Source organism: Rhipicephalus sanguineus, chromosome 9, assembly GCF_013339695.2.
Source record: "Rhipicephalus sanguineus isolate Rsan-2018 chromosome 9, BIME_Rsan_1.4, whole genome shotgun sequence".
In the NCBI taxonomy this organism is placed as follows: Eukaryota; Metazoa; Arthropoda; class Arachnida; order Ixodida; family Ixodidae; genus Rhipicephalus; species Rhipicephalus sanguineus.
This window is the reverse complement of record NC_051184.2, coordinates 3051832-3123920: the sequence shown is the minus strand read 5'-3', so window position 1 is coordinate 3123920 and position 72089 is coordinate 3051832. Positions and strand designations below refer to the sequence as shown.

The 72089-nt window shown below is 48.9% G+C and overlaps 2 protein-coding genes across 2 annotated transcripts in view; both read right to left on the bottom strand.

Moving 5' to 3' along the window:
• The window catches only part of LOC119404060 (acetylcholinesterase), a 1742-nt gene extending 364 nt beyond the window's left edge, over positions 1–1378 (bottom strand). The window contains exon 1 of the mRNA XM_037670675.2: positions 1142–1378. Within this exon, the coding sequence (XP_037526603.1) occupies positions 1142–1371 (230 nt within the window). The 5' untranslated portion in view covers positions 1372–1378. The remainder of the gene's footprint in view (positions 1–1141) is intronic.
• Positions 1379–18874: 17496 nt separating this feature from the next.
• On the bottom strand, positions 18875–46827 carry LOC119404299 (uncharacterized). The gene is made up of 6 exons (XM_049419337.1): positions 46539–46827; positions 44561–44803; positions 42998–43317; positions 26751–26975; positions 21717–21958; positions 18875–19408 (listed from the first exon to the last, which is right to left on the bottom strand). Exons 1-6 carry the CDS (start codon positions 46825–46827, stop codon positions 19114–19116), a joined length of 1614 nt encoding a protein of 537 aa, XP_049275294.1. The 3' UTR covers positions 18875–19113.
• Between the last annotated feature and the right edge of the window lie 25262 nt (positions 46828–72089).

Sequence of the window (72089 nt, the reverse complement as noted above, 5' to 3'; positions counted from 1 at the left end):
TTCGACGTAGCCTTATACCGTAAAATCCCGAGCAAGCGCCCCCCCCCCCCTTACAGTGAAAGATAATCCGAAAGATTTAGAGAGGGGGGGGGGGTACCTTGCTCGGTCTTGGATCAAAATTCAAGGTGGCGGCGGAAGTGCCGCGCGTGCTTCCAATGAAATGCGTCATTGAATAGTCATGCATTCACTGTCGTTATTGGCCCTCGTCAAGCGAATAAAAACAGTGAATGAAGCAGTGAAAATGGCGGGAGGGCAGGAGGGGCGCTTGCTCGGTCATTGGCGGATATTTTAAATCTCCGGAAAAAGGGAGGGGTGTGCTTGCTCGGGATTTTACGGTAAGTTCACAAGGTGCGACTGTTTCATAATGTTACGGGTCGCATCGCCAGCAGACGGCGCTGTGTGCAGCGAATAAATAGCGAAAATACCATGACGTATACGTACTGGATATGGAGTGATGGCTGCGCAATCTGCGAACAAGTGAGGTTATTCCAACCGCGCTTTGGTGGCAGGGATGATCGTGACCTGCCGTGGTTGTCTAGTGGTTATGGTGCTTGGCTGCTGACCCGAAGGTCGCGGGATTGAATCCCCACCGCGATGGCCGCATTTCGGTGGAGGCAACATGCTGTAGAGGCCCGTGTGCTTAGATTTAGGTGCGCGTTAAGGGACCCCAGGTGGTCGAAATTTCCGGGGCCCTCCACTACGGCGTCCCTCATAATCATATCGTGGTTTTGGGATGCAAGACTCCCAACAATTATTATTACGGATGATCATGGAAGCACGCCCACAAATGCCCGTATCTTCTCGCAACTGTCCACAGTTGCCGCGTCCACAACCCCTTGTATCTCCATTTGTACGACGGCAATGCTACGTCGGACGTCGATTTGAATCGGTCAGCCTAAAAGGGTCAAGGTGGTGAAGTGGGGCTGCTGAAGTTTTTCTGAAGCTCGTCTCGCGACAAAGCGGTTTCAGGCCACACGGCCGGAGCTGAAAGAACGAGGCTTAGGTAAATCCGTGCACTACAGATCACTCCCCGGCTGGCTGAAGCGTCATGCGCTGTATGCTCCCATAGACACAAGCGCCAGATTTCCCTCCAGTGTACTGTTATGAAACTATATGGGGCTATAGTTACGAAGGAGCTCACCCCGTGTGCGCAAACGTGGACCACACGCGTATCATGGTCCTGGACCACTGCTTGTCGATCTCGCTAGAGGGAGCTTCGGGCTTTAGAGGCGTGCCGAACACCAATTCCATGTCCTCGAAGTGTACGGCCTCGGTCTCGTCCGTCCAGTCGGAGTACGTGGGCCGGTATCCCAGCACGTACGCGTACACGCGGTTCTTCCACACGTGCAGCTGCTCGGCGAGTTCGGACATGGGACACGACTCCTGCAATGTATCAAACGGCTCGAACAGAAGTCAAGGTGGGCCCTGGGCCCTTCCAGCAACATACATACATACATACATACATACATACATACATACATACATACATACATACATACATACATACATACATACATACATACATACATACATACATACATACATACATACATGCCATATGAGCGGTGGGGGGCCTTCCGAGGATATAGTTGACTACCCTTGAACCCTTGAAGAAAAGGAGACCTTAAAGCACTGGTTCTCAAATGGGGATCCGCGGACCTCATAGGCTCCGTGAAGCCATCTTTGGGGAGGCGCGAAACACATCCACGAAAAAAAAAAAAACGCAATTTTTGGAGTCGCACTATGTCCCGTGACAGCGGCCCCTTCTGATTTTTTTGTGTGCTTCACCGCATAGCACTTTTGCATTGCGGCGGAGCTTACCCATGTTTCCCCTTCTTCATGAGATAGCTGTAAATCTTTTGTTGCGATTTTCTACGGCATATGCCAGCAAGCATAATTTTTTCCAGGCTTGCATATTTGAAGAGGAAAGATAGCTAGAAACGGGTTGAAAGCGGCTGCAAATCGTACAACTTATTGACAAGCTGTTGAGATCGAATTGGTTTGGCACTTCAGTTTGACCATTCTTTGCCAGGGAGAAATAAAATGCACCTATTTCACCCTGCATGTTGTGTTAATATATGATAATGACATCGGAGTGGGAGGGGCAAGGCTATGGAGTACGTTGTTTGGCGCTTACCAGAACGTCACCTACGGCTTCCTGGTACGTCGCGTCTGCCGTGGCGGCGTCCAGCACGATGCGCGTGGCGTTCTGCCAACGCTCCAGGAGCTCGTAGCCGACGAGCCTCGTGGCGAGCTGCTGGGAGTCGCCAATGCCGAAGCGTTGCTGCTCCAAGAACCACGGGTAGGCGCCCTCCCGCTCCACTCGTCCCAGTAGGAACTCCTTGCCTTGCGGTCCCGTCATCTGCAGTGCGTGCAAAGCGCCGCCGCACGTGAATCTTAACGCGATTCTTCTACGCATATAGTGTTCTGCTTACCCCCCTGAAACACATCGAGACGTTATATATCTAGGGATCCGTGTTTTCGGAGTTTATTTTTCGTAAATTCCCGATTCTCCGAAATTCGGAGTTTAATTTTGCATTATTCGCTATACTCCAATATCTTAGGTGAAATGATATCTGAACACGCAAACATCAGAGCACACGGAGCGTATTTTAGTTGTCTGGAAGGTTTGAACAAACACATATATACGCACACGAGCACAAATACTTGAATAGAAAACACGTTTGTGCGTATTACAACCTTAGAGCTTGATGTAATAGACGCAAGCATACTTTACGAGGTCCGTATATTCGATGTCTGGCGCGCCTAAGTGCCGCCAGGGGAACGCATATCAAGATGTGGTCGCGCGCTTTCGGGGGTCCTATACATACGTTGAAGTCTTTCGCTCCGTGCGCGACAAGCCCTTTGTTAAATGTGCGATGGGCGTGGCCTACGAGATACTGCTGACGTGAAACGAAGTTTATATCGGCCAAACCGGCCGATGTTATCAATGACCGCTTAGAAAATGCCCTTTTGATAAAGAAAGGAACATAATCATATTGGCGGTTAAAATCGGAGCTTATCGGATAAATCTGAATTGTGAAAATTTTTACCGGCGAGTGTTTATCGGATTTTTTCAGATTTACCGAAGGCACAGAGCCCTTGTTATATCGCGCGTTATACTTCTCAAAGACCCGCTGTGGTAGCTGTACTCCGTTTCATGCATGAGATGCAACGCTGTGGAAGCTATGCAAGAAGTTCGGTCAGCAAAATGTGTAAGTCCGCGCGTCTCGCGCTTGGACCGTCACCCGCTACTGAGCCGAAGGTCGCGGGATCGAATCACGGCCGCATTTTCGATGGAGGGGAACTGCTCGAGGCCCGTGTGCTTAGATTTGGGTACACGTTAAAGAACGCCAGGTGGTAGAAATTCCCGGAGCCCTCCACTACGGCGTCCCTCAATCATATCACGGTTTTGGGGCGTTAAACCATAACCATTATCAGTATTACTTGGATTTAGTCGTCGTAAACGCGGCCTCCGCGATTGGCTGCGCGCTACCGGAACTAATCGCGGAGGCCACGATAAGAAAACAATGAGACGCTTAGTGATCCAGAACAGCCTATTGACAACCGTATGAATAACTTTTTTTTTTTTCATTTCTAAGGCACAACGCATCTTAATTTATTATTGAGTGTAGAAACGCAAAAAAAGACCACATTACGGATGGTAACATCATTGAACAATTTTTTGGTGCGAACGTACATATGTACTACAAGAATTCTCGCTAGCTGCCATGGCGTTGCACTGCAAAGCACCAAGCGGGGAAGATGCTGCACATACCTTCGACGAGGCCGACTTCTCCTGCGCTTGTCGTATCTGCGGCCTCGACAGCGGCGGCCTCTTGAACACTGGCGCAAACCTGGGCGCCATCTGGCTCCGGGCGATCGCGTCCGCGGACGCGTTCTGCAGGCACCGCATTGACGCCTCGGTCACCAAGTCAGCGGGACACTGCAGGCTGGTCGCCAGGCGAATGGCACCTTCGGCGCCGTCACTTTTGTACCTGACGAAGAAGAAAACGGTACGCGACGACCTTTGAGCTGCAAGCCTATGCATCGAGGATATCAAAGAGACTCGAACGGAAGTTGTAAAACTGAGCCAGTTTCACGCTGTGAAAACCGCCGTACAGCGAATCTGAATGCGCATGTGTGTAAGTGAGGGTAGACTAACACAGCCTAGTCTCACTTCGATGATCATAATCATTTAGCGTCATGATAATCATTCAGCATCATCTCCAGCATATAATCATCATAGCATCATAAATATCATCATGGTCATCATAAGTTAGCTTCATCTCGAGCACGATGCTTGAGATGATGAGGCCCTAATCGTCCAAAAAGAGGGGCGCCAATTCTCCCCCATACCTTTACTCAGTCGGACTTTTCACGTCATTTTTTAATGCGTTGGGTTATGGATGCGCATTGATTGATTGATTGATTGATTGATTGATTGATTGATTGAAATAACTAATTAGTAAAATAACTTTCAAGATTGAAATAACTTTAATGGCTGCGCTTGTCTTTTTTAGATGATATTGGCGACCGAGGACCCCTGATGTTGCATTCAAAGAACTGTTTACTTCCCACATTTACCCGGGAAAACCGGGGACCAATGGCAAGCCTTTGTGAGAAGTACGTCATAGCTTCATCTTCATTTTTGCATCCATTGCGGAGTTCGTTTCTCATCTAAAAAAACAAGGATAATTTACACATGGACCAGGGAAGATCACACGAGGTCAGCGCCCGTCCTCGCGTGGTCTCCAGGTAATGAACCCTGCTCACGCCTACGGCGGTTATAATGTATACTCGATGTTGGACTGCACCTGTGGAAGGGTCCTCCGCTCTGTAGAATGAACCGGGCCACGTTGCGTGTCCAGAAGCCGGAGTCCCCGTTGAACAGGTGGTATCCCAGGGACGTCGCCCCGGCGTCGTGACCGGCCAGCACCAGGCGGGACGCGTTGCCGCCGAAGAGCTCGATGTTGGTCAGCGTCCAGGACAGCGCGAGCCGCTGGTCGTGCAGACCAACGTTGCCCGGTAACGTGTTGGGTGACGGCCCGCTGAGGAAGCCCATGGCTCCAACGCGGTAGTTAGGCACGACCACAACCAGGTCTCCCAGGGCGGACAGGTACCGGCCGTCGTACAGCTGCGCGGCCGCACAAATCTATTAGTGGAAATGCCCCTCCCGACATGTTGGTTAATAGGATTGCTTCCTAGGCAGATTAGTGAGGTCTGCTAAACACAATTCAGTGCTTTAAACTTTCTGTGAACTCGGTTGGCACCCCCCGTCGTGTCAGACGGGGGATCACTACAGAGCCTTTTTTTTTTTTTCACCTTTTCCTTAGGCTTACCTGCAACGGCTTACCCGAGCGCCAGCAACAGCGAAGCGCGAAGCTTCATAGATGACATGGACGCTAGCGTCGAAGCACTGCGCAACTACGAGCTGATGCGCAAGGTGTTCCTACGTTATAATACCGCCCTTCCCTCCAGCGCATGCATTGAGGGAGTGTTCAGTGTGGCAGCTAAACTCTTAACGAGGAAACAGGGAAGAATCAGTGACGACAACTTTGGAAAACAACTGTTGAAAGTTAACAACATGTAACAGTATATTAGAGAAGCCACAGTAAGCCTCCCAGCCTTCACGCAAGCCTCCGGCCTTCTCTCTACCATGCAAGCCACAGTAGTTCATTGTGGTTTGAGTAAACTTGTGTTATTGTGTTACGGCAATAAACTTTCGAAGGACAGTAACGCAAAAATAATCGATTACATTTCTGTAATTGCTTCAGTTACTTTTCTGGGGATGTAACTGACCACTGTAATCAATTACATTCTAAAGGTAGTAATCGTAATTGTAATCGGTTGCTTATTTTCTGTAACGTGTGCAAGTCTACTGGCGAGACGACAGGTTCCGCGGCGCCACAGTAGAGCGCCGTCGTGCGGTCGCCAATGACGTCATCACTAAAGTGTTCGGCGAGGGCGTCCACCGATACCATATATGGAAATAAAGCGCTGCATGAACGGAAGCCTGTCTGCGGTGGCTGTTCTATGGTCTACAGGTATGCATCACTCGCCTCGAAGTTGTTGCCGCCGTTCTGGAAAGCCGCTCCGTACAAGAAAAACAGAACGGTCTTCGCAACGCAGGTGCCCGACTCCGGCGAGCAGTTCTGCGCGGGTGACCAGATGTTGAGGTGTAGACAGTCCTCGCTGCCGTTGCTGACGTCGACGCGTTGCCGGCCCAGGTAGAAGTCCTGTTGCGGGCAAGGCGGACCTCTGATCGCGCTGTCCAGCGTGCTGCCGCTCTGGTCTTCCTGTGTCCAAACGAAGGAAATGCACGGTTTCCGCTTTAATCGTCCGGGATTATGTTCTGGCCCACAGAGCGTTGTAATTCAACAATGGAAGTTAAACATAGTGCAAGGTGACGCACGGTACAAATAGAAGCAGACCCAACGCCACCACGGTTTCATAATCTCACTCTTAATACCCATTTTGCCATGAGTTAAACATGGTCCGCAAAGTTCGGGCTAGTAGATACATATTGTATACGGACCAAAGAAAGACACAAAAACGTTTAATAGAAATGCAAACAACGGGCGCTGACTATATAGCAACTGACATTTGTTTTCCAAAGCGCATATTGCGCATTATATGGCGGCGGCGGAAATGCACCTGAGGAACCAGTAAATGGCAACTGTGCGCGCGCAACCCCAGTGATCCGTGCCTCGCTACCTGGTTATGTAACAAGGAGTCTGATCAGGTTGCCTTGTGGTTTCAAAGACCGCCAACTCCATTTCCAGCGCTAGAGCACAAGCGCCTTTACTTGTTTTCTATGTGCGTTACACATGCCAGAAATGTGCGACCAGAAATGAAATGTGGGTGCGTGTCGAAAACAGGAAATTGCTAAAGCTCTAACATAATGCGTTCCACTACCTTTTTTTGTTCTATTGGGCCTCGTTTACTTCTCAAACTACCCTTGTAGCTTTTCGCTCGAGGTCCATTTCCTGTATTTCGCTAGAAGAATACCCACGGGGTCCCCTATGCATTCTCTTAGGACGACTCGAAGGGGAAAGCCGTCATTCCTTTCCTTCTTAGTCAATCTATTGATCCCCCCACGACCCCCTCCGAAAGCTTCTTGCGCCTAACGTGGCTTCGCACTTGCTCCAAGATCGGAGTCGTTACAGGCTTTCTGCGCATCACCTTTTTTGCGCTGCCTCCGTGATCGGCCCACGTTTGACCAAGCGACGATGTCACGTGATAACGTCATCACGTGACGTAACGTTGTGTGACGTCAGTATGACGTCATGATGACGCCAAAATTTTGTCGATATGTGCCGTCATGATTACGTCGCGTGGGGACGTCATCACGTGATGATTTTTTTTCATCACTCGTATTGACGCCGCTGACGCCTACGGTCAGTTTTCGTGTTTGATTAGGCATCTAAGGCTTTCGCCTTAGTCAACATTCCTTAATTTATCCATTGCTACCGCTTCGGTCAACCGTTGACGTCGCCAAAAGCCTCGTGGGTGTACCAAGTGGCAGCGTCTTACCCCGACCGGTGAATCCAGCGGTTGCGGCGGCTTGAAGCGCAGAGGTCCTCGGGGTGCCTTGGCGAACGGGACGCCCAGGAACACGTGCACGGTCCACTCGCGTCCCTGGTCGCTGACCACGAGCTTGTCCCCACTGACTGAGCCGAACAGGCCCTTGACCACTGGTCGTCCGCTGTTCCACCAGTGCTCCACGACAGTGTACGATAAGAACCCCAGAAGCATCACTGACCCGATGGCCACGCACGCGAAGACGAGTTTGCTGCGGAGGGACCTGTGAGAGTATGCAGTGGAATCTCGTTGATACGACCTCCACGTTAAACATATGTACAAAAAAATCTTATAATCCGGAAAATTGTATTATTTGAAACAACGTCCATAATGTGTGAAAATGTAGACGCTGCGCCGTGCTTCCTTCCTAATTGCAGAAGCTATCTCTCTTAACCTCAAACCATGTATCAAGGAAACCAGCCAGGCCTAAGTTCTTGTGGTTAGACACCATCGAGAGATACCGTATTTTTTCTGGTTAACCTGCAAAAGAAATACAGCAAATTCGGCGCTAATGTCGGGGCAGCGCCAATCGGAGTTATACACGAATTTTGATGTGCAAGGTGGTTTCACCGCAATGCTCCATCACAGTGCAACGAAACCAGCAGTACAGTGATGACTGAAATTGACAGTAGGGGAGCACGGCGGAGTGACACTAGCGACTGACACGGAATGGAAATAGAGTTTTTGCAGTTTTCGAGCACAGTGTCATAGACGTGAGCACAAGGGAGGGAGGGAGGGGAGGGGAGGGGAGGGCACCTAGTCATGTGAAAGGGGGCGCCAATTGTGCTCCATACCTTTACTCAGTCGGACCTTTCACGCAATTTTCTTAATGCGCGGGGTTATGGCTAAGCATGCTTATTGACGATAACGGCAACTATTGACCCCTGATGTTGCATTCAAAGAACTACTTACTTCCCTCTTTTACCCCCGGAAAGCCGGGAACCAATGGCAGGCCGTTGTGAGAAAGACGTCATCGGTTCATCTTCATTTTTGCATCCATGGCGGAGCTCGTTTTGTTTCAGGCTCGGCCAACGGGTAGTGGCAGTGGGACTGCGGTGAAACTTGTCCCCCCCCCCCCTAAAGGAGAACCCTGCACAGGCCTATGGTTTGTGCGGTACCCCAGCAGATGTGTTAAACGATGGCCACTGCGGACGTCTCAGCCCTGACCTGTCTGTTCCCTTTCTGTGACCTTGCGCCCTTCTATACTGTCTACGTCCTGCCGTCGGGGACCGCGCACGTAGTCACCGTGATCCTACGAGCTTTAAGTTAATGAAATCGTACGCTTGCCGTTTAGTTTTAGGCCTGTCCATCCAGTAGTTCACTCTGGGAGACCGCTTGTCCTTGATTCCGGTTGCCCTGGCAACGGATGGGGCCACAGCCACCCTGCTGTGCTGAATCTTGGGCTCCGCCTCGTCCTTTTTTTCCGACTCCTCGTGCGGCCTTTTCTCGTCAGAGGTCGCGCTGTGCACGCTGAACGGCGACGTGGCTCCGCTCTGCAGAGCTGTCTGGAATTCTGGTCCTGGAGGTGACCTCTGCCCTGGCTCGCTGCGTCGGTCCGGTTGTATTAACATAAGTTGTTTGACAACATTTAATAGATGGATTGAGAGTGAAGTAAGGTACTGCTACATTTAAAGAGACACTAAAGGGAAACAATAAGTTAGCTTAGACTGATAAGTTATAGGTAACCCCTATAGGTAGATGTTAGATGTTATAGGTATAGGTAGATGTTATAGGTATAGGTAGAGGTTATAGGTAGATGTTAGATATCTAACGCTATCTAACGCGTTACTGCTACATTTAAAGAGACACTAAAGGGAAACAATAAGTTAGCTTAGACTGATAAGTTATAGGTACTCTGAAAACTACAGTGTCGTTATGGTTATGGTGCTCGACTGCTGACCCGCAGGTCGCGGGATCGAATCCCGGCCGCGGCGGCCGCATTTTCGACGGAGGCGAAAATGCTTGAGGCCCGTGTACTTAGATTTAAGTGCACGTTAAAGAACCCCAGGTGTTTTCTGGAGCGCTCCACTACGGTGTCTCTCATCATATCGTGGTTTTGGGACGTTAAACCCCAGATATTATTATTATATTAAGAACAGAGTTTCGGAATTGTTCGCGTCTCGGTCTCGGGCACCGCGTCCGTGGCGTAGTCACTACGTAGTGGTCACTGACTAACTATCTAAACCTAATGAGGCGAAAGCCTTGTGTCTGGTGAGAAAAAAAATCTGGAGTATGGCGTCGACAGCACGAATGGTTCCAAAATCACGTCACATGACGTCATCACGTGACACCGTCGCTTGGTCAAAGATTGGCAGATCCTGGAAGTAGTGCGAAACCTCGCGAGGTGCAGAAAGCTTCCAAGCTTTCTACATGCATTGAATTCGTCTGGGAACGTCAAAGCAAGTTAAGGATCGAGTGTCCTACCCAAAGGACAAATTTTTCGGCGGGCTCGTTCCTTTAACTGTAAGACAACACAACCGAATGGATCGAACAGAATAGGGCATAGCGCTAACACACACGGACGCACTGTTGTCTCTTCCTCGTCCATGTGTGTTAGCGCTATGCCCCATTCTGAAGTCAAGGAAATCATAAGGGACGTTGTTTCTTTTTTTGCAAAACTGTAGTGTAATAATTACGACAAATTGAAAGCAATTAAAGTGGACGATAAAGCACTCTTTCCGTTGGTAGGATATCCGAACTCACAATCTTCGAATTTCGTCAAGTCTTGTCGATAGCCCGTGCTTCCCTTAGCATTACTGTCCAGAGCAGTGGTTCTCAAATAGGGTCCGCGAAACCCATCCTCGAAAGAAAAAAAAATCTACGCATATACACGAAGTGAATGATGATGAGTGGGCGAAGCAGTGGGGATCGTTCGGTAACCGTGAATCTCCCGTGACATTGCCCACTCGCGTATGTAAATGAGTGACAATGCGTGTGTACAGTTATATATACAATGTGTTTTATTGGTCATAACTCGTATGTCGTGTTGATTTGTGGATTCCGTTTTGCCTTCATTATGACTGCTTTGTGGTCCGTGAAGTGTAGAGCCAATGGTTCTTCGATCGGATCTAGCCTGAAGTTGGCAAAGACGAGGCCGCGCGGCGCCGTGCCCGAGAACGCTCTATTCTGGGACCATGTGCGCACTCTGTAGACGATTTTGCGCATGTCACCTGTTAATCGATGCGCTTGCTTTCGAGCGGCGCCGCGCCGAGCACGGTCTATTTTTAAACCATATGTGCGCTATGCTCGCTCTGCAGACGGTTTATGCACAGCTGTTTTGCACCTGCACTTCGACTGTAGACTACGGCGGATGGACGGACATTGTGAGGTCTTAAGGTGCTTCGCCCCTAAAACGCGTTTTAGATGCGAAGCATCTTATAGCGGAGTTCAAACCGGTTGTGGTGGTGTGCGGCGTGACCACCCTTACTGCGCATGCGCATACCCTCTCCACTTCCCTCTCTCCTTCCCCCTCTCTCCTCCCTCCAATTCTCCTGTCCCCTTCACCCTCTCCCTTTCCCTCTCCACTTTCCATCTCCCCCTCTCCCATCACCTTCTCCACTCTTCCTCTGAAACGCGGGCTAGACATGCCGAAATTCTCTCCTGCGCAACGCCGCGACGAGCGCCAGCTCATGCGCGTCCCCTCCCCCTCTATCTCCTCTCCTACGCTGCCCCCCTCTCGCGCGCCTGTCGACCGCGTTCCCCGCTCGCCCTGTGGGAATTAACGGCCAGGCTAGAGGGAAGACAAGACGCGCGTAGCGTTCCTCTTCGCGTTCCACGACGCGAGGTTGGTAGCATGGCCAACGTACGCCAACGGAACGCGATCGTGCAAGTGCTCAGGCTTCGCATCGCCCCATGGTCCCCTTTAGCGGGAAATGTCCCGTGAAAGTAGCCTCTTCTGATTTTTAGGTGTGCTTCACCGCATAACACTTTTGCATTGCGACGGAGCTGACTTATGTTTCCCCCTTCTCCATGAGATGGCTGTAAAGCTTTTGTTGCAGTTTTCTGCGACATATACACGCGAGCATGATTTTTCAAAACTTTCATATCTGAAGTGCAAACATAGCTAGAAACAGGGTGAATGCGGCTGCAAACCTCACAACTTATTGTCAAGCTGTTGAGATCGAATTGGCATGGCACTTTAGTTTGACAATTCTTTGCCAGGGAGAAACAAAAGGCACCTATTTCACGCTGCATGTTGTGGTAATTTATGACCCCTCCTCCCCCGTTTTTTTCTCTTACTGCAAGGGGTCCCTCATCACTTCCACCAGCCCACAAGGGGTCCCGAAACATCCATGGCCGAGAACCACGAGCCTAGAGGGACAGAATTTTTTCAACTACACATACGTCGAAATGAATAAGGTACCTGTGCGCAGCGTCTCTGTCGTATTCGGGTTCCCTTCTGGAGGTAGCCTTCTCGGCACGTCCCTTTGTAGCGGACGCCGAACTGGACCCCTCGCTTTGGCTCGCAAACTCTTTGCCCGGTGGACGACGAACCTTGCTGTCCGTTCTTCCAGTGCTGACTGTGAGAGTCAAGAGTGCTAGCAGTTGGAAACCTGCCTTTGTTTTTTGACCGCGGAGCTGTAAAAGCGGGGCATAAGGTGTCATCCATGGACTGGAAAAACCAGTTGGCGGGTATGAGCCACAGGAATCGGGCAAGCCCCACTACAGAGTACAAGCACTTACGGGCAACCATATGAATGCGTTGCTGGTGGGAAAGGAAAATGAGGGTGAGGAGGAGGGAAAAGATGAGGGGAGAGGGTAAAGCATAGAATATCCTTGTATGGTATAGTACAGCAAGGTATAGTGGGAAAGGGAAGTGACGGTCAGGATGAGTGATGTGAGAGTGAGGAGGATAGTAAAGATTAGGGGAGAGGGTGAATCACAGCATAGCCAAAGGGGTAAAAGAGGGAAGTGAGGAAGAGTGATGAGAGTGAGAGGGAGAGAACGGAGGATAGAGTAAGGACTCGTATAGTTATGTATCGTATGGTATAGCAAGGGGTGGGAAAGGGAATTGATGGTGAGGAAAAGTGATGAGGGTGAGAGGGAGAGAAAGGAGGATAGTAAGGGGCGGGAAAGGGAATTGAGGCTGATGAGGACTAGTATGAGGGTTAGGAGGAGAGAAATAAGAAGGGGAACGCCACCAGCTAGGCTGTTTCCTCTCTTCGCACCCTTAGTGTATAACTGCTACGACACGGTCACCCAACAATATGCGGTTTTCAGCGAAGGGTAGAAAGTCTATTGTGCCTATACATATACGAAACGTGAACTGTAAAAGAATGTTTCAGTCAGTGCAAAATGAGCCCTAGAATTCGCCGGCTTAAAGCCCGCCCACCGACGACGACCTACCATATTGGCATGGCGTGTGTGACCTTGTGTGCTGGCTGGAGCGGAGCCGTCGCCTTCTACCAAGGTTTCAGCCGCTGCAAATTGTTTAATTTCGATGCCAAGCCGAAGAAAGCTGAAATAGCTCAATTTCACGCGCAGCTGATCACGGAACAAAATCGTTAGCCGGAATGCTGACGCTCTCACAGCCAAGCAGCTTATTACGTCACGGCTCTCGGGTGCGCCAGTGTTGCCCGACTCTCAGGCCGCGCGCGTGTTTATAAAAATGTTCAATATAAATTGAGTACTCGACCGAATGTGCTAAAATTTCGCCATCTTGTTCATGAAAGCACAAGGACTAACCCACGTAAAATCGATTCTGATCGAAAATTGGGTGTCATGGCCCCTTTAAGTGTGCATAGCATTTTTCTGCCTTTCTTCCATTCTCACCCACTGACCAACCGGATATCTAAAACTGGTAGCTGTGTAATCATGTAATGGGGCCACGCAACACTAATGCGGCATGCTACAAAACAGCGCCACACAAAAACAGCGGCTATACAGGAAACACAGGAGTGTTGGCAATTACTTATAGGCAAGGCTCCGTGTTTTCGGAGTTTATTTTTCTTGAAATTCGGAGGGTGTTTTCCGGAGTTTATTATTTTTTTGACGGAAATTCGGCGTTTATCGGAGTTTACTTTTTTGTAAATACTCAATTCTCCGGAATTCGGAGTTTAATTTTGCATTATTCTCAACACTCAATATCTTAAACGAAATGATATCTGAACACGTAAACACCAGAACACACGAAGCGTACTTTAGTTGTATGGGAGCAAGACAAAGTTGGGCTAGTTGGTGATACATAATGGGCAAAAAACAGCGTGCAGACGGACGGGACGAAGAAAAGGTTACACAGAACAAGCGCTGACTCTCAACTGTGATTTATTTGGCATATGCAGATTATTTATACACAAACGATTAGCATAAATAACATGCGCCTGATGTCTGATGATGTCTGGCGCTCCCGGTGGGCCCTACACACATTGACGTCTCTCGCTCCGTGCGCGACAAGCCCTTTGTTAAATGTGCGATGGGTGCGGCCTACGAGATGCTGCTGACGTGAGGTAAAGTTTATATCGGCCAAACCGGCCGATGTATCAGTGACCGCTTAGAACATGCTTTTATTGCGATAGCAATTATATGGACAGTCTCGGCTGGAAAATGTCCGTCCCCGTCGCCGTCATTCACCGTATATGTATAAGTATGTATATATATAGAAAGGCCACAAAGAAAAATAATTAAGAAATTCTTTCCGACGCGCGGAATCGAACGGGCGACCTCTCGCTTTGCAGCCCGCCGCGTTAGACGTTAGGCCACGACAGCACCGTCTTTCAGCCTGCTAACGGCGTATATACACTATGTAATTCAGCATGCTTTCTTAGTGGCCACATAGATGGCACGACGTGCGCGCGTGTGTGAACGCCGTTGCTCTTCGCTCTACAGGGCGTGGTCGCTTTCGTGCGCTTATCTCGAGGAAAGAAGGGGCGGCCGGTGGGGTGCTTCGCTTCGCTCGCTGCAGCGGCCGCGTTTGCGAAAGGAGCGCGCTGCTCAAACAGAAATAAGTAACAACTGTGACAATTAGTTCGCGCTCGTCTTGTGTGTACCTGTTCGTTCGTTTCGTGCGTCCTGCTTTATGTTTGAGCAGTGCGCTTCAAGTGTCGAGCTGTAACGCATTAGTTCGCGCTCGTCCTGTGTGCGTTCTTTTCGTGCGTCCTTTGGGCTCGAGCACGCGCTGGCAATTTCGAGCTGCTTTCCGTTCTTCGCGTTACATTCCAGTTTATTGCTATCGCATTCATTGCTTCGCCGTTGCGGCGAAACTGTGACTTTTTTCGATAAAGAACGGAACAGGATCATATTGGCCCTTAAAGTCGGATTTTACGGTGAATCCGAATTGTCAAAAATTTTACCGGCGAGCGTTTATAGGTTTTTTTTTTTTTTGGATTTGTCCGAAAACGCGGAGCCCTACTTATATATTAACCTTTAAAACCCGCTATGGGGCAATAGGAGGGGCAGCTCGCCAGCTCGGACCCAGAAGTGCAGACAGCGGCTTCTGAATCAAGTTCGTGAAGCCCCACCCGTAGGATCCCCAAGACAATTTATCAAAGCGAAAAACCTTAGATGCCTCATGAAACGCGAAAATTGACCTTTTGGCGTCTTCAATAACGAGAGTGGTGCAAAAAAAAAAATCATCCGATTGCGTCACCGTATGACGTCATCACGACGTCACTGTGACATCATCACATGACATCGTCGCCTGGTAGAAGGTGGGCCGATAACGGATGCAGTGCAAAACCAGATGAGGTGCGCCAACTCTAACCGTGTCGATGGAAAATGCTATATGTACGGTTTTTGGCTTCATTGGCTCTCACTATTGTGGGAACCTTCAGCGCGCGTGTGCACTCAAACCATTATTCATTTCGTCTTTTGCAATGAGATTCTGCGTGCCCACCTGCCGGGTCGTAGCTGAGCTCCGTGTCACTTTCAGCCGACCGATCCCCGGGTGTCGCTCCGGAAGTTGGTTTCACCTTCGCCTTGCCCCCGTCTCGCGGTATGTAAGGTATGCCCAGTTGCGACAGGCGCCGCGGCAGCCATTCGTCGCTGGGCACTTTGACGGCCGGCGGGCATTTTGCTACCTGGTCGGCATTTGTGCTCGGCGTTGCAGTCGGAGGCTGCTGGGACCCGCCGCTGCTGTGTTCGTCTTTCGCTGCATCAGCGAGGGTGCAAGAAAACCCTGTTACATCGTAGCGTGCGCTTGAGGGGTTGCCTCTGTCATATAATTACATTAGAAATGGCTGTTGGGCTAGTTGTATGTTATCAAAATTAGGCGCAACTTTGCTTTACTTTTCAATATGTCTATAGTGACGTATCTTTGGTATGATGAAAGTAGCACGACGCTAATGCAGACTGAGGAAAGAACGGACAGAGCAAGGCTGACCAGAAGGTCGCGGTTTCGAATCCCGGCCGCGACGGCTGCATTTCGATGGAAGGCCAGAATAACTCCGGAAATACATCGCACAGTACACGGGCCCTCTAACATTTCGCCTCCATCGCTTGTCCTGTGTCGTTCTTCTTGTGGTATACCGTCTTTTCGCGCTGCTTTTAGCATGAAGACCCGCTATACTCTGCGTAAGAGAAAGTGAGAATGATAGTGAGAAGGCGAGGAGAAGGTCACCTTTGTCGGGTGCTCTTGCACCGCGCTGCTTGGACGTCGAGGTGAGCGCGGTCTCGTACGAGCTCGTGCTCAACGACGTGTCGAGGGCATCGGTCTTCTTCATGCTTGCGGGAGTGATCGCTGCTGAGGCTGTTGAACTCTCACGATGACCGTCGCCGTGAACGAACAGCCCCGCTCTCGCGCGTGGAATAATGGCGCCCGACCGTGAGCACGCGACCGGATGGGCGCGAGAGCAAGCCCCTAATGATCATGATAGTGATTATGACTATCTTTTAGAAAGATGATGACGATGTACCTTGAAAACATAGCACGTATCCACAAGACCCGCTATACTCTGCGTAAGAGAAAGTGAGAATGATAGTGAGAGGGCGAGGAGAAGGTTCAGACTTTATGATCCGCCCGACTCTTGGCCGATCCCCCTGAGTGGGTAGGTGCAATCATCCCAGGAGCATCATCATCATCATCATCCACAAGGGGGATGCATGGACCAGGAACCACGTGGTTGTTGAATTCGCAGTTAATAATTTAAGAAAACTCCCAAGTTTTTTCAATTATTATTATTATTATTATTATTATTATTATTATTATTATTATTATTATTATTATTATTATTATTATTATTATTATTATTATCATCATCATCATCATCATTCGAAAACTTGCCTAACGGCACACACAATTACATATACAAATGTAGCTCGGTTTCCGCAATGTACATCAACAGTACTCAATGGTTGCTTGCACTAAGCTTGCACTAATTCGCGCAAGGATGGGTCACAGAAGAGCTGGCGGAGCACTTAGCTGGTCCTGGCTTGGCTTGGCTTTTACCCTCTCACCTCCCTCTTTCCAACCTCTTGCTATGCTATACTATAAATGGCTATGCTTGCTCTCGCCAAGAAGTTCTTTTTCGCCAAGAATTTCTCTCTTTCTCTATCGTTATTTCTCTATCTCTTGCTTTCTCTCTCTCCGTACTTGTTCTCTCACCCATCAGAGTTAGTGCATCCCACACCGGAGAAATGGATGCACGTACGTGCTCCAGGAGCGAAGCAAAAGAGGACGACAATGAAAAAGAGCGCGTGCCGGTTCATGATGATGATAATTTTCTATCTACGACACACCGCCAACCTTGAGCACAAGAGCTCTGCTGTAAAACGTCTAGAGAGACGATGTCCTATGGCAGCGCCGCGGGGCCGTAGGAGAGGAGAAACATCTGGCGTCTTTCGTTAAGCAGCTGGCGTCTTTTCGTTTTGCTTTTAGAAAACATCTGGCGTCTTTCGTTGGTTTATTTCATCAATCAACGGCGTTTTGAACAAAATTTTTATTGTTTAGTCACGCACAGGAGAAATCTCACCAGGCACTACCTTGGAGGTAAACAATGGCTGCTAATGGGAATGAGAGACAGAAGAAGTCGGCTTTTAGCTAACACTTACACTTCTACTTCTACTAACGTTTCCTACTGGAACATGCCAATGGCTGCTAATGGAGAATGAGAGACAGAAGAATTCGGCTTTTAGTTAACGCGCACGCTGCGAATTTTTTATTGTTCAACAACGCACAGGAGAAATCTCCCACCGGCAATACCTTGGAGGTCAAGATCTGGTACTAGCGTTACGACTGGTTACGCACTACTACGAGGGACGAACGGGTGCCGCTTTAAGGAGCTTCGCCCCCAAAAATTATGGAAGCTTCGCACTATAGTGGTGCCAAGCCTGAAGGAAGGGCGCAGCTGGGTGGCCTTCCTTGTTTATCGTTCATTCTTCTCTTTCTCTTTGTTTCTTGTATCTTTTTTTGTATCTGTTCCTGTTTCTTCCTTTCTCACTCTATTTCTTTCTCTTTCTCGCTATTTCTACATTTCTATTCCTTCTCTTTCTCTCTCCTGCTTTCACTCGCTTTCTTTGTTTCTCTTTATTTCTTTATTTCTTTCTCTTTATACCTTTCTGTTTTTTTTTCTTTCTCGTTTGTGCTTCTTTCTATCTTTTTATGTATTTATTCCTTTTCTCTGTTTCTTTCTATAGCTTTCTCTCTCGCTCTATTTTCTTTCTTTTTATTTCTTTCTATCTCTTTTCCTCTCTCTTTTTCTCTCTCTTTCTCTCTCTCTTTCTCGGTATTTCACGTGCTCCACTTCGCCGAGCAGAGGTTTCGTTTAACGCTCGCACTTTCTGTACTCGGTAGTGGGGCTTGCCCAATTCCTGTGGCGCATACCCACCTGTGGAATTTTGCATAATTTATCGCTAGCTTAGATTCGCTGTTAAAATCGGCAGATTTCAGCAATTTATACAGCGCTGAATTGATTTGCCACTGAAAATGATACCGGATGCCTCAACGGGCATGATAATGTTTTAGAAATTAAATTTGTATTCGAAACAGGCTTTGAACTAGTTGTAATAATACAATTCGGTCAAAAGAGAAAGTGAAATTTGATGACCTTAACATCAAATTCTCGTCTTACGTAGGAAATTGCATACGACATCACACGTGCTCCCGTGGCTAAAATTCAGTACTTATAAGTTAGTCTTGTCCAAGAGAACCGCTTCCTTCTCATCTTTGTACATTGTACTCGTGCACGTTGTGGTCTTCGAAACATTCTATGCACAGACGCTGCCGATCTAGGTGTCTACGTTGTGCGCAAAACGACACAGGCATAGCGAAAATGCGCTCAGAGAGCTCGAGGCGTTGCGTACTCACGGTGGTTTACAACAAGTTACCAAAACAAAGCATTCCGTAGACAAGGCACCGTGTAAGCACGTTTTATTTGCAGATAGCATTTGGGTTAGAGCACGGATACCGGTGCAGATCGATTCGTTTGTCAGCTTTAATTCTACCTTATGCCGCGCTAAAAAAAAGGGTTATTATTCTAAAACGAAAGGAAGATCACCCCGAAACGTCAAAGTGTAGGCGTAGCCCCCAGAAACCACGTCAGCCTTTCGTAGCGTCCATGTAGTCGAGGAAGGCGGGGTTCGAACCGGCTACCTTAGTCACACGAGTGCGAGTACCAACCACGCGCGCAATGCGACGTTGGCGCACACTAGCGCGACCACTGCGATGCCGCAACCGCGAAGCGTCGTGCTGGCGCGAGTGGCGCTTGCGACCGGCGCCGTGCCGTTGCCGTGGTGGCCTGTCGAAGTCGTGGTCGGTCCCGACCGCACGATGACGCACTCCTGCGCCTTGTCGTCGCTTTGCTCGCCCACCCCCTTGGGCCCCAGCTTCATAACCATCGGGTGGGCGCTGTCGTACAGGGTCCATTTGGCGTCCCCCAGATGTGGCGCCCTCCTGCGCCAAGAGTGACAAGTTTCGATGGGAGACTGATGTGCTGCATTCGAACCAGGAACTTCGCTAAAGCAAACGATTCGGACAAATATGACAAGGACGTCCTTTTCGGAGCAACTACGACTTGAAATTCATATTTTAAGAAAGAACGAAAAAATCACAACACTGAGAAACGAAGGGAACAGGACGACGCGCTTTCTTAAAATATTAATTTGCACAAACTCGCCCAATTGTCCTTATTGTCCTTGCTGGCACGACGTGAAAGCTAAAGCGTTTCTGCCTCTAACGTGGTTTTGAACTGCCTCCAGGACCAGAGGCATTACAAGCTTTGTGCACTTCATCTGCTTTTGCACTGCCTCCGTGATCGGCCCACATTTGACCAAGCGACGATGTCATCATGACTTCACATAATTTTGGCGATCTGTGACGTCATGATGACATCATATGGTGACGACGTCATAGCAGGATGATTCTTTGCATCACTCGTGTTGACGCCGACGGAGTGTTTTCGCTCTTCATGAGGCATCTAAGGCTTTCGCCTTAAACTGATAGTGGAGAGTGGGTAGCGTATGTACTGAAGTAAAATATGGTAAGGGTGACATAAATGATTAAAAGGTTTAAGTTGTAAAGGCGCGGGACGCATAGCTGATATTATAGAGCACTGAGTTCAAATACTCGTAGTAGCAGAGCGTGTATGGATATCTAGCGATGCTTCATTCCAACTACAAATCGTTTCAGACATGTTTATGTTGCGCGATGTGTTGCTCTTGAAGCGAAGTTATAAAAATAGTGCAGCTACGCACCACTGGTGCGAAGGCTGAGGAAAGGGTGAAGCTGGTGGAGTTACCCTCCTTCTCAGCTGCACTTCCCTTTCCCACCCCTTGCTATGCTATACTATACGATACTATACTTTACTATACTATACTATACTATACTATAATTACTATACTATACTATATATTGCTATGCTAAGTCGGTATCGTGTTCCGTTATTTTTGCATATTGATCGGTATTGATTGGTTATCAATCGCTATGGATTGGCCCGATGAAATCCAAATCGACCAATTAATGCTCATTCGGTTTCGTCGAGCTCGTAATCGGTATCGGTTAGTTATCGATCAGTAGCGACTGCTTATCGATTGACTATAATATTGATCGGTATTACGCGTGTATTCAAGCACAAACGAGCATAGCCATGCGTGTTGCTGAATTTTCTATGAATTATTGGGTATTGATTAGTTATCGAACATATTTGATTGACTATCGATACGTATTACACGTGCATCCAAGCTCAAGCGAGCATTGCCGTGCGTTTTGTGGTATTTTGTATTGATTGGTTATCGGTTAGTATTGAAAAGCTATGGATTACATACCCTATTAAAAGTGTGTTTAAGCTCAACCGAGCATAGCCATGCATTTCCCGCGCTTTTGGCGCGGCGACACAAGTAACTATGGGTTGCCATGGCGACGCGCAGTGATGTCATCGCTCGGCAAAGTTTTTCCAGTCCACGGATCACACCTTACGCCTGGTTTTAACAACACCGCCGTTTAAAAGGTGACATGGTCAAAATTATGTACGACACTACGCATACTTCACACCAGCATTAATGTATAGGCACAAGGTATAAGGCCATTGCAGTTATAAGTTTCATGCGTAGTCCTGCCCCCCTCCCCCTTTCCGCCAGACGAAGTCCGCGGCGCAATGTGTTGCTACCAACATTTCCCTCTTCGGTAAACTATCATCATGGTCAGCCTGACTACACCCTCTGCAGAGCAGGAGCCCCTACCATATTCGTACAATTAAACCGGTCCTGTGCTAGCTGCATGCGGTCCTGCAATTCTTATCTTCCCACCTAACTATCTGACACCTCCTGCCACGATTGACTTCTCGTGGAATCTATTCTGCTATGCCCTTAATGACATTTCCCTTTCCTTTTTACCTTTCCTTCTCATTACACGTCCTGCCCATGTCCATTTCATCTTGATAACCGGCCGGTATTCGCAAATGGTAATACGTTTAAGGACATGCTAATTCAGTATCTGTTACACGATAATCTGTAGTACGATGCTACTTTAGAAGTCCGCGGCATTTCCTCCTCAAAGGTGGATGCACACAAGCCTGCACCAAGGGCCCGGTTGCGCACTCCAGAGTGACGTCAGGAGCTGGAAGGCCGGCGATCCCGCCTTCGGAGAACATTGCCGAGTGCATGAGCGGGACTATCGCTTTAGTCGTGGAGGCGATCGGCTGCCGCGCTTCGGCTCTCCGGACATCTTAAGTTGTACACGACTACAGCTATTATCATCATCTTACCCCGTACGCGCGAACGTGGCCCAGATCTCTATCATGGTCCTGGACCACTTTTTGTCCTCGTCGCTGGAGGACACCCCGTGCCTGAGGGGCTTGCCGAACACGAGCTCCACGTCCTCGAAGTGCACAGTCTCATTCTCGTCCGTCCAGCTGGAGTAACTGGGCCGGTAGCCAAGCACGTAGACGTAGACGCGATTCTGCCACGCTTGCAGCTGCTCGGCCAGCTCGGTCATGGGGCACGCCTCCTGCACATGTGGAAGCGGCGCATGAATGTCGCTAAAGGTGGCCTAAACCCCCTTCTGAAAGCTCAGTGCTTAAGTTTTCGTCAGCGGAAGCCTTAGGTGCCTTATCAAACGCGAAAACTGATCGCAGTGACTATTCTGTGGTCCAGACCACTGAATAGAGTGCAGCTTTATTCTGTGGACCAGACCACAGAATAGAGTGCAGCTTTATTCTGTGGACCACTCAATAAACTTGCGCGCTGTGGGCTGTGCAGAAATGTTCTGTAGTCCAAGCAGCCCACCTCTCTTGACGGTTTTCTGTCACAAATTGCGAGGGTTCATTTTGTGATCTGGTCCACAGAACAGGCACTGTTAATGCCCTCAGAAGGAACTGAATCCACCCCATAAAGACTTCGATTTGCCAACGCTCGGGCTCCCTGACGACAGCTTCTCTCGCGAATCTCAATATGTGCTCGCCGTTTTGTGAATCGCTATTGAAGACGCGTATGCGTGAAAGATTCCAATGTTTTGACATATGCCAGTATTGATATCAGCCGCAGATAAACTTGTTAGCAGCAAAACGAAGGTGTATAATGATAACAAATGACAACGGTTCTAAAATTTCGTGAACCTGATCTATCGCGTGCGGAACACTAAAGTCACTTTCGCCACAGTACGTTTGTGTCACGTGAAAAAGTGCACTAACATTTGCATGGGAGACTCGAATTTTGAGCAATCCTTCTGAATGGGTGCGGCCATAAATCACCCGTAAAAGAATGCTAACGCCACCGCGAAAAGAAAACAATAACAACAAATGACAGCGTGTATAAAATTTTCTGGCCTTGATCCATCGAGTACGCAACGCTTAAGCCACTTTCGCCGCAGTACACCTGTGTCAAGCAAAAAAAAAAGCGCAATAAGATTGGCGAGAACCTACTAGTTATCACTGGACACAGCACACTTTGTCACTTAATTAGATACACTTGCACGCGCCATATAATTATGAGTACTTGTATGATCATCAACGTCTGAAAACTTTACAGAAACAGCTAAAGTAGCCCCTCGCCACTCTCAGTGCTTTTTTTTTTGCACGACATTAATGCACTGCGGTGAAAGTGACTGAAGTGTGTCCTGACGCGAGAGATCAGGGCCAGAGTGATTTAGTAGTGTCGCCCTATGTCGTTATATATACGATTCCCTTCTCGCGGTGGCGTTGACTGGAGATATGTGGCTGTGTTCGCTCAATTGGGGGGATCGCTCAAAATTTGAGTCTCCCGTGCAGATCTTAGTGCACATTTTCTTTTTGCGTGACACAAATGTACTGTGGTGAAAGTGACTTAAGTGTTCCGCACTCGATAGATCAGGTCCAGAAATTTTTAGAACCGATGTCATTTGTTATTATACGCCTTCTTTTTGCTGCTTCAATTCACGACAAGTTTACCTGCTTTGGCATGTCAGACCAGCAAGCATGCCAAAGCTGGGCTTCGCCTTCGTATTTCGAACCTTTCACGCATAAGTGTCTTCCATCTCGCGTACTATGCCCGGAAATGGCCTCCTTGGTCCGGACTTATTCACAAAGCTGCGAGCGAATATTGCGATTCGCGAGAGAAGCTGTCGTCAAGAGAGGAGGGCGCAGTGCTTATTCTGTGAATTAGACCACAGAATAAACCCTACCAATTTGTGAGAGAAACCCGTCGTCAAGAGAGGTGGGCTGTTTGGGCTACAGCGATGTCTGGTGCGCACGGTCCACAGCACAAGTCTCTTTGGTGTGGTCCACAAAATAAAGCTGCACTTTATTTTGTGGTCTAGTTCACAGAACAAGTGCAGTTTACCCTGTGGTCTGGTCCACAGAATAGATTGGGACTCTATTCTGTGGTCTGGTGCGCAGAAACCGTCGTCAAGAGAGGTGGGCTGCTTGGGCTACAGAACATTTCTTCACAGCACACAGCGCGCAAGTTTATCATGTGGTCCACAGAATAAAGCTGCACTCTATTCTGTGGTCTGGCCAACAGAATAAAGCTGCGCTCTATTCTGTGGTCTGGACCACAGAATAGTCACTGCGAAAACCGATCGTCGGCGGCGTCAACACGAGTGATGCGAAAAATGATCGTCACGTGACGCGGTCACCACATGACGTCACAGATGGCGAAAATTTGTGACGTCATTATGACATCATGACTTCGCACAACGTGACGTCGCCGCATGGCATCGTCGCTTGGTCAAAGGTGGGCCCATCACGGAGGCAGCGCAAAACCGGGTGAGGCGCAAAAAGCTTGCAATGCCTCCGATCCTGGAGCTAGAAAGCTTTCGGAGGGGGACGGGGGAGGATCAGTACATCGACTGAGAAAAAAATGAAGACGGCTTTCCCCTGCCAGTCGTCTTAGGCAATTGCATAAGGGACCCTATGAGTAGACGTAAGTAGACTTAAGTGAACGACATTTTACTATTGTATGGAAGGCTTTGATATGGTAGAATAATGGAGACCTTAGCTTGCTTAGAGATTTAATTATTACAGGCGAAAAGTTGAGAAGTTGGCGTGAGCTACTGGCCTGCTACTCAACGTTGGATAAAGGGGAGAAAGGATGGAGACGGTTAAGAAATAAATAAAAGAGAATGCCGGTTAATTGGGAGAACGAAACTATAGAAACACTTGTGGCGTTTTTTTTTTTTTTCAAAAAGAGCCGAACGCGGAAACCGAAACTGGGCTAAATTTCACGGGAGCGTAAAGCGCGCCTAAGTATCTTTAACTTCTAAAATATATGGAATAAAGATGGGGCAATTCCTGATTGTAACGTGAACTCAAAAAGGCAGTTTCTAATCAAAAATGAGCCAAATCCTGCATCTGTTTCAATAAAACTGATCCACATTCATTAAACCAGTGCTGCGTCAACAGTCGTGACCATAACAACCAACATGGTCTAATCCAATTTGTTTCATTTGTGTCCCACTTGCTTTGCTATCGTGTTTACGTATCACGATGAGTTTTTCTAAGGCGAGTTGGCACTTACTGAAGGACATTGATCTTGTCGGGCAAAACTCGAATAAAAAGGGTAAGAGGTCGACTTTCCTACTTCTTTTTGCCTCTTAGTGCTTCTTTTCGAGTTCAGCGCTACAGTTTCATGTCCTTCTTTCGCTACAAGACGTTATATTTGAAACAGAAGACAAATGAAATGAAGATATTGGGCACCGATCTATTCCTTGAAAAAGAAGTGGTCCGAAATGGCACGGCATGAAACGAGCTCAGAAGAAAAAGAGCTGGAGCACTTTTCAGGGCCTTCAGTAGATGCCAAAAACAAGAAAACGCTGCCGACAGTCCAGAATAGTGCGCCTTTTGCCAGGAAAGACCACTCGCTCTTCAAGTCTAGTCATCGCCATTACGCCCATGCGGCGAAGGACGGCACCGACGAAAGCACAAGGATGATAATAATTTTATCGCAAAATATTGCTATACCGTACATTCGAATCGTTTTAGACTTCCTTTGCGAGCTAATTCAAGCCCAAATGAAATGTTCCAATCTATAAGAGCCATATACAAATTTTACTCCTGTATATCGACGGTAGCGGGCTATATAGCTTTTAGCCGCAATATAGATTTGAGGTATTTAGGGGACAGGAACACACTGGCAAAAAATTGTTGGAGCAGGCCCCACCATATTGTCATTAGCAAAAAAGTGCGTTTTTCTCAGTTTTAAAGTGCACTTGGCTCTTTTAGAAAAAAAAAAAAACGCCACACTTGTTAGAGTGACTTTCCCGTTCGCTGTATATTTTCTCGACGACGTGGCCTCTCCTTTCCGCTCGTTTCGTTCACTACTCTTTCCCCTTCCCAACGACGTTGTCTTTAAGGGTTGCAGAAAGAAGCGTCTTTTATTTTTACCTCAAACAACTTCCTCCCTAGTACAATGAGGAAGATGAGACCTCGTTATCTTTAAAGCGTTGAAGTGTCGCTGTCACATTCAAATTATATAAGCTGCTTACACTCAAGATCCTTCAGATCGTCGAAATCGCCATGTTGTCACCTCTAGTCGTGACTCGAAGGGCGGCTACGCCTTCTGTAGTTGACGCATAACTGCAGACTTTATTTGCCATATTCATTTGCTTCGTGTTGTGGATCAATTCGCCCTCGCGCTGTCAACTGCTAGCCTCCATGGTTAGCTCAGTTGGTATAGAGTGGCACCGGACAGGCGTTGTTCCCGGTTTTGATTCCAGGACCGGGACGGATTTTTCTCCATCTAGGAAGCTTTGTGCTTTCAGAGAAATCCGTGCGGATTTGCATGCGGCTTTGTGCTACAAGCATCATAATTATCAGCCTGATTATGCCCACGGTAGGGCAAAGGCCTCTCCCACGTTTCGCATCACAACCCGGTCCTGTGCTTGCTGCCCGTCCATGTGATACCCTCAAACTTAATCTTACCTGCCCACCTAACTTTCTGTCTCCCCCTCGCGCGCTTGCCGTGGTGTCTTGACACCTCTTGTGTCCGTGTTTGCACGCGCAGTCTTTGAACATGAATACGTACCAACCACCTCAGCCCTCTGTTATTCAAGACCTTAATTCTCTTGGTATCCTATCGGTTACTCTTAATGACCAGCGTTGTCCTTGCGTCAGCTACAGAGAAGTGCTATAAACAGGTGGATGGCCATTTTCCCTTTCATAACCTGTGTACTTAACATTTAGGCGCGCGTTAGAGAATCCCATGTGGTCAGAGTGAGTCCGGAATGATCCACTTCTGCGTGCCTCATAACCGTATCGTGGTTTTGCCACGTAAAAGGCCATTGCCTAAATTTAATCTAATCCGTCCTCGAGCGCTGTAGTCCTTACCAAGACGTCACCGACGGCCTGCTGGTAAGCCGTAACCGGAGAATTTGCGTCCAGCGTGATCCCCGTGGCGGTCTGCCAGCGCTCGAGTACCTCGTCTCCGAGGAGCCGTGCGGCCAGTCGACGGACATCGCCGGACGCCGACCGGTGCTGTGCTACGAACCACGTGTAGACGCCCTCGCTGGCCGCCCTGCCCAGGAGGAACTCGGAGCCCTCGACGTGCTGCCTCTGCAGAAATGGAACTGCTGCTCCAATTGCTCCAAACTGCTCCAAAAGAGGAATGTTGCCACATGCTGCTCCAAACTGATGATCTTTGTTAATAACTGCTCCGAACCTGCTCTGAAATGGCACTGAGAAAATGAAGACCAGGAACTTTAACCGCGTGACCAACTCGCAAGCCCTAGGGAAACCGAAAACAATCCCTATGCTGTCATCCTGGTATGCTTTATGCAACAAGAACTGGCATATCAAGCATGTAGCTGATTTAACAGTCTTTTTTTATCAACTTGACATGCGGGATATTTTGGTGAAATGTGAAAATCACCGAGATTGCTCTGATCTGATGCCTATTGTCAGCTGCTGCGTTGGCAACAGTTATCACTGGTTACTTCTACAATGTGGTGCTCAGCTTTAACGGTTTCATCTCATTTCTGCTACAAGTGCCGGTATTTTAAATATATAGCTCATTTCATGGTACATTCGATAACTAACCTTTTTTAATTGTTCGAGTCTTGCAATTTACTTGGTTGTCTGTAAAATACCTTTCATAATTATTATTAATATTTATGAGACGCTTCGCTAATGCTTTGAACTCCAGGAGTTGCATGGCATATTTAGCAGACTGCTCCAAATACACCAACAGCTGCTCCTAACTAGCATTTTTTCTGCTTCGAAAGCACTTACGGTTGCTCCAGAGCGGCACCTTTACTGCTCCGAAATCTGCTCCAAAAAGTAAAGAGTCCCTTCTATCACTGCCTCTGCATCGACCGCATGCTAGTTCAATCAAGATCAGTCAATCAGTTGATTGATCGATTGATCGATCAATCAGTTGATTGATCGGCCGCACCGCCATTAAAAAAAATTAAGGCATGCGATGCAAGTTTTAATCGCGAAGCTGTTCAAGGCAGCTGTAATTTGTGCAGCTCATTTTGTATGGCCTCTCAGATATGTGCCACAAAAAATGGATAAATCCCACAACTCACCACTGGTCCACTAAAAAAGAAGGCAACAGTTAGCCCAGCACTAGGGAACGGGAAAGGCAACTGCGGCTGCGGGACGATCCCGAAGCGATGGAAGGCCTACGCCAACGAGGACCTGCCCGTAGATCTACGAGGAGTGCGAACGCTTGATTTCAGCGCGAGTTTGTCTCTGGAGTTTGGACATCCGTGTCGTGTCTGTGACTGTCTGTGGTTTAACTCGAACCTCTCTGCGTTGAGAATCAACGTAACAACAACCTAGCATCACCTAGCACGGATGCAACAGCTGCGCCAATTGCGCCATTTTGATACAATTTCGTTTTTCTGCGCCGAGCTGCGCCAAAACCGCGATATTTCACGAAATTGCGCCACGCTGCGCCAAAACGCCCCCGGTAACCGCAAAATTTTTCGGTTGCGCTAGTTTTAGCCTCGTTTTAACGCAAAACGAAGCCCGTATTGGCGACCTGATGTTGGGAGAAGCACCAGAGGCACTTTCATCCGATCCAATTCGACCCAGTGGCGCTTGACTCAAACAGGACGTTAATCTGTTCCTGTGTGTTTGCCGGTGGGCCGGTGGGCCTAAATGAAGTTTTTACTGCTGGTCCAAACGCTGCTTTACAGGGTCATTCAGCATGAGCAAAGGTGAATGCCCATTTAATGTGGAAGCACCGCATAAAGAAAGTTAACTGACAAACGAGCCGTTTGACACGTGCTGCAAATCTTAGTGGGGATGTCGTTATTGTTTGGTGGATTCCGGTTCAACGCTGCCTTTGTTCAAATAGCAGTACTCACGTGCACGAATTCGCGGGTTGTATACAGTAAAGTCTTTCTAAATCTACTGAGGAGTAAAGTGCTGTACAGAGAAGTACTGCACGCGAAAACCCTGACCGCCTTAGCCGAAAGAGTTCATCAAGGTACTTGCTCCCCCTCAGTCGCGTTGAGGCCGACACCACAATGTGCCGAAAAAGGCCTTCCGTTTGTTTTGGAAATGTGGACATTGTTCGACTAATCATTTTGGCGTCGACGCGAGTGTGGTCACCGCTTTTCTGGCGCGAATGTTTCATGGCAGATACCAACGAGCACGTCAGTACGAGTTATCGCCAGCAACCTTATCGCGATCAGGATCTTTATATCTGCTCGGTAGCACGGGCGGCATAGCGCTATTGGTACTATACTGTTAATAATGTCACGGGAATCAGGAATACACTGAAGAGACAGAAGCGGGTATATTACAATATTTACAAGTAGCTGTGGCACCGAATGGCTGCCAGCATCTCGCGCCGCATTCCAGCTTCTTCTTTGTCTCTTCATCCCTGGGTTGTCTCCAACGGCGTGCTCATGCAGAATGCCTCGTAACATCACCCCGGCGGACAAAGCGCCGTCTCGGCGCCGGCTCACTCATTCAGGACTGGCAGTGTAATAGTGCTTGAGGCGCGACACATGAACGACATCAGTAGGTGGTGTAGCAGAAGAAGACGAACGCGGAAGGACGGGAGCGATGAGGTAGTCGACGTCGTTGACCTTGCGGATAACTTTGTAGGGCCCTGTGTAGCGAGGGAGGAGCTTCTCGCACAAGCCTTCGCGTCGATACGGCGTCCAGAGTAGGACAAGAGATTCAGGAGGGTAGTCGACTTCGCGGTGCCGATTATCGTAGCGCACTTTTTGTGAATCCTGAGAAGCACAGAGCCTAGCGTGAGCGATGCGGCGAGCCACGCGGGCTCGAGAAGCGACATCCTGAGCATACATGGTTGGTACGGCGGGATCAGATGGAAGAAGCGTCTCGAATGGCAAGGTAGGGTTGCGGCCGTACAGAAGAAAGAACGGCGAGTAGCCGGCGGTGTCATGCCGGGACGAATTGTATGCAAAAGTAACGTAGGGTAGAGTTGCGTCCCAATCACGGTGGTCAGTAGAGACGTACATTGACAACATATCCGTGAGAGTTCGGTTGAGGCGCTCGGTAAGACCGTTTGTCTGCGGATGGTAGGCTGTAGTAAGTTGATGTTCGGTAGAGCAGCTACGAAGGATTTCGTCGATGACCTTGGCGAGGAAGCAGCGGCCACGATCCGTAAGAAGCTGTCGCGGAGCCCCGTGCCGAAGAATGACGTCAGTGAGCAGAAAGTCCGCCACGTCAGTAGCGCAGCTAGTTGGCATAGCACGCGTTATGGCGTACCTGGTCGCATAGTCAGTTGCGACAGCAATCCATTTGTTGCCTGATACGGACGTAGGAAAAGGTCCGAGCAAGTCGAGGCCGACGCGGAAGAATGGTTCCGCTGGAATGTCGATAGGTTTCAGCAGGCCAGCCTGAGGAAGAGCAGGGCGTTTGCGACGCTGACAGAGCTCGCAAGCAGCGATATAACGGCGCACAGAGCGATACAGGCCAGGCCAAAAGAACCGCCGCCGCACGCGGTCATAGGTGCGTGAAACGCCCAGGTGTCCCGCAGTCGGGGCATCATGCAGATGTTGAAGAATGGTTGCACGCAGGTGTCGGGGAATAACTAGCAAGAATTCCGGACCATCAGGCTTCATGCTGCAGCGATACAGAACGTCATTGTGTAGGACATATCGGCGGAGAGAAGGGTCGGAACGTCCCGAGGAGACTTGCTGAATGAGCATCTTGAGGGTCTCATCCCGACGCTGTTCTGTGCCGATGTCGCGCAAATCAGATATGGCGAGTACACAAGAATCATTCTCATGGTCAGCGAGGCTAGCAGGTTCCACCGGATGACGCGAGACACAATCGGCGTCTTGATGCAGCCTGCCCGATTTGTAGATTACGTCGAAGGAATACTCTTGGAGCCGTAGAGCCCAGCGACCAAGGCGACCAGTTGGGTCCTTGAGCGATGACAACCAACAGAGAGCATGGTGGTCGGTAATAACTGAGAATTCGCGGCCATACAAGTAGGGACGAAATTTTGCGACAGCCCAGACCAACGCAAGACACTCGCGTTCCGTGATTGAATAGTTGCGCTCAGATGTGGAGAGAAGGCGGCTGGCGTACGCAATAACACGTGTTTGGCCCCCCTGGTGTTGGGCGAGGACGGCACCGATTCCATGCCCACTGGCGTCTGTGCGAACTTCAGTAGTCGCTGATGGGTCGAAGTGGGCCAGTATAGGTGGTGAAGTGAGCAATTTGATCAGCGCCGAGAACGCAGCCGCTTGGTCCTGGCACCACGAGAAGGGCACGTCCTTTTTGAGGAGGTCGGTGAGTGGTCGGGCAATGGTGGCGAAATTGCGTATAAAACGTCGGAAGTAGGAGCATAAGCCAACAAAACTCCGAACATCTTTAGTAGAAGAGGGCACAGGGAAGTTTTTGACAGCGCTAATCTTGGCAGGGTCAGGTTGTACACCCGTGGCACTTACAAGATGACCAAGCACAGTGATTTGTTGCCGGCCGAAATTGCACTTTTTTGAGTTTAGCTGAAGCCCCGCTCGACGAAAAACAGCTAGAATGGTCGACAGGCGAGTTAGATGACTTTCAAACGTTGGGGAAAAGACAATGACATCATCTAGGTAGCAAAGACAGATGGACCATTTATAGCCACGAAGGAGGGAGTCCATCATACGTTCGAACGTTGCCGGGGCGTTGCACAGCCCAAAAGGCATAACCTTGAACTGATAGAGGCCGTCCGGAGTGACAAAGGCAGTTTTTTCGCGGTCTAAGTGGTCAACAGAAATCTGCCAGTAACCCGAGCGTAGGTCTATGGATGAGAAGTATCTCGCGCCATGAAGACAGTCGAGGGCGTCGTCGATTCGTGGCAGCGGATATACGTCTTTGCGGGTTATCTTGTTCAAAGCACGATAGTCGACGCAAAATCTCCAGCTGCCATCCTTCTTTTTGACCAAGACGACAGGTGACGCCCATGGACTTGAAGAGGCCTCTATGACGCCTTTGGAGAGCATCTTGTCGACTTCTCGTTGTATGACCTGGCGTTCTGAATGGGACACACGATATGGTCGCCGTCGGACAGGACTAGCATCGCCGGTATGTATTCGATGACTTACGAATGACGTTTGACCTAAAGGGCGGTCATCGAAGTCGAAGATATCCCTATAGGTCATTAGAAGGTGGCGGAGTTGCGCAGCTTGACAAGGCTGAAGATCAGGGGCAATCATTCTCGCGATTTCGTCGGGCGGTGCGCTTGCTGGACTGGCTGTAATAAAGGACGAGCAATCTTCAGCATCTAATGCCACGATGTCGCATGCATCAAGCGCTGATACGTTAGCCAATGAAATGCCTTGCGGTAGAACTTTGGTCGAGGTACTGAAGTTTAGGAGCGGGAGCTGTACGCAGTTGTCGACAACGTTCACGAGGGTATGCGGCACAGCAACATTTCGGTCCAATAGCACGTCAACTAAAGGAGACACCGTGTACTCGCCGTCGGGAAGAGGTGGTGATGTCGTCAAGGCCACCCACGTGGCGGCTTGCGGAGGCAGCCGAACATAATCTACACTGCACAAATGGTGTGGCGGTGAAGCTTGGACATCAACAAGCCGAGGCAGCTCAAGTTGAAGAACGCCGGTTGCGCAGTCAATGAGGGCGGCATGAGTAGACAGGAAATCCAATCCTAGAATGATGTCATTTGGGCACTGCTCAAGAACAGCAAACAAAACAGATGTCTGGTGGTCGGCTATGGTGATGCGTGCTGTGCACATTCCTATGACGGCAGGACTTCTTCCGTCAGCGACTCGAATAGTACAAAGAGCAGCCGGAGTAAGCACTTTCTTCAGGCGACGACGAAGTCGAGCACTCATCACAGAAATATGTGCCCCAGTATCAACAAGTGCAGAAACAGTCAGGCCGTCAACGTCAACGTCGATCAAATTTCGTCGTGTCGGCAGTACAAGCAGAGGATTTGAGGTGGAATTAGAAGATGCAGCATCACCCCTAAGAGCTGCATCTTTTAGTTTCCCTGTCGAAGGTTGAGCGGCGAGGTCGGACGTCGTCGTAGAGGGGACGGAGACGACGGGCGACGCGCTGGAGGCGAACGGGACTGGTGACCTCGGGGCGACGGTGAGCGGCTGTGTGGCGTAGCAGTGGCATCGAGGTTGTATGGTTCGGAAGGCGGGGAACGGCGGTAGCTATCAGTGTACGACTCAGAAGGCTGGAAACGGCGGTAGCTGTCGGCGCGGCTAGCAGTGGCATACCGGGTTCTTAAAGGCGACGACCAACGGTGGTTACAATATCGTGCGACGTGACCTATGCGGCTGCAGTTGAAGCAGATCGGTCGATCATCTGCAGTGCGCCATTCAGCCGGATTACGCGAGCGTGGATAGAACCGTTGTTCCTGGGGCGGCGACCTGTTACGAGGCGGCGACCTTGAGCGGAAGTCAGTTGTCCGAGACTGAGCAACGGCGCAGACAGAGAAGCCCAAATTGCCGAGTTCCTCCCGCACAATTGACTGGACTAGGGAAACTGTGGGCACCTGCGAATCACCGTGGCCGTTGATGGGAAGAGCAGGTGTAATTGCTTCTATTTCCCGACGGACGATTCGTTTAATTTCGGACGCCGGCGACGACTGCAGACGAGAGGTCAGTCCATCTTCGCACGAGGACGTCGCAGCGGTGTTTGGCAGCCGAGTGAATGACTTCGCAATGCGCCGGCTTTTGGCCTGTTCAAAACGCCGGCATTCCTCAATGATTTCGTCGACGGTCGCACAATTCCGACACATTAATAGGCTGAACGCGTCGTCAGCTATTCCCTTCAGGACGTGACCAACCTTGTCCGACTCCGACATGTCGCTGTCGACTTTACGACAAAGAGCCAGCACGTCCTGAATGTACGATATGTACGGTTCGGTGGTCGTCCGAGCACGGATGGACAGCTCTTTCTTTGCGGCTGCCTTTCGACCCATAGGCTTCCCAAATAAGTCGCAAAGTTTTCGCTTAAAGGTGTCCCAACTTCCGATCTCCTCCTCGTGGTTCTCGTACCATACCTTTGCCGTGCCTTTTAGGTAGAAGAGCACGTTGGCCAGCATGAGAGTCGGGTCATATCGATTGATAGCACTGGTACGTTCATAGTCAGCTATCCAATCTTCAACGTCGACTTCATCCGTACCGCAGAACGTCCCAGGGTTCTTCGGATGCGTCAGCACGTATGTTGGCGGTGTTGTGGCCGGTGCAGGCGTTGCCGTGGCCTGTGCAGGCGTTGTAGTAGCCGATGCAGGGGTGGTGACGGCATCGGTCTCGTTTTCCATCATGGAAACTCCGAGTCGACGACCACTGCGGAGCTCCGTTGTACAGCGCTTCTTCAACCCCGCACCTCCACCAAATGTCACGGGAATCAGGAATACACTGAAGAGACAGAAGCGGGTATATTACAATATTTACAAGTAGCTGTGGCACCGAATGGCTGCCAGCATCTCGCGCCGCATTCCAGCTTCTTCTTTGTCTCTTCATCCCTGGGTTGTCTCCAACGGCGTGCTCATGCAGAATGCCTCGTAACAATATATTGCACGCATAATATAGGCGACGAACCCAAGTATGCCGTTGGCTGACGCCACCTGAGCGGCAACGCAGATTGCGTGTCGCTTGCAGAAACGAAAGCAGCTCACCATTGTTAACCCAACGAAATCTTTGCCGTATCTCTACATGCGGTCACGAGCCGAACGGGTAGGAATACTCGGGAAAAGCTGTCGCACGGTAGAGCACGCGACCGACCCGGGAGTGATGGCGTCCGCTTTGTTGGAGACGCGCTGCACGAAACTAGCAAGGGTTCGGCTCTACGCGGCGACAGGCACTGCGTTCAATGAAACGATGCCGGCTTTCGCTGTGCATAGCTCCCTCTCTCTCTCTCTCTATATATATATATATATATAGGGTGTCCCACCTATCTTTAGCCAAGGGTTTAAAATACAATATTAGAGGCAGGCGAGTGAAATCACTTGCAAATTAATGACAGTCACCTCGCGCACTACAGACAATTTTTTCTTTGGTAATTAACCAATTTGTTAATTAAGATTATTTAATTTAACTGCTAAATATTGACTGTAGGCAAGAAATGCGGCTTGCAAAGTTCGAGCGCGTCTTCAGAAACCCCAATTCCATTATTTGCGGTAAAGAAAGTCTCACGTATACCATTTTTTCCAAGCTGCAAAGAAAGCCCGCGAAATACAAAAAGAACCACGTGACTAGCGCATTCGCCCGGCGCGAGAATGCTGCCCTCAGCCGTGGCTCCGTTGCAGCGGCAGGCTGACAAGTTGACGGTGGTTTCTTGGCCCGCGCTCGCAACACAACTTGCACCGTCGCGCGCGCCAACTGGCTGACGCGGGCCAAAAAAAAAAAACCACCGTCGACTTAGCGGCCTACCGCTGCAATGAAGCCGGCGACTCGTGGCCGCAGCTGATTTTGTTCTCTCAAACCACGGCTGAGGGCAGCATTCTCGCGGCGAGCGAATGCGCTAGTCACGTGGTTCTTTTTGTATTTCGCGGGCTTTCTTTGCAGCTTGGAAAAAATGGTATACGTGAGACTTTCTTTATCGCAAATAATAGAATTGGGGTTTCTGAAGACGCTCTCGAACTTTGCAAGACGCATTTCTTGCCTATAGTCAATATTTGGCAGTTAAATTAAATAATCTTAATTAACAAATTAGTTAATTACCAAACAAAAAAATTGTCTGTAGTGCGCGAGGTGACTGTCATTAATTTGCAAGTGATTTCACTCGCCTGCCATCCAATATTGTATTTTTAAACCCTTGGCAAAAGATAGCTGGGACACCCGGTATATATATATATATATATATATATATATATATATATATATATATAATAAAATAAAGATAAGGGGGAGGACGCACTTATAAAGATTGTACTTATTGGCTGGTTTGTCTTAGACGTTGCATTACATATAAACACCGGACTTAGACTTTTCTCTTGAACTATATATACATATGGCGGCTTTCTTTAAAATGGACTTTCTCCTTAAGATCTTCTTAGCAGGGCGGAATACGAAATTCAGCGCATCGGTGCTGAATGAAGTGGATTGCAACAGTGACGTGATCAGCCAGTGGCGTAGGCCAGGTGTAAAGGACCTTGGTGCAAATTCACCAATGCACAAGGCCTTACTGGTTTCCGGAGAATTCACTGGCATTATTCAGAATGTTATGCACTGAAAACATGATTGTGGTGGTGACATCGAAATGTTTGCATATATTTTTTTTGTCACTGTTCCAAAAGCAAGCTTTGTTTGTGAAGCTGCTCCGAATTTGGAATTGTGAGCTCCAAAACGGGAGTTTTTTTTCCCGTAACCTGCTCCAAATTTGGATTTTCCTGCTCCAAAAGAGAGATTTTCCTGCTCCAAAAATTGCTCCAAATCCTATTTTGGCTGTTGCATCCCTGACCTAGCTAAAGCCTAGCAACGCCCTAGAACCAACCTAGAAACAACCTGCACCACCTAGCTAAGGTTTAGAAACGACCTACAGAAGCAACCAGATTAGTGTTCAGAATCGTCCAGATTTGCTGTGTCAAGCCTCGCGCGGCTTAGTGCAAGTTTCGCCATCTTATTTTTTTTAATTTTACGGGCGTTCGCAAAAATGGAGGCGACCCTAATTCGTAACTTAATTGTCTAACAGTGGCACTCTCACGTCGGCATTCGTGTGCTCTGGTGTATGGCTAACCGTGTTTCGCCGCGCTGCCGCAGATCTCGGAGGCCACGCAAAAAGAAGCGCATGGTTGAGATCTGCTCCGCTAGATGCCGCAACGATCCCAGTTGCTCACTCAAAAAACCGTCTTCTCTTTCAGTTAACACATTCAAATAATTTTCATTAATTATTCTGAGTTATATAGTTGTCCCTGTATTAAGTAAAGTTATGATCCGATAGCATATGTATCGAGTTTGACTCTTGAACCAGAACACTCGATTTCATACGAGTATTCTTTTTTACGAGACGCTTTCTGAATATTCTTAGAACCGGATGTAAGTGCTTGACCGGAAGTGCTTGGAAGAGAAACGAAAGTGTCACTCGTTGCTCGTGCCCCTAAAAACGAGGGCCACGAATGATGCGTCCATCCATGACTCTAATGCACATTTAATGCATCGATGAATGAATAAGCATGAGGTTGTCTTTTCGTCCACTTTGCTTTCTTCACACCTACATTGTAACTGCCACAATATACTTAAAACAGTACAATTAAGGTCCCCTGTACCTTCCTCGGCTTCATTAGCTGCTGGTTTTCATTATGGTGTATGGACCTAAAGACAGCGACATGAACCTGTGTCTGTATGGAAGTCAATGATCTGAAACTCCCGAGAACTCCTTGACATCACGAAAATGAGTAACCGCTATTGGGTGAACCATTCAGGCAAATTCTTTATGGCTGAAGGCGGAGGTGACATTTATTTATTTATTTATTTATTTATTTATTTATTTATTTATTTATTTATTTATTTATTTATTTATTTATTTATTTCATACTGCAGACCGAGAACCGGTCCAAGCAGGAAAGCTACAAGAGGCAGGATATATAAGCAAAAATGAAAAAAAAAAGTTAACGTGGGAAAATACTGCGTTACATGAAAACAAAACACCAATTAACAGTACGTGTCAAGGCTAACATGGGGAAATAGTATTACGGAAAAATGGAAACATAACACAAGTTAACTGTACATATTGATGCTCTAAGCTGCAGAAAATTGGCTAAGATTCGCTAGACGGTTCCACTCTATAATGAAGTACGCGGGAAAAGTTTCAGACCCAGAACAAGCGTAAAACCATCCTTAATTTGCAACCGACTAAAGGAAAGGGTTCCTAAATCTCAACTGTTGCCCGAACCTTGGTCAGTGATCTTACCTGCGTGTTCTGTACTTTGGCCATGGACAGCGGCGCTCTGTTGACGACTGGCGCGAAGTCGAGGGCCAGCGGATTACGTGCCACGGCACTGACGTCAGCGTCCTGCAGGCACCTCACCGCCTTTCTGGTAGACAGGTCCGACGGGCAGTGCAGGCTCTCCGCCACGGCGCGCGCCCCTTCGATGCCCTGGCCTACGTACCTGCGTGACCACGGTATCGGATCATCACGAAGGGAAAATATTTTGTGTGGTTAGAGTGACACTTTTCTAAACCAGTATCACCAATTGTTGACGCAACGTTGCCGCAACGTTGTGAATGACCCGCCACGGTGGTCTGGTGGTTATGGTGCTCGACTGCTGACGCGAAGGTGGCGGAATCGAATCCCGGCCGCGGCAGCCGCATTTTCGATGGAGGCGAGAATGCTTGAGGCCCGTGTGCTTAGATTTAGGTGCACCTTAAAAAACTCCAGGTGGTCGAAATTTCCGGAACCCTCCACTACGGTGTCTCTCTAATCATATCGTGGTTTTGGGACGTTAAACCCCAACAATTATTAATGTTGTGAATGTTCCCTCAATGTTCCAAACGTTGCTCCAACGTTATGGCAACAATGCGTGCTACAAGGGATAGGTGTCTTCAGTCGTGATCTGTAAGGCAAATTATCACTTTGTAGCGCATAAAACGGCCGTCAAAATTGTACCCGCTCGTTTATGACCTGCATAAGACACGGAAGTCACCTGCGTGACTTCCAGGTCATATGATAACTTCCGCATGTCAATGGCAGTCCACGTACGCGACATCCGGGTACTATCTCGCGGTTTCCACTTCCGGTATTCGCTTCACTTTCGGTCTTGACCACATCTCGCTGACAAACCTCCATTTTAGTTTTACTCCTGGTATGTACTTAACCAACCTCTTGTCTTCACTTCCAGGGAGAGCCTGCATAAGGAGCTGCCCTAAACAAGCTGAAGTTGGTCAGAAATTATTTTTATTTTCCCTTCCAAAGAAAAGCAAGCGGAAAATACACGGAAGAAGTCCGTAAAGGGTTTGCTTTCAAAAGGCTGGCCTTGCACATATGGACGCAAGTGTAGTAAAACGGATGGTATTCGATTCGTAACATTGAAAATACAGTGAACCTCGTTATAACGAATACTGATACAGCGAATTATCGGTAATAGCGAACTCAATACAAGATTTAGTTGGTCACGCTTCGTTTCGATGACGCTTATTGTTTTGTTTTTATAACGAAACCAAAAATGCGAGATGTGCCGCGATGTCGGCTGCAACGACGAAATATGTGGCTCGCGCTAGGCTCAAAACTCGAACGGCAGCGTAAACAGCGAAATGAATATTGAACGATAATTCACAACCATCTTTTCTACTTTTCAATCGTTTGAGAAATTTGCGGGGGGGGGGGGGGGCGTAGGAGGGGAGAAACATCTGGCGTCTTCGTTAAGCAGCTGGCGTCTTTTCGTTTTGCTTTAGAAACATCTGGCGTCTTTTCGTTTTGCTTTTAGAGAACATCTGGCGTCTTTCGTTGGTTTATTTCATCAATCAACGGCGTTTCGAACAAAATTGTTATTGTTTAATCACGCACAGGAGAAATCTGACCAGGCACTACCATGGAGGTAAACAATGAGAGACAGAAGTCGGCTTTTAGCTAACACTTGCACTTCTACTTCTACTAACGTTTCCTACTGGAACATGCCAATGGCTGCTAATGGGGAATGAGAGACAGAAGAATTCGGCTTTTACTTAACGCGCACGCTGCGAATTTTTTATTGTTCAACAACGCACAGGAGAAATCTCCCAGCGGCACCACCTTGGAGGTCAAGATCTGGTACTAGCGTTAAGACTGGTTACGCACTACGACGGGGACGAACGGGTGCCGCTTTAAGGAGCTTCGCCCCTAAAAAAATCACACCATCTCCCGCTAAAGGGGACCATGAGGCGATGCGAAGCAGCGTTTCGGCATGTCGAGCGCGCGTTTCAGAGGAGGAGGGGAGAGGGTAGGGGAGTGGAGAGGAGGGGGAAGAGGGGAGGAGGAGTATAGAGGGGGAGCGGCGAGGGGGAATGCAGGTGTGTGGAGAGGGCTTGTGCACGCACGGTAAGGGTGGTACGTCACGCCGCACACCACCGGTTTGAACTCCGCCATAAGATGCTTCGCATCTAATAAATAAAGTGTGGCCTGTAGCGTGCCCCGAAAGCGGCGGGACTCGCCTATATATGTTTGAGCCTATTGCTGCTGTGGCGCCACAAGACGGGTCGCACCAAGGTTATTTAAAGAAAACACGAGTGTCCTAGTGTTGCGGGTTTTCTTGAGGAGGCTCGAGCTTTTGGAAAATATTATTTGCGATCAGGCCATCGACGCTTCCCTCTGTGCATTATTTTCTTCGGAAACGAAGATCTCTTATTTCATCATTTGGACATTTAGCACCATTCAGTTTAGTTTGGAAGAACGTTATTAGTGAAAGTCCGGAGGCGTGTGCTAGAGCTGTGCACGGGCCGTATTTCCGAGCCCGAGCCCGGCCCGGGCCCGCTGACTTTGTCGAAGGCCCGCCCGAGCCCGACGGCAAAGGGCTGCGAGACCGCCCGGCCCGGCCCGACGCACGAAAACAAAATCCCGGGCCCGGCCCGGCCCGGCTTTTTGAAGGTTCGCTGCGAAAACGAAACATCGTTTTCCGGCAATTTGGCATTTCCAATATCCAATATGATCAAACGACACACGACGAACAGTCTCTATTACACAGATTACAAATTACATGTAGACGGCCTCATGCCAGCAACTATGGAGTTCGCTCGCCAAAGGCGTCACGTGTATCGGGTATGCCCATGCAAGCATCAGCTTGCACGAAGGCGATCTACGTCGGGTCGCTCGTCGCTGTCGCGTGCATTTTCACTCATATGGGATTTGGCCTTAAATCTAACGCGAACAGTCGCGTGGCGCCGTCGCTAGCTCAGGTGGTGTTACTTCTCTGTTTGTCGGAGTGCAACAGAGCCAGTGCTTTACCTGCTCCCATTTTGTTTAAAGTAGCGAATGGAAAGGAAAAGTGGTAAAGGCGGTCGCGGAAAAGGCGCTGTATGCATGCTGGAAAATAATTCCCGCTCATTCTCTATATTTCGGGCTTGAGTCGGGCTTTGCGCCGGGCCCGAGCCCGGCCCAATAAAACGCCAAGTATCCCGAGCCCGGCCCGGGCCCGACGTGAAAATACGTCGGCCCGCCCGAGCCCGGCCCGCGGGCCGGGTCGGGCTCGGGCTTTCGGGCTATCCGGAGCCCGTGCACACCTCTAGCGTGTGCCGCTCCAACGGCGGGATAGTCAGGCCGGGACCTACTGCCGCATCGTGGGGCTTCTGTGGGCAGCCCAAAGTTGTGCCTGTATGTCCGGACCCTTCAGAAAACCTCCTTGCTTCAGAACAGTACCACAGAGCACTACCACACGAAAATTCGCACTAGGCGACGTTGACATCTTTTTGTCATCTAAAGATGCGATGAAACGCAGCGGTTCCCAGGCATGCTTATAGTAAGGCAGAATACAGCGTCTCGCGCACCCCACAACCCTCGTTTTTAGGGGCGAAGCTCCTTAAGGCGGCACCCGTTCGTCCCTCGTAGTCGTCATCGTCGTAGTAGTCCGTAACAAGTCTTACGCTTTGACCTCCAAGGTGGTGCCGGTGGGAGATTTCTCCTGTGCGTTGTTGAACAATAAAAAATTCGCAGCGTGCGCGTTAACTAAAAGCCGAATTCTTCTGCCTCTCATTCCCCATTAGCAGCCATTGGCATGTTCCAGTAGGAAACGTTAGTAGAAGTAGAAGTGTAAGTGTTAGCTAAAAGCCGACTTCTTCTGTCTCTCATTGCCATTAGCAGCCATTGTTTACCTCCAAGGTAGTGCCTGGTGAGATTTCTCCTGTGCGTGATTAAACAATAAAAATTTTGTTCAAAACGCCGTTGATTGATGAAATAAACCAACGAAAGACGCCAGATGTTTTGTAAAAGCAGAACGAAAGAACGCCAGATGTTTTTCTTAAAGTGTAGTAGTAGTAGTTGTATGTAGCCACCTCGCCCGATCGTCAACGGGCGAGGTGGACCGGCAACGGCGCGAGGACCCTGCCGTACGAGAGTTAAATCACACTAAAAGACATACTTAGCGGGCGATACACTCTAGTGAGCTTTCAACTTTTCGTCTTAATGTACATGATAAAGAAATTATTTCTACGAAAAACGCAACGCACACCTTGAGCAATATATTTGGTTTTGGGACGCTAAATGGAACCATGAGGCGATGCGAAGCGGAGCACTTGCACGATCGCTGTTCCGTTGGCTTTCGTTGGGCATGCTACCGACCTCACGTCGTGGAACGCGCGTCCTGTCTTCCCTCTAGCCTTGCCTTCAATTCGCACAGGGCGAGCGGGGAATGCGGTCGCTCTTGGCGCTCTTTCGCTCGGGAGCGGACTTCTTCCTTGCATTTCACCGATCACAAGTGATAATGAAGGGACCACGTAAACCAACAGTACAATAAAAGTTTGATGTTTAATATATACACGATGTTTCACACTCTTTATATTATGTACTTGGCGCATTTCACGGAAGAGTTTCACGGTTTACAGATGATTCCCTCCGTAGCTTCGCCCCACTCATCATCATTCACCCCGTGGATATGCTGTGATTTTTGTATCTCTATTGTTTTAAACGCGTGTGGCTGTAAGTCAACTAGCGCCAACGCGGACCAAACTGTCAACTCAGCGTTCCCACTTGGGCCCATGTGTTTGAGAGCGACGCAACAGGTCGTACCTTTTTGAAGACGATAGTCTTTCTTGGGGAACTTAAACGCAGAAATTTTGGTCTGTCTGCCTTTCTGTTTGTCTGTCTGTCACCCGATTCAGCCACCCGGTCAAAGTTTAACCACTTGCGGAACGCCCAGCCATCTTGAACTGGTACCGCCGTTCATACTTGTGAACATTGTCGATCAAAAAGCAAATGTTGCGCATATCTGAGGCGCAACATCAATACCTAAGTATTAGGTGGTGTGTTCCTCTACTAGAAAATACATAGATACGTAATTCTAAAGACCCTAGTGTTTCCTAGGCTGCGCTGAAAATGCTAGTGTTTTTGTGCTGCGCTGCAAATGCGACGCTATGAGCCAGATGTGGCGATTCAACATAGAAGAGGCGGACTCATGTAGTACGGCCGGCAGACGACTATCGTCTTTCGACGACATTTGCAGCGAAGCACGCAGATACGCGGCCAATTTCTTTTTTTATCGAGTGGCTGTGGTATACCTGTGGTAGGGTCCTCCACTCTGCAGTATGAATCGCGTCGCATTGCGCGACCAGAACGCCGTGTTCCCGTAGAACAGATGGTAGCCCAGAGACGACGCCCCGGCGTCGTGACCCGCGAGGACCAACTGCGACGTGTCGCCTCCGAAGGAGACGATGTTGGCCAACGTCCACGCGAACGCCAACTGCTGGTCCTGCAAGCCCGCGTTGCCGGGAAGCCCCTTCTTCGTGGGACCGCTGAGGAACCCCAGCGCGCCGACTCGGTAGTTGGGCACCACCACGACCAGGTTGCCGAGAGCGGCTAGGTACCGGCCGTCGTACAGCTGCATCGAATGATACACGACTGAAGGACGGTACAATTATTGCTATTTTGCTGTTTCTATTGAGCACGACCTACTCTTTTTCATCTTTTGGTATATGTATTGAGGGTAGATTCCAAAAATCCGCCTCGGTGGTACAGCACCGTACAGTGGTTACGGTGCTCGGCTGCTGACCCGAAGGCCGCGGTTTCGATCCCGGCCGCGGCGGTCGCATTTCGATGGAGGCGGAACGTTAGAGGCCGACGTACTGTGCGATGTCAGTGCACGTTGAAGTACACCAGATGGTGGATATTTCAGGAGACCTCCGTTATGGCGTGCCTCATAAACATGTCGTCGTTTTGGTGCGTAAAGCCCCAGATATTATTATTCAGATTCCAAAAATATTTCAGTTGTGAAACAGAGCTCGTTTTATCAGTTTGTTCTGTTCCTCGCGCCAGCGCTGTCATTAAGGCGAAAGCCTTGTATCTGTCATCAGTTTTTTAAAAAAATACTGTTGTCTGGCGTCGTCGATCAGCGGCGGCGTGAGCACGAAAGGTACCAACAGTCATATGAGCTCACAGACACATCAAATTATGCTGATAGCTAAATGTCGCATGACGTAATCAATGGTAGCAATTTGTGAGGTCATCACAAGATATCGTCGCTTGGTCGATGGTGGGCCAGTCCAGGAGGTAGGGCACAACACCGGGTGAGGTGTGGAAGGCTTCACTGAGAAAGGAGGAACACTGAAATTTGACTGAGAACGTCAAGGAGATTCGCCGAGTGTCCCGTGGGAAGATAACCTAATCAAACCGATATACAATGAAGCCAAGGAAGGTATAAGGGACATTATTTGTAGTCTTTATACTGTAGTGTCGTAATTATTACATGAAAGTAAAGAACTTAATGTCGATGAAAAGACGGTAGAGCATGAATTGGTAGAGCATCGGATGCGTTATCCGAAGGTTGTAGGTTCGGTCCCTATACCGGCGGCAAGTCGTCTTTTCGTCTCCTAGCTTCAAGTTCTTTACATTTGTATCATGATTACGTCACCACAGTTAAAGCCTACAAATAATGTTCCGCATACCGTCCTTGGCTTCATTGTCTACTGGTTTCATTAGATTGTATCTAACAAAGAAAACGAGCCTTTGATCGATTCCCCTTCTTTCGTTCGCGAGTGCCTACGCTCTCGCGTCCTTAGCGTTACCTAAAGGGACTTGCGCTTTCTCGCTACCGCGACCAACAGGTCATTTCGTTCTGCGTATACCTCGAAGCTGTTCCCGCCGTTCTGGAAGGCCGCCCCGTAGAGGAAGAACAGGACGGGCCGTTTGTCGCAAGGGCCCAGTTCCTTCCCCGTGGTGCAGTTCCAAGGCGGCGCCCAGATGTTCAGGTGAAGGCAGTCCTCGCTGCCGTTGCTCGTGCTCACGATGTCGCGGCCCAGGTAGAAGTCCTGTTGCGGGCACGGTGGCCGCTTGTCCTTGGTGTCCAGCGGTTTCTCGCCGTCGTTTTCCTGCGGCGCCGCCACGGTATATACTGTTCACCCCCGAAGAGCATCGTTGTGGTAACGACATCCTCTGCAGAATACTCTACTTTGCGTCAAGATAAGGTATGAGCTCCTCGTCGCGTGCTCGCGCAAGATATCGTGAAGTTTCCTCAGCCGATCACCGCCGTGGCTACGTTGTTGATCACCAACATCATCACCACTGGGCATACTGATGCTTGAAGCCACCAGAATAAATACTCTAGCCTGGCGTCACGCTAATGTCGATGCCAGTAGTGCGCCATGCGAAACTCACTTTAAAGGGCTCATGAACCACTTCTTTATATAATCAAATAATGACCTCAGTATCCGAAGTCCTCGAATCCGTTAAGAACGAGCGGAGTTACAGGGGTTTGTAGCGCGCTTGAAGCGCGTTCTCCCTTCTATCGTCCCGACGACGCGTTGGAAGCTACGGAGGGAGGGATGCCAATGGGGAAATAAGTTAGGTCAGTGCGCGTCATGACCTTGGGCGCGCGTGATGAAACGCGATCGCTCTCTCCCGTTGCGATTCCTGTGCACGGGTGTGGCTCACTGTGTTAGCAGACTATCGAGTACGGCGCCGGAACGTGGCGGCAACCGTGGTAAGAAGCGCATCTGATCCAAACGCCGCTTTTCATTTATGTCGACTATAGGCCAATATCATGCTATCTCTTGTTCGACGTCAAAGAGCAGGCGCCGGCAGCTCCTAAGAGAGTGAGCACAGGCCTCTATGAAAAGATGGTGCCTGAGAAAAGGGCGATTTCGCGCTCCACTTCTAAGCTCTCCTCGCCGCGCACGACTGCAAGATTTGTCTGAGCAATAGCAGTGTTTCATAGCAGGGTCTGCTTTCTGCGGGATGTGTTTTTTCACCAAGCTCGAGGGGTGGTTCATGACCCCTTTAATGTCAAAATAACATATCAGCACTTACTGATCTTCACACTTGCTCAGAGCTGTCTCTGTACACAGGAGATTTGTATGGCGGAGAAAATTCAGCTTCGAAAATAGGTGTCAGTACCCCATCAATAGCCCTCTGCGACATGGCGCCTTCATTTGGAGACGCGATTTACTTTTGACATTTCTGTGCACTATTGGCAAGAAATACAATAAACACTGAGCCAATGCATGGTAAATTAAATATTCTTGTTGTCTAAATTTTCTTTGTATAACTTTTAATTCAAATGTTTTGCTACCCACGATCACTTTGGTGAAGGCAGTACCGTGTTTACCGAAACGATGGACGGGGCGCTTCGACAGGAATTTCAAACAAAAATTTTTTTACCTTTTTAGGAATGCTTGCGGCGAGCAGATAATTATTGCGTGTAAATTGAGTGGATCGTTGAAGTTGGTTTATGAAGAAATATAGCATGACTGATTGTACAATACTTGAATAATTAATTACATTGTAATTACAATTATTTGCTGTAAAATACTCTATAATTTGCTCCAACACTTACACTTGCATTACATTTGGTCTCCAGAACCGTGACATTAAGTTATGTAAATTTCACGCATTTGTAGACGGTCGGTCATAATGCAATAAAACGGAAAGGTGGGCCAGTTGGTTGTACTTCATATTTACCGGCAGCGCAACCATACGCACTGGCAGAGATGTGTCCGTGTGTGTGTCAGCGCTGTGTTTCCGTTTCGCTTCTTTTCTCTGTCCGTGTGTGTGGTTGCGCTGCCGGTAAATATGACGGTCATAGTGCGTTTCGCAGAGGCCGGATACGCACTCCAAGCGGCGAGTCGAGCGGGTGCGGCGGCTTGAAGCGCAGTGGCCCACGCGGCACCTTGGCGAAGGGCAGGCCCAGGAAGGCGTGAACCGTCAATTCTTGGCCCTGGTCGCTGATCACGAGTCGCCGTCCGCGCACGGCGCCGAACCGACCTCTGACCACGGGTCGATCGCGCAGCCAGAGGTACTCCAGCACGGCCACCATGACCATCAGCAGTGCCAGCACCAGTGCAAACACGAACGCCACCGTCAAGGCCGTGCGGCGACTGCACCTGTACCTGGACATGTCGCCGCTAGGGGCGAGCTAATCAGATTAGACTACCGTAGTTCATCGCACAGTATCCATGCAGCTATGGCAAACTTTGCCTAGTGCGTCGGCTGTTCTTTTATCAATATACTTGTTCGGATAATACGTGCATTGCCTGCGAGCCAAGACTAAAGAAGAAACTTGTCTTCAATCTGGGCCTTGGTCTTGCCGAAAAAATGCAGCCAGGAAAGTACAGACAAGTTAACAACGACTCCTTGTAAATGTCAATCATATGCAACCGTCAGGCGAATATATGTGGGAGAATCAAATAATGGACTGTTAACAGCACCAAATGATGTACTGACGAATTGACAATCTTTGGTGCAAAAATAAGCCAGTGCATTAAAAAAAAGACATTGAAGGAGCTAGGAATATAGGTGACATGTACTAGGAACTTGGAGAGTTTCTACTGAATAAAATGTTGAGAAATAATATGCCTAGACGTTCGTTAAATACATTTAGTACAAATTATTTATGTGTAATTTGTACCATAAGGCCATGTCTGTTATGGTACAGGCTTGGTCAGCAGTTCCCAGGCCGCGCTGCCATAGGAATACATGGGATAGTGGCCTGATAACTTGTGACCACACCTGTACTTTCTGCTGCTAAACTGAGCACTCTGAACACATTGAACTCGTTCTTTCCGAGCACCGCGCTTCATGCAGCTCTGAGCGCTCTGACGTCACTTCCGACTTCGATCGAGGAGCACTACCGATATCTGGCAGACGGCCACGTGTCTCCGGACAGCTTTCGTCGTTCACGTGACGCCAGCCGCGGCGGTATGCACCATTGGTGCGAGACGGTATTAGTGTTTGTGTTTAGAAACATTTATTGTGTCACAGACGGTTAACATCGGTAACAATTTAATATAATTGTTTCCTTGCTAGAAATACGTTCACGAGAAAGACAAAACAGAATTCAGTAACATGGACATAAATAAACATATGAAATGACGCGGGACGTACAAGTGATGTTTGGCACAATTACACACACATACAAATAATATGTCACAAAAAGCTACATATATATAAGCACATTACATTACAAACACATACCCTGGACGGTTTCCGGTATAGCATAGCCTTGGCGAGTACCCCACAGACTTTCAACACTTTCTCCCTGTGTCTAGCCAGATATTTCAAACAAATATTCTTCTAAGCTATACATAAGATTAAAAGAGGTGCCCTTCGTTTTTGTGCGCCTGCCTTTTATCCGAAAACGTAAGAAGAGACTTTTCGTACTCTGAGAGAACTCAAAAGCACGATTTACGCTTCAGTGTTGGAGAATTATAAATGAATTGACCGTACTATCGAAATCGCGAAGCCCCTTATATAGGCACCTGCGCTATAGAGTGGCCTGTCACCCTAACTGCGCACCTTATTGTTTGTTTGCAGCAACGAAACGCGGTGGCGTGTTTTCATACCATAAAGAGCGCAACAGCGAAACTTGCGGTTGCCGTCACGTGCGAGAGAGACACGTGACCTGAGCAGAAACGTATGACGTCACTGGTAGAGCGGCACGTCGTTGTCGACTCTGGTTCTGGCAGTAGTGACGCTGGCAAAGTAGTCAGAACCGCAAAGCGGCACGGCGTATAGCTTACTGGAACCCCCGTGACGCGGGCCAACCACTGACACTGGCAAAATAGCGACACTGTATGCCACTTCCAGGCAGAACTTCCCCTTTCGCTCATATTTTACGCAGGTGGTGTGACGTGCGTCATACGTGACGTTTCTGCTCAGGTCACGTGACACTGACGCATGCGACGACGACCGGAAGTTGTTCTCTTTAGGATAGGGAAACAAGCGACACTGTGACGTGTTTCCTCGGATATATTTATCTGGGGTTTTCCGTTCCAAAACCATGATATGATTATGAGACGCCGTAGTGGAGGGCTCCGGAAATTTCGACCATCCGGTGTTCTTTAACGTGCACTGACATCGCACAGTAACACGGGCCTCTAGCATTTCGCCTCCATCGAAATGCCACCGCCGCGGCCGGGATCGAACCTGCGACCTTCGGGTCAGCAGCCGAGCACCCTAACCGCTATACCGCCACGGTGTTTCCTCGGATAAAGAGTGGGTTCCGCGTTGTTGCAATCTGAGGTAGGGCGCAGTAGCGACCAGGCGACCAACCGTACGTGCGGGCGCTCTTTCCTGCTACTGCCGATGGCAACGCCGCTCTGCGGGAGAAAAGCAATGGCATTGCCGGTAACGCGCGTTATTGTGTAGATTCCGCAGAACTGAACAAGTAATATATTTACAATAAAAGCAGTCTTCTTGACAGTAATAATCTTTACGCCGGCAATCATGTTTACGGCGTTAGGGAGGAAACTGCATCTGCAAAGGGGCCCTCCGAAGCCGTTGGCCAACGTGTTGCTCAGGTGGAGAGCGTCGACTACGACGTCCGCATTCAGGTTAGCAAAGTTTAATTGTTGGGGTGTTTACGCTCCAAAACCACGATTTGATTATGAGGGATGCCGTAGTGGAGGACTCCGGAAATTTCGACCACCTGGGGTTCTTTAACGTGCACCTAAATAGTAAAAGTAAACGGCCCTCTAGCATTTCGCCTCCATCGAAAAGGGGCAGCCGCGGGCGGGATTCGATCCCGCGACCTTCGGTTCAGCAGTCGAGCACCATAACCATTAGAGAGAGAGAGACCGTGAGATGGAGAGAGGAGAAACATTCATCGAAATTTAGCTTGTCTGTGGTTAGGACGGGTGGTGCCCCTCCTCCAGGGCCCCACTGGCTACAGCAGCTCGCCTGGCCCGGACGAGGGTCACTAGTTGACTTCCCATTTCCATTTCCGCGAGCCGTGCCTCCCACGACCTGCTCAGAGGAGTGTTGTCCAGCAGAGGCGAGCTGGCAGCCTCCGAGCGTAGTGTGCACTGATATGTGATGTGCTCCAATGCGTTGCTTCGCACCGCGGGCATTTTTTGCTGCATCTGTGAGGGTACATTCTGTGTAATCTGTGTAAATGTGGGAAGGTGTTCGTTTACATGCGGCGCCAGTCCCCTGCTAGGTTATTAGACCACCGTGGCGGGTTATCTCAATCCTACGATTCAGCTGTCAAACAAATTTTGCGGGGACTAATGAAGAGGTGTCCCGGTATACGAGTGTTCAACAAACTTACCATTTGGTCCACCACCTGGAGTGCTTCTGGTCCTTAGGCGATTTCGCGGCAGCATTCCTCCCGCCGCCATGAAGCGACGTGTGGGAGGCACGCGCAACAAGCGGCGCCTCGCGTTCTTCGGTCTGCTCTTTCTTGTGACTGTCAGACGTCGTACTGTGCTTGACCGAGCCGGTCTTGTGGTATTCGGGAGTCGTACTTCTTAACCTGTCATGGACGACGTCTTTCGTAATGAGCGGCTCCGCCGCCGGTCCGTCGCTCTTCGGTGGCGGAGACGTGCCCGGTCTGCCGCCGGTGTGTCCAGTTGGGCTTCGATGGTCTTCGCGGTCCATGCGTTCTCGCGGTCTACAATTAACGAAACGCGAAATCTTTCAACAGCTTCAAATGAAAAATATGTATACAGTATGTCATCCAAATTCGTTCGTACCATGCAGCTACACTAGTTAAGGACTTCCATAACAGTTTATCGGAGAAAAAGCTTCACAACTGACAAGAAATTCGATCCGGTGCAAGACTGGAACCTGGCCGGCACTATACGTACTGTCGGCCACGAAAGTTTGCGAGATCTGCAGCGCGCGGAGCGACGCAAAGCTAGATACACGGTATAGGCTAACTTTAGGTACCATATACGGTAACTTAACGGAAAACTGCATTACTGCGCCACCTACCGCCACACGGCATGTTCGGCCGTGGCCTGTGCGATTAGCTCCACCAACGCACCGTTGCCGGAACTAATCGCGGAGGCCACGGACGATAGCCTCAACACCACACCGTGTGACGGTAGGTGGCGCAGCAATGCAGTTTTCCGTAGAGTTACTGTATATGCTACAAAGGTAGCATATACACTAACTCGAGTTTTCCGCAGAGCCTCTGGTTCTCCGTCGCTCCGCCACGCGCTGCAGATCCCGCAAACTTTTGCGGCCGACAGTACGGATTTGCGGGTCCGGTCGCTCTACGATTTAATTACGCTTACTAATGAGCTAGCAATTCGCAGAGCACGAACACTGAAAAGAAAAGCTTACCCCAGTTCCACCCATTGTGAAAAATGCAGAAACAGCGGAGCTGCGGTTCTCCTGTGTTTCACTTGCGTTTTTCTGTAATGTTTAGTGATATTGTGTGGGTATGTGATTACGGTATTTGTAAAGTAGAGATGTACGGCAAAGGGCGTGTTGCAGCTCCTGCTACAATGGCTTTAGGTCCTATTCACGCTCGAGCCGCCCTTCCCCGTTTCAATGTGCGGCTACCGCTTCGTCCGCGACCGAGGCAGTTACGCCACCTACGGGCATCGGAGCGTCACACGCTATGAGGGCACTCATCTTGTCAGGCCCAGCCCTAGAGCAGCCCCGCAGTTAGAAAGAAAAAAGCAGTTCTGCAGAATCCCGCAAGGTGTAGTGCCAAACATTGTGCGGCGGTCACCTTAGCGCGTCACCCGCTTTTTCGTCGGAGGCCTTCCCGTGGACGTCTCTTTCGGTGTGGTGCTCGGCTTCACCAGAAGGCCGAGTCGGAGTCGTGTGCTGCGCTCTGGCGCCACCTTCCACCTCCGGAGGACGATGCCTGGCGTCCGAACCGTGGTCAGGGACTACGTCCCTGTGTGCATCTTCTGTACGATGACCCGCAGGATAGCGTGGGCCAGGAAGGACACGAGTGCCTCCTCCGCCGTTTGTCTCTTCGAAGCCTGGGAGAAGGTTGGGACGCAGCTCTTTCCCCCCTTCTCCGACATTCATCTTCTGTTGACCTTAAACATGCGGTACAAACCAAATATCCAGATTGATTCGCGCAGCAATTCCATGCATCGCTTCCTTATATGCTATAGACGCCTGTCGTCTGTTCGCCAACAGGGACTCTTCATAATATAATCAATAGTACTGCTATTCTAGAATTCACGTTCCAAAAGGACTCGCTTATTGTTTCTTAATCACTATTCCATGTTTCTCTTCAAAATTATCCACAACACATTCAGTAATACGACCACGTTTTCATTTCTGCTGAGCCGGTTTCTTATTCATTTATTATATTTTATTATCTTATACCGGTGTCACACGGGCAATTTTGATCGCGATCAGGCTCCGTAATCGCGATTTGGATGACGTCTGCGCCTAACTCGATCCGGACTAGGCGGTACCGTGTAGCAGCGACGAACCTGTTATCGCGATTGACAAGTCCGATCCGGATCGGCCCCGATCGCGATCAAAAGTGCGTCTGACACCGGCATTAAGCGAAGTTGTAAAGCGAAGTTGCATATACCTTTAGCAATGTGGTTTTCTGGGCCAGTTCGTACATGATGACCTGCGTGTTCGTAGGGCGGAACTGCTTCGTTGGGCTGCGCCATGTGGTTAGGAGGCCCTCCCGGCGATCTCGGATGCGCCGATGTAGGCATTTCACCTGGAGGCATCGAGTGTGCCCCTGGTCTCGTGCGGAACTCAGGTTCGCCCTCCTTCGTTGCGTATGGCAAGGGTGGCGGCCCGGTGGCCGCAGAAGGCCGATGCAAAGCAGTGTGTCCGCTGACCGGAGGCTGGGCACCAGCTCTGCCATACCCTCTATCCTCTTCTGTAGACAAAAGAAGGGCAATGGAGTATATACGATTTTACGCAAGACACATACGCGCTGCAACTTTAAAGGGGCCATGACACGGTCACCCAACAATATTGCGGTTTTCAGCGAAAAATACGAGTAGGGGCTTTATTGTGCCTATAGGGAGCCCAAGCTCAAGTTTGCGGTGCGACGACAGCGCCGCGCCAGCCGCGCTGCGGCTCTGTCGGAAAGCTCTGAACCTTCGCGCGGCCGACTCAGCCCCTTTCACGGTAGCGGTAGCGCACGTGCGCACGCGTTCTTCTCTCGGTGCGGGTAACTGGGAGGCCGTCAGCTGGGTACGTTGAACCGAGAGGCTTGCTGTGCGAAGCTGCGCACTTCCACGATGGCAGAAGCGACCCCGCGGAAGCGCAAGAGTGGTCCGAAGTATTGCGGTTTAGTGGCCAGCCACAACAGTGCAGACAAGGCACACGATTCACGTGTTAAACTGTATCGGTTCCCGGGCGTGTCGCACGAGAAATAAAGGCGGCAAGCGTGGATAGCTGACAGCGCTGTCTCGCCTTCTATTTTGGCTGTCTGAGTTCATCGCTTTCGTTCGTTCCGACTACCTGAATCGGTAAGTAACGGGGCGCATGCACGCAGCGACTACAGTAATCATTACTCGCCGTCTTCTCGCATTGTTAAAGTCCAGTTACGGTTGTAGGTGAAGCAACTTTGTGTTTTGATTCCCCGTGCTCGTGAGACCTACCCGTCGTTGTTGAACGTTCACATTCGCGTTATACCGTTAGCGTTGCGCGGTTGGTTGAATTCAACTGAACTCGGCACATTGTCAGAAGTTCGGCGCCTGCAATGCACGCGTCGGGAAGGCTGCTTTATCACGCCGGAACGGACGTCCGTGCATTTTCAGCAAGCTTTGACATCGTTCTGCAGGTTTGCTTTGTTTTTGTCACTTCATTAGTGTGATATATATTTAAGCCGCTAAATACAACTGGCACTTAATACGTGCTTTGCAATTGGAACCTTGAATTAACCTTCTGACTTTGTGCGATTTTGTAGCCGCGTTCGCGCAGCAGGTTTTATACGCCTGTCAAGTCGATATCATAAAAAGAGACTGCAAGCATGACACGAGAGCCGAAAAAACGAGGCGAGCAGTTCATCTTGCTTCACAGTGGTTAAAGCTCAGCTAGCTGCCTCGCGTCTTAATCGGCGGGTGATTCTCCAGCGGCACGGAGGACTTGACTCTAACCTTCTCAGGAAACAGGGCCATGGCCGTGTAATTTCTTTTTTTCGCACGCCGCAAACGTTTGTTCACGAAAGTACACGGCTGCTACTGTTAAGCATGCCATATCAAAACAACAATCATATGATTCGTAGTCCACACCGCAGAACATCGATAGCGTGTACGGCTTCATTTCGGAGTGCATGTGGACCATTATTCATCTTTAACCTGACAGAATGAGACTTACCTCGAGGTATACGTCCTACACGGTGTAATCGCGACTTGGGAAATGCATTTCGCTTTGAGTCGGGCGTCGTTGTCGTCGATAGTCTGCTCTTCACCGTTAAGGTGATTGACGAGTCTTTCTCCTTTTCAAGTTCGCTTTTCGGAAGCGCCAGTCAAGCTTGAAGATCCTTTTGAAGCCGCACTGCACGCGGTACATTGTGAGACGCCGCAAGTGCACCGCGAGAGCTCTGCACGTGCACGGAAGCGAGCGGCAACGCGGTGGAGAGAAGGGAAAACGCTCGCTGATCACGCCCCAGTTTCTCTTTTTCTGCCAGAGATGGCGCTGCCTGTCAAGAGCAGGCTGAGGAAAATGAAGAAGAGTAGATGGGCAGAGAAGGTTTTCAGGTATTTGTATAGAAAAAGCGTTGACACGCAGTGGAGAAAAAGAACTAGGAGGCTCACCAGTAAATATACGGCTGGCAGTGCGGGCGATATGGCAACAAGGAGCATTAAGCGGAAGGTCAGAGAGGCGGAGAGGACTTATTGGATGACAGCGATGGAAAAGAAGCCGGCTCTGAGTAACTACCGAAAAGGAAAAAACGAAATAAGGAGGGAAAGGTTTTATGATAATTCAAGGGGAAGCGCTTTACTGTTTGAAGCAAGGTCGGGCTGCCTGAGAACGCGTAGTTATAAAGCGAGATTCAGTAACGAAGAAGAACTATGTACATGCTGCGGGGGAACTAAGGAAACGATGGAACATGTACTGATTGAATGTGGCGATATTCAGCCAGGTATACGTGTGGGCACGAGTCTACATGAAGCCTTGGGTTTTAGGGACAACAATGGAAAGCTGAACACGCCCGCGATAGAAATAAGTAAGAGACGGTTAGAGTATTGGTGGCAGAAAAGTAGAGATAAAGTACAAAAATAGATAATTGGGGGAAAAAAGGTTATTCTGCCTTAAGAGGCAGAGAGATGGACTGTGAATTTATATTTTTTGTTATAATAACATAGATTTAATCAATGTAGATAAGGCATTAGGACAGCATGAAACAAGGAAGTTTTTTTCTTTTTTTTTTTCTTTTTTTATCCTTCGAGCCTGGTGGCAGACATGTCACCGCCCCGTTATAAAGGGGACGCTCATAGCATCCATCCATCCAGCAGCGCCGCTAAGCGTTGCTTGGGAAGCCTATACATATATGAAAAATGGACTGTAGATGAATCTTTCAGTGCAATATAAGCCCTATAGATTGCGCCGGCAATAAACCACGCCCACCGCCGGCGACCACCATTTTGCCACGGTGCGGGTGAAGTTATCTACTGCATGGAGTGGATCCTTAAGTTTCAGCCGCTGTAGACCGTTCCATTTACCATAGTCTTGATGGTAAAATTAACGACATTACAGTTCTCAGAGTTCAATTCATCAACGTAAACCGATTCACTGTTTCACTTTCGTGTACCTTTAAGCTTTAAACGAATGGTTTCTTATTTTTGCACATATCGCGACGTGGATTAATGAGGTCATAAAACGTCGAATACACAAATTCAACTGCTTTCATGCGCACGCATCTATGTAGCATTGTTCGTTTATTTGTTAAAGATACAAAACTTCAAAGTTAACAGCACAATATGGCGGCACCAAAACACATTCGTAAAATAGTCTATAAGGACTCGTTTCTTTCTTACACGCAGCCTAAAGAAGGCAACAATGAAAATCAAGGAAGGCATAGGAGACATTATTTGCAGTTCCTAGCTGCAGTGCAGTCATTATGATATACACTCACACCTCATTATAACGAAGTTACATATACACGAACATAAGTTCTTTATATCCGAAAATTCGGTATCAAAGTACATTCCTAACACTGTATCTATTGCAAGACTATTCTTCATTTACTACGTTATAACCGATACTGCGTAATATCCGTGCTCGTTATATCGAGGTTTGAGTGTAAGTGAAAAAAAGCCAAAGTGAACGAAAAAGCAATTTGGCGTCAGTGGAGCCCACTTGAATTTTCTAAGATGTATATAAACCAACTAGCTCGTCTTTCGGAATTATTTGAGTCCGACCTGCAACCTTCGGATGACGCATCCGATATTCCACCAATCGAGCTACGACGGCGGTCGTTGTCCCGTCCAGTTTGTTGGGTATTTCTGTGACTGTTAACCATGGGAGTGTTAGACAGCGCTTCTCGAAGCCATGGCGGCGCCTGCCCGGCTCACCTGCTGTACGATGACCTGCACCTGCTGTACGATGACCCGCAGGAAAGCGTGGGCCAGGAAAGTCATGACCACCGCCCCCCCCCCCTCTTTATCACTTCAAAGGCTGGGAGAGGAATGGGACGCAGCTCTTTCTCCCCTTCTCTGACGTTCGTTTTCTTTTCAACTTATCATGACATATAGGACAAACCGACCACCCAGATCAATTGGCGCAGCAATACCATGCCTCATTTCTTTATCTCCTATAGACGCCTGTCCTGTGCCGCCATCACGTGCTCTTCATAATATGGTCAATAGTACTGCTATCCTAGAAATCACGTTCCCAAAAGGACACACATATTGTCCTATAATCACTGTTCCATGTTTCCCTTCAAAAATTATCCACAACACATTGAGTACTACGACCACGTTTTCATTTCAACGGAGCCGTTTTCTCATTCACTTAAGATTCATTATCTTATACCGGTGTCGCACGAGCGATTTTGATCGCGATCCGGGCCGACCCGGATTAGACTCGATGCGGATCAGTCGCTGCTTCACGGTCACTTTAACCGCGATCACGCCCGATCGGGTTAAGACGATCGCGATCTGCGCATCGCGTTCTGGCTCCGTAATCGCGATTTGGATGGCGTCTGCGCCAAACTCGATCCTGATTAGGCTGTACCGTGTAGCAGCGACGAACTTGTTATCGCGATCAAAAGTGCCCGTCTGACACCGGTATTAAGCGAAGTTGTATATACCTTTAGCCATGTGGTTCTCTGGGCCAGTTGGTACATGACGACCTGCGTGTCCGTCGGGCGCTTCCTGGGGCGGAACTGCTTCGTTGGGCTGCGCCACGTGCTGAGGAGGCCCTCCCGGCATTCTCGGATGCGTTGATGTCGGCATTCCACCTGGAGGCATCGAGTGTGCCCCCCATCTCATGCGAGACTCGGGTTCGCCCTCCTTCGTTGCGTGTGGCAAGGGTGGCGGCCCGGTGGCCGCAGAATGCCGATCCCAAGCAGTGTGTCCGGGGCCCGGAGGCTGGGCACCAGCTTTGCCATATTCTCTATCCTCTTCTGTAGACAAAAGAAAGGCAATGGAGTATATACGATTTTACGCAAGACACACATCCGCCGCAACTTTAAAGGGGCCTTGACACGGTCACCCCAACAATTTGCGGTTTTCCGCGAAAAACATGAGCAGAGGGTGTATTGTGCCTATACATATATGAAAAGTGGACTGTTAATGAATATTTCAGTGCAATATAAGCCCTATAGAATGCGCCGGCAATAAACCACGCCCACCGCCGGCGACCACCATTTGCCACGGCGTGGGTGACGTCATGTACTGCATGGAGCGGAGCCTTCGTCTTTCATCAAAGTTTCAGCCGCTGTAATCGTTCCATTTCGATGCCAGCTGAAGAAAGCTTAAACAGCTCGATTGTATGCACAGCTGAGCACAGAACAAAATCGTTCGCTGGAATGCAAAAGCTCGCACAGTAAGCAAGGTCGATTCAAATAGGTCGCGAAGCTTCGGGCGAAAAACGGTTCAGAACCTATTGCCAACGACACCAGCAAGGGGAGTTATGGGTGCTGCGATTGAAGCGCGACTATGTTTGGAGGGAACAAACATAAATAGCGAAAAACCAAATTTTATTGTAGACGTAAAGCAATCTTTATGTTTTACAAATTACATTTATTTCCCGAACAATATTATGTAGGTGCAATGTGCCAAGAATGTACGACAGTGTTTAATTCTTACGAAAAACCTTTTTCTTAGCGCCCCCTGAAGAGAGGCGCACGTCATTATCATTCAGTGCAGCCCTTGCGGTGCATGGAAAGGCGCGCTCGTAAGTTCGTCTGCGGCGACACGCCCCCTCACGTGTGCTGGTGTTTCGCACTTGCATGTGTTCTGTGAATTATTGTGGTGAGAATTTGATTTTGGTGTGCGCGAAGTTGCGAGGTGCGTTTCATCGTTGGTGAACGTGTTGGCTACGGTGTTCAACGGACAACGGCACGAGGCGGCTAACATTTGACGCCGAACGCTTTCCTCGGTACTCGCGGAAACGATGTGGTGTTCCAAGGATGCAATAGCAACACGCGTACGCCTGGCGAGCCCTCTCTTCTAGATAAGACACCGGGGCAACGGTTCGGAGTAGTGTGCTTACTGGATTTTCATGGATCAGTATTCCTGCTGCCCGGATTCCTCCGTGAACACGCGGTGCCTACTACATTTCCGGTTATCGGTGAGCAGATCGCTAAGTTATCTGTCGCGCTACAATCACTACAATTCGCATGTCTTGATACGTTACACGTAAGGTTAATTTATCGGAACAAAAATGCAAAACATAGTGCACGTAGTGTACGCACCTTTTGTACTTATTATGACGTTTGTTGCTCATTGTGTAGGGTGTGTTAAATTGCGTTATTGTGATCATTGAATAAAACTGAAATATGATTATTTTGGCGTGACCAGGCGTCATTTCTTCTCGTTAGAACTGAAGCACACATGCAATGCGCTCTTTAAATCCCCTGCGCATATGCGAAGCAAAAAAATCACACCATCTCCCGCTAAAGGGGACCATGAGGCGATGCGAAGCCAGAGCACTTGCACGATCGCGTTCCGTTGGCGTTCGTTGGGCATGCTACCGACCTCGCGTCGTGGAACGCGAAGAGGGACGCTACGCGCGTAGTATCTTCCATCTATCCTGGCCGTTAATTCTCACAGGGCAGGCGGGCGAGAGGGGGGCAGCGTAGGAGAGGAGAGAGAAGGGGAGGGGACGCGCATGCGCTCGAGCACATCGCGGCGTTGCTGAGGAGAGAATTTCGGCATGTCTAGCCAAAGCCACCTAGCTTTGGTCTAGCCCGCGTTTCAGAGGAAGAGTGGAAAGGGGGAGGGGAGAGGGGTATGGGAGAGGGAGAGTGGAGAGGGGAAAGGGAGAGGGTGAGTGGAGAGGGGGTGTGTGGAGAGGGTATGCGCATGCGCAGTAAGGGTGGTCACGCCGCACACCACCACCACCACCACCACCACCGGATTGAGCTCCGCCTTAAGATACTTCGCATCTAATAAGCAACGCTGCAAACATGAGAGGTACGCTGCTGCCTACTTTATTCACGCTGTGGAAGATGACACAAACGCAGAATCAAAGCTCAAAGAATAAAGTTTCTTGGTAAAACCAAGGCGAATTCCACGACGGTACACTTAAACACCACTGTTTAGTCACGGGTCGATATTAGTTTAGCTAGCGTTGGCTTCACGCGCATTCGCCAAGGGCTTGCCGGCTCGCCGTAGCGCGAGTCCTTAGCGATCAGGGGCCTAAGAAAAATATTTTGAGGTCAAATTTCGCGCTAGTGCCAACAAAATGACGTCACTTTTTTACCGGATATTGCGTCACATCCGCTTTAGTTTTCGTTCCGCCGGAAGTGTTCCCTCCCCACACAGATGGCGCCAAGCCCCATGAGCAGTTGATGAGCAGCCATTTTCTGAACGTATGGGCTTCTATGGAAGCTTCGCTACCATTTACATTTACCTTGCAGTAAGCGCCATGTCACATCACGGCTCGCGAGTTCTCCAGCGCTGCCCGACTCCAGGCCGCGTCACGTGTTTATGAAAATACACGATTATAAATTAAGTGCTAGACCAAACGCGCTAAAATTTCGGCACTTTATTGGCGGACGCACAAGGATCTATTAATCCACATAACACCAATACGATAAAAAAGTGCCTGTCATGGCCCTTTAAAGGGGCACTAAAAAGAAAAACGATTTTTCTAATATTAGTGAACCACTATTCCGCAATTCCAAAATCACCACGCTTGACGCGAGAAGACGCTCGGTAAGCGAGAAAGCGCGCAAAAAGATAATGCGGGTGGTGGCGCCACCACGAAATACATGCACCAAACGCCGTGACGTCATGGATTTTCACGGCGTCTAGTGGGTCTTACGTAATTCTTAATCGATAAAAATGAAGCACATTATCCTCTGAGGGCACCATAGACTTAACGTACCAAGTTTCAGGAAGTTTCGTTGAGCGAATGTCGCAAAAATACGAAAAATGCACTTTGAAATCCGTGACGTCAGGCGGGTAGATTTCGTCGCGAAATTCGGACTTGAAATTTTGACCGTGATTTTCTTGTCTTAATAAAGTTATGATGGTAGAATTAACGACAATAAAGTTCTCAGAGTACAATTTATCAATGTAAACCGATTCACTGTTTCGCTTTCGTGTCCCTTTAAGCTTTAATTGAATGTTTTCCTTTTTTTCACACATCGCGACGTGGAGTAACGAGGTCATGAAACGTCGAATACACAAACCCAACTGCTTTCATGCGCATGCGTCTACTGTAGCTTTCTTTGTTTAGTTATTAAAGATACAAAACGACAAAGTTAACAGCACAATATGGGGGCACCAGAACACATTCTAAAATAGTTTATAAGGACTCGTTTCTTTGTTACATACAACCTAAGGAAGCCAATAGACAATGAAAACCAAAAAAGACATAGGGGACACTATTTACAGTTTTTAGCTGTAGCGTGTAATTATGATATAAGTGAAAAAAGCCAAAGTGGACGAAAAAGCAATGTGGCGTCAGTGGAGACCAGTTGAAGTTTCTAAGATGTATATGCACCAACTAGCTCGTCTTTCGGTATTAATTGAGACCGAACCTACAACCTTCGGATGACGCATCCGATGTTCCACCAATCGAGCTATACGACGGCGGTCGTTGTCCCGTCCACTTTATTGGGTATTTCTGCGAATTTTAGCCCTGGGAGTGTTAGACAGCGCTACTGTCTGGCCTGGTTGTTCATGGCTGCGAGGCCGTGGGCGCAGACAGAACCAATTCGCCGCCCTTGAGCAATTCGCCGCTTCTTCTGTTTCTTCTTCGATAGGTCGTTTCCGCCTTGCGCGCACCGACAATGCCGACAGTAGAGTAGAGTAGAACATTGAAACCGTGGCAATGTAGAACACTGAAACCAGCTTTTTCGTCGGAGGCCTTCTCGTGGACGTCTCTTTCGGTGTGGTGCTCGACTTTACCAGAAGGCAGAGTCGAAGTCGTGTGCTGCGCTCTAGCGCCACCTTCCGTCTCCGGAGGACGATGGCCGGCGTCCGAACTGTGGTCAGGGACTACGTCCCTGTGTGCATCTTCTGAACGATGACCCGCAGGAAAGCGTGGGCCAGGAACGTCATGACCACCTACCCCCCCCCCCCCCCACCTCCCCTTATCACTTCGAAGGCTGGGAGAGGAATGGGACGCAGCTCTTTCTCCCCTTCTCCGACGTTCATTTTCTTTTCAACTTATCATGACATATAGGACAAACCGACCACCCAGATCAATTGGCGCAGCAATACCATGCATTACTTCTTTAGCTCCTATTGACGGCTGGCCTGTGTCCGCCATCACGTGCTCTTCATAATATGGTCAATAGTACTGCTATCCTATAAATCACGTTCCCAAAAGGACCCACTTATTGTCCTATAATCACTATTCCATGTTTCCCTTCAAAATTATCCACAACACATTCAGTACTACGACCACGTTTTCATTTCTGCTGAGCCCTTTCCTTATTCATTTATGCTTTATTATCTTATACCGGTGTCACACGGGCAATTTCGATCAAGATCCGGGCCGACCCGGATTAGACTCGATCCGGATCAGTCGCTGCTTCACGGTCACTTTTAATCGCGATCACGCCCGATCCGGATAAGACGATCGCAATCTGCGCATCGCGATCTGGCTCCATAATCGCGATTTGGATGACGTCTGTGCCTAACTCGATCCGGACTAGGCTGTACAGTGTAGCAGCGACGAACTTGCTATCGCGATCGACAAGTCCGATTCGGATCGGCCCTGATCGCGATCAAAAGTGCGTCTGACACAGGTATTAAGCGAAGAAGTAAAGCGAAGCTGTATATACCTTTAGCCATGTGGTGTTCGGGGCCAGTTGGTACATGATCACTTGCGTGTCCGTAGGGCGCTTCCCTGGGCGCAACTGCTTCGTTTGGCTGCGCCACGTGATGAGGAGGCCCTCCCGGCGTACTCGGATGCGCCCATGTCGGCATTTCACCTGGAGGCATCGAGTGTTCCCCCCATCTCATGCGAGACTCGGGTTCGCCCTCCTTCGTTGCGTGTGGCAAAGGTGGCGGCCCGGTGGCCGTAGAATGCCGATCCCAGGCAGTGTGTCCGCGGTCCGGAGGCTGGGAACCAGCTTTGCCATACCCTCTATCCTCTTCTGTAGACAAAAGAAGGGCAATGGACTTTATATGATTTCAAGCAAGACACATAGGCGCCGCAACTTTAAAGGGGCCATGACATGGTCACCGAACAATTTGCGGTTGTCAGCCAAAAATACGAGTAGAGGCTGTATTGTGCCTATACATATATGAAAAATGGACTGTAGATGAATATTTCAGTGCAGTGTAAGCCCTATGGAGGTCGCCGGATATAAGCCACGCCCACAGCCGGCGACCACCATTTTGTCACGGTGTGGGTGACGTCATCTACTGCATGACGTGGAGCCTTAAGTTTCAGCCGCCGTAGACCGTTTCATTTTGATGCCAAGCTGAAGAAAGCTTAAATAGCTCGATTGTATGCACAGCTGAGCACAGAGCAATATCGTTCGCCGGAAGGCAGAAGCTCGCACAGTAAGCGCCATGTCACATCACGGCTCGCGAGAGTGCCACTGCAACCCGACCCTCAGGCCGCGTCACGCGTTTATGAGAATACACAATTATAAATTAAGTGCTAGACCAAACGCGTTAAAATTTCGCCAGTTTGTTCGCGAGCGCACAAGGATCGAATAACCCACATAACACTGATTATGATCGAAAATTGACTGTCGTATGGCCCTTTAAAGGGGCACTAAAGAGAAAAACTATTTTTCTCATATTAGTGAATCACTATTCCGCAATTCCAAAATCACCACGCTTGACGCGAGAAGGCGCTCGGTGAGCGAGAAAGCGTGCAAGACGAAAATTAGGGTGGTGGCACCACCATGGAATTTATGCAACGAACGCCATGACATCATAGATTCTGACGGCGTCTAGTGGGTCCTACGTAGTTCTTAATCGGTAAAAATGAAGCACATTGTCCTCTGAGGGGGCCATAGACTTAACTTATCAAGTTCCGTTGAGCCTATGGCTCCAAAATACGAAAAATACACTTTGAAATCCGTGACGTCAGGCGGGCAGGTTTCATCGCGAAATTTAAACTTGAAATCTTGACCTTGATCTTCTTCTCTAATAATAAAGTTATCATGGTAAAATTAACGACGTTACAGTTCACGGAGTACAATTTATCAATGTAAACCGATTCACTGTTTCACTTTCGTGTCCCTCTCAGCTTTAAATGAATGTTTTGTTATTTTTGCTCATATCGCGACGTGGATTAATGAGGTCATGAAACGTCGAATATACAAACCCAACTGCTTTCATGCGCACGCGTCTATTGTAGCACTGTTCCTTTAGTTGTTAAAGATAAAAAAACGGCAAAGTTAACAACACAATTTGGCGGCACCAAAACACATTCGTAAAATAGTTTATATGGACTCGTTTCTTTGTTACACGCAACCTAAGGAAGCCAACAGACAGTGAAAACCAAGGAAGGCTTAGGGGACAGTATTTGCGATTTTCAGATGTAGTGTAGTAATTATGATAACTCAAACCTCATTATAACGAAGTTTCATTTTACACGAATGTAAGTTCGTTATATCCGGAAATTCGTTATAAAAGTATATTTCTACACTGTATCTGTTGCAAGACTATTATTCATTTACTTCGTTATAACCAATACCGCGTTATATCCGTGTTCGTTATATCGAGGTTTGTGTTAAGTGAAAAAAGCCAAAGTGAACGAAAAAGCAATTTGGCGCCAGTGGAGCCCACTTGAAGATTCTAAGATGTATGTAAACCAACTAGCTCGTCTATCGATATTAAATGACACGGAACCTACAACCTTCGGATGGCGCATCCGATGTTCCACCAATCGACTATACGACGGCGGTCGTTGTCCCGTCCACTTTTATTGGGTATTTCTGTGACTGTTAACCCTGGGAGTGTTAAGCCATAGCGGCGATTGACTCTTTCTGGCCAGCTCGCGTCACGTACCACCTTATCTTTTGACAGCGAAGCTGTTTAAGCCAGCCGTAAAAACATTGGTGTGTACAAAAAGCTATCATCATCACGAACGGGTATTTGCCACAGAAACTGGGTAAATCTTACTACTCACCGCTCGTCCACTAAAAATTAAGAAGGCAACAGGCGGGCGGCAAACACTAAGATTTCTAGACAGACATAACCAGTAATTGGGAAAGCTTTAATAAATCGTCATAATAAACCCATGCAGTGATAAACACCGTGGCCGCACGTGTCACTTCGCTGTAGCATCTGTACGGAGTGCTTCAGCGGTACGTACAATGAGAGAATACTAGGGAACGGGAAAGGCAACGGCGGCTTCAGTGGTACGTACAACGAGAGCATACTAGGGAACGGCAACGGCGGCTTCAGTGGTACGAACAACGAGAGAATACTAGGGAACGGGAAAGGCAACGGCGGCTTCAGTGGTACGTACAACGAGAGAATACTAGGGAACGGGGAAGGCAGCGGCGGCTTCAGTGGTACGTACAACGAGAGAATACTATGGAACGGGAAAGACAACGGCGGCTTCAGTGGTACGTACAACGAGAGAATACTATGGAACGGGAAAGACAACGGCGGCTTCAGTGGTACGAACAACGAGAGAATACTATGGAACGGGAAAGACAACGGCGGCTTCAGCGGTACGAACAACGAGAGAATACTATGGAACGGGAAAGACAACGGCGGCTTCAGTGGTACGAACAACGAGAGAATACTATGGAACGGGAAAGACAACGGCGGCTTCAGTGGTACGAACAACGAGAGAATACTAGGGAACGGGAAAGGCAACGGCGGCTTCAGTGGTACGTACAACGAGAGAATACTAGGGAACGGGGAAGGCAGCGGCGGCTTCAGTGGTAGTTACAACGAGAGAATACTATGGAACGGGAAAGACAACGGCGGCCTTCAGTGGTACGAACAACGAGAGAATACTAGGGAACGGGAAAGACAACGGCGGCTTCAGTGGTACGTTCAACGAGAGAATACTAGGGAACGGGAAAGACAACGGCGGCTTCAGTGGTACGTACAACGAGAGAATACTAGGGAACGGGGAAGGCAGCGGCGGCTTCAGTGGTACGTACAACGAGAGAATACTATGGAACGGGAAAGACACGGCGGCTTCAGTGGTACGTACAACGAGAGAATACTATGGAACGGGAAAGACAACGGCGGCTTCAGTGGTACGAACAACGAGAGAATACTAGGGAACGGGAAAGACAACGGCGGCTTCAGTGGTACGTACAACGAGAGAATACTAGGGAACGGGGAAGGCAGCGGCGGCTTCAGTGGTACGTACAACGAGATAATACTATGGAACGGGAAAGACAACGGCGGCTTCAGTGGTACGAACAACGAGAGAATACTAGGGAACGGGAAAGGCAACGGCGGCTTCAGTGGTACGTACAACGAGAGAATACTATGGAACGGGAAAGACAACGGCGGCTTCAGTGGTACGAACAACGAGAGAATACTATGGAACGGGAAAGACAACGGCGGCTTCAGTGGTACGTTCAACGAGAGAATACTAGGGAACGGGGAAGGCAGCGGCGGCTTCAGTGGTACGTACAACGAGAGAATACTACGGAACGGCAACGGCGGCTTCAGCGGTACGAACAACGAGAGAATACTATGGAACGGGAAAGACAACGGCGGCTTCAGTTGTACGTACGAGAGATTACTAGGGAACGGGGAAGGCAGCGGCGGCTTCAGTGGTACGTACAACGAGAGAATACTATGGAACGGGAAAGACAACGGCGGCTTCAGTGGTACGTACAACGAGAGAATACTAGGGAACGGGGAAGGCAGCGGCGGCTTCAGTGGTACGTACAACGAGAGAATACTATGGAACGGGAAAGACAACGGCGGCTTCAGTGGTACGTACAACGAGAGAATACTATGGAACGGGAAAGACAACGGCGGCTTCAGTGGTACGAACAACGAGAGAATACTAGGGAACGGGAAAGGCAACGGCGGCTTCAGTGGTACGTACAACGAGAGAATACTAGGGAACGGGGAAGGCAGCGGCGGCTTCAGTGGTACGTACAACGAGAGAATACTATGGAACGGGAAAGACAACGGCGGCTTCAGTGGTACGTACAACGAGAGAATACTATGGAACGGGAAAGACAACGGCGGCTTCAGTGGTACGAACAACGAGAGAATACTAGGGAACGGCAAAGACAACGGCGGCTTCAGTGGTACGAACAACGAGAGAATACTAGGGAACGGGAAAGGCAACGGCGGCTTCAGGGGTACGTACAACGAGAGAATACTATGGAACGGGAAAGACAACGGCGGCTTCAGTGGTACGAACAACGAGAGAATACTATGGAACGGGAAAGACAACGGCGGCTTCAGTGGTACGTTCAACGAGAGAATACTAGGGAACGGGGAAGGCAGCGGCGGCTTCAGTGGTACGTACAACGAGAGAATACTACGGAACGGCAACGGCGGCTTCAGCGGTACGAACAACGAGAGAATACTATGGAACGGGAAAGACAACGGCGGCTTCAGTGGTACGTACGAGAGATTACTAGGGAACGGGGAAGGCAGCGGCGGCTTCAGTGGTACGTACAACGAGAGAATACTATGGAGCGGGAAAGACAACGGCGGCTTCAGTGGTACGAACAACGAGAGAATACTAGGGAACGGGAAAGGCAACGGCGGCTTCAGTGGTACGTACAACGAGAGAATACTATGGAACGGGAAAGACAACGGCGGCTTCAGTGGTACGAACAACGAGAGAATACTAGGGAACGGGAAAGGCAACGGCGGCTTCAGTGGTACGTACAACGAGAGAATACTATGGAACGGGAAAGACAACGGCGGCTTCAGTGGTACGAACAACGAGAGAATACTAGGGAACGGGAAAGACAACGGCGGCTTCAGTGGTACGTTCAACGAGAGAATACTAGGGAACGGGGAAGGCAGCGGCGGCTTCAGTGGTACGTACAACGAGAGAATACTATGGAACGGCAACGGCGGCTTCAGTGGTACGAACAACGAGAGAATACTATGGAACGGGAAAGACAACGGCGGCTTCATTGGTACGTACGAGAGATTACTAGGGAACGGGGAAGGCAGCGGCGGCTTCAGTGGTACGTACAACGAGAGAATACTATGGAGCGGGAAAGACAACGGCGGCTTCAGTGGTACGAACAACGAGAGAATACTAGGGAACGGGAAAGGCAACGGCGGCTTCAGTGGTACGTACAACGAGAGAATACTATGGAACGGGAAAGACAACGGCGGCTTCAGTGGTACGTACAACGAGAGAATACTAGGGAACGGGAAAGACAACGGCGGCTGCGAGAAGATCCCGAAGCGATGGAAGCCCTTCACGAACGACTACGTGCCCGTAGCTCTATGGGAGGTGCGAACGGTCGGTTTCAGCCCGAGGTTCTGTCTGTCTCTGGAGTTTGGACATCCGTGTCCTGTCTGTGACTGTGTGTGATTTAACTCGAACCTCTCTGCGCTGAGAAGCAACCTAGAAACAACCTAGGATCACCTAGCTAAAGCCTAGGAACAACCTAGAAGCAGCCTAGAAACAACCTGGCATCACCTACAGCTAAAGCGTAGCAACAACATAGAAGCAACCACTGGTAGTGATGCAGAAGTATCGATGGGACTATCGATACTATCGATGGATGAGTCGCTATCGAACTTTCAATAGTAAAAAATACTATCGATAATGCTATCGATAGTAAAAAAAAATCGATGGTACTATCGATAGCACAAGATCAACAGCACGAACTCATTGCAGAATAAACTTGGTTCCTTGCGCGCGTGGTACATAGTGGAGCCGGAGGAGCAGGCTGAAGGGCAAGAAAGTTGACATGCTTGTGTTATGCACCTGAGTGCTTTGCTGACACATGATCATTAAGTCAAACTGTTCAGCTGTAGCGGAAAGGAAGGCGTTACATGTGGTGGAACTGCGCGGCTTCAAGCTTACATTGCGTTTTATGATTTCAAAATTAAAAAATATCAAGACCTAGGTTTGGTAATTGTAAAGTGTAACTGGTTGCTTTTGGATGTGAATTGATTGATGGACATATTCCCGCAATTTTCACTGCGGACATATTTATTTCTTTCGCCAAAACTGGGCCATAAATTAAGCGAAGCTGATAGTAGGCTATCGCAAATATTTTGGCAATATGGCCAGCCAGCAACAACATCGTTACTCCCACCACTTTCGATAGTATGCCACGTGGTTGTGATGGTGAAAAATGCTGCAGCAAGACTTGGAAATGCGGAGCTCTTACTTGCGCGAACTTGTGCCCAGAAAATCAAAACTCAATACAAGCGATACACGCCGCGCAGTGATAGCGGCCAGAACAGTCGTCGGCCGTCGAGTAATCTGATCATCGGTGGAAGGCGTCGCCTTTTATACATCAGTCATCGATCCGTTCCAGCGTTGTCACTGGTGCTCGCGTAAACTCTCGAATAAATTTGACTATTCCTGTCCGGCGCGTAATCTTGACAGAATGATCTCAAACAATCGTGAAGCTTCTCAAACATTAAGGCGCGGTCTGCTTCAAACGTTGCTAACAGTCTTTGTGGTTGAAACCCGAATACATCAAAACCAAGCAATAACACTAATATTAACGATGATACTACTGCTTGCACTATCGATAGTTTGTCGATAGTCAATTTACCGGATAGTTCTTCGTCACTAACAACCAGACTAGACTTCAGAATTGTCCAGCTTCGCTGTTTCGAGCCTTGCGCGATGTAATGCAAGCTTCGCCTTTTTTTCTTCTTTTTTTTGCGAAGTGGCTGCTGACGTGTAAACACTCGCATGCTACCTAAGTGCATCAAGTCTGCCGGGAGGAGACCCCGCTATGAATGAACGGAAGAAGGAGGAATGTACCGGAGGCTCGTTTATTTGTTAAACACGATCAGCTGAAGCCAACAGGACAATGAAGCTAAGGAAGGCACCGGGGTCGTTATTTCTGCAGACAAAGATAGAGATAAGAAATCACGGGATTAGAACCTGCCCGGATTAGACTCGACCCGAATCAGTCGCTGCTTCACGGTCACTTTAATCGCGATCACGCCCGATCGGGATAAGACGGTCGCGATCTGGCTCCGTAATCGCGATTTGGATGACGTCTGCGCCAAACTCGATCAGGATTAGGCGGTACCGTGCAGCAGAGACGAATTTGTTATTGCGATCGAGAAGTCCGATCCGGATCGGCCCTGGTCGCGATCAAAAGTGCCCGTCTGACACCGGTATTCAGCGAAGTTGTAAAGCGAAGTTGTATATACCTTTAGCCGTGTGGTTCTCTGGGCCAGATGGTACATGATGGCCCGCGTGTACGTTGGGCTCTTCCTTGGGCGGCACTGCTTCGTTTGGCTGCGCCACGTGGTGAGGAGGCCCTCCCGGCGTACTCGGATGCGCCCATGTCGGCATCTCACCCGGAGTCATCGAGTGTGCCCCCCATCTCATGCGAGACTCGGGTTCGCCCTCCTTCGTTGCGTGTGGCAAGGGTGGCGGCCCGGTGGCCGCAGAATGCCGATGCGAGGCAGTGTGTCCGCTGACCGGAGGCTGGGCACCAGCTTTGCGATACTCGCTATCATCTTCTGTAGACGAAAGAAGGGCAACGGAGTAATGCGGTTTTACGCAAGACACATAGGCGCTGCAACTATAAAGGGGCCATGACACGGTCACCCAACAGTTTGCGGAAAAATATGAGCAGAGGCTGTATTATGCCTATACATATATGAAAAGTGGACAGTTAATGAATATTTCAGTCCAATATAAGCCCTATAGAGGTCACCGGCTATAAACCACGCCCACCGCCGGCGACCAGCATTTTGCCACGGTGTGGGTGACGTCATGTACTGCATGCAGCGGATCCTTCGTCTTCCATCAAAGTTTCAGCCGCTGTAAATCGTTCCATTTGGATGCCAAGCTAAAGAAAGCTTAAATAGCTCGATTGTGTGCACAGCTGAGCATAGAACAAAAAATTGGCCGCGTATCTGCGTGCTATGCTGCAAATCCCATCGAAAGACGATAGACGAGCGCTGTGTGAGATATCAGCGCCATCTGGCATACGTCGGGAAACATGAGCTTGTTCAGAGGGTTTCCTTCTTCCGTGGCAAATGGCGTTCGTCGCCGTCTTGTATTTTCAACGCAGCCGTATTTGAAGCGCAGCCGCCATTTTAAGCGCAGCTTAAGAAACTAGGGTCTTTAGAATTACGTGTCTGTGTATTTTCTGGTAAAGGAACACACTACCTAATACTTACGTAGTGATTTCGCGCCTCAGTTATGCGTAATGTTTGCTTTTTGATCGACAATGTACACAAATATGAACCTACAAACCAGTTCAAGATGGCTGGCCCTTGGGCAAGTGGTTCAACTTTTGCCGGGTGGCTGAAACGGGTGACAGACAGACAAACAGGCAGACCAAAATTTCCGCGTTGAAGTTCCTCAAGAAAGACTATCGTCTTTAAAATCGTTCGCATGAAGGCAGAAGTTCGCAGAGCAAGCAGCATGTCAAGTCACGGATCGCGAGTGTGCAGTGTTGCCCGACTCTCAGGCCGCGTCACGTGTTTATGAAAAATACACAATTATAAATTAAGTGCTAGTCCAAACGCACTAAAATTTCGCCAATTTGTTGGCGAACGCACATGGATCGATTAACCCACATAACACCGATTACGATGGAAAATTGACCGTCATATGGCCCTTTAAAGGGGCACTAAAGAGAAAAACGATTTTTTCTCATATTAGTGAACCACTATTCTGCAATTCGAAAATCGCCACGCTTGACGCGAGAAGGCGCTCGGCAAGCGAGAAAGCGCGCAAAAAGAAAATGCGGGTGGCGGCGCCACCATTAAATTTCACGCACCGAACGCCGTGACGTCATAGATTTTGAAGGCGTCTAGTGGATCCTACGTAGTTCTTAATCGGTAAAAATGAAGCACATTTCCCTATTAGGAGGCCATAGACTTAACGTACCAAGTTTCACGAAGTTTCGTTGAGCTAATGTCGCCAAAATACGAAAAATACACTTTGAAATCCGTAACGTCAGGCGGGGAAATTTCGTCGCCAAATTTAAACTTGAACTTTTGACCTTGATTTTCTTCTCTATTAATAAAGTTATTATGGTAAAATTAACGACATTACAGTTCAGAGAGTACTATTAATCAGTGTAAACCGATTCAGTGTTTCACTTTTGTTCCCCTTTCAGCTTTAAATGAATGTTTTGTTATTTTTGATCATATCGCGACGTTCATATCGCGAGGTCATGAAACGTCGAATACACAAACTCAACTGCTTTTCATGCGCATGCGTCTACTCTAGCACTGTTCGTTTAGTTATTGAAGATACAAAACGGCAAACCTAACAGCACAATATGTCGGCACCAAAACACATTCGTAAAATAGTCTGACTCGTTCCCTTCTTACACGCAACCTAAGGAAGCCAACAGACAATGAAAACCAAGGAAGGCATAGGAGACATTATTTGCAGTTTTTAGCTGTAGTGTGGTAATTATGGTATACACTCAAACCTCGATATACAGAACACGGATATAACGCTATATCGGTTATAACGAGTTAAATGATGAATAGCCTTGCAATAGATACAGTGTTAGGAATATACTTTTATACCGAATTTTTGGAAATAACGAACTTATTTTCGTGTGAAATGTAACTTCGTTATAATGAGGTTTGAGTGTAAGTGAAAAAGCCAAAGTGAACGAAAAAGCAATTTGGCGTAAGTGGAGCCCACTTGAAGTTTCTGAGATGTATATAAACCAACTAGCTCGCCTCTCGGTCTTAATTGAGACCGAACCTACAACCT

Bases quoted from the DNA above. Each gene is read 5' to 3' on its own strand.
- LOC119404299 (XM_049419337.1), bottom strand. From the start codon at position 46,827: ATGTCCAGGTACAGGTGCAGTCGCCGCACGGCCTTGACGGTGGCGTTC. The intron at 44,804-46,538 runs GTATCCGGCCTC...GCGGCGCCGCAG, and splicing joins CGACTCGCCGCTTGGAGTGC to GAAAACGACGGCGAGAAACC. The intron at 19,409-21,716 runs GTAAGATGATGA...CTCTTGGCGCAG, and splicing joins GCCACGTTCGCGCGTACGGG to GAGGGCGCCACATCTGGGGG.